At 36.9% G+C, this 63,702-nt stretch overlaps 2 protein-coding genes across 3 annotated transcripts in view; one reads left to right on the top strand and one right to left on the bottom strand.

Annotated features, from left to right (window-relative positions):
• The first annotated feature begins 4,405 nt into the window (after positions 1 to 4,405).
• Positions 4,406 to 29,874, top strand: LOC128213419 (amiloride-sensitive sodium channel subunit beta-2-like). 2 transcript variants are annotated; one of them, XM_052919093.1, is made up of 13 exons: positions 4,406 to 4,671; positions 4,914 to 5,126; positions 6,005 to 6,631; positions 6,800 to 6,978; positions 7,564 to 7,644; positions 18,147 to 18,238; positions 23,878 to 24,041; positions 24,296 to 24,506; positions 26,044 to 26,119; positions 26,406 to 26,463; positions 26,678 to 26,760; positions 28,349 to 28,424; positions 28,879 to 29,874. In XM_052919093.1, exons 2-13 carry the CDS (start codon positions 4,953 to 4,955, stop codon positions 29,164 to 29,166), a joined length of 2,109 nt encoding a protein of 702 aa, XP_052775053.1. In that variant the 5' UTR covers positions 4,406 to 4,671; positions 4,914 to 4,952; the 3' UTR covers positions 29,167 to 29,874. The 2 variants fall into 2 exon arrangements, with proteins under 2 accessions (XP_052775053.1, XP_052775054.1); XM_052919094.1 differs by having other exon boundaries at positions 4,406 to 4,813.
• A 19,796-nt stretch (positions 29,875 to 49,670) lies between these two features.
• Positions 49,671 to 63,702, bottom strand: part of LOC128213870 (FMRFamide-activated amiloride-sensitive sodium channel-like) — an 18,900-nt gene continuing 4,868 nt past the window's right edge. The window contains exons 4-13 of the mRNA XM_052919940.1: positions 56,119 to 56,199; positions 55,864 to 55,955; positions 55,387 to 55,550; positions 54,913 to 55,002; positions 54,240 to 54,363; positions 54,052 to 54,127; positions 52,742 to 52,799; positions 51,271 to 51,356; positions 50,845 to 50,920; positions 49,671 to 50,216 (exon numbers count right to left, since the gene is read on the bottom strand). Coding sequence (XP_052775900.1) covers positions 49,671 to 50,216; positions 50,845 to 50,920; positions 51,271 to 51,356; positions 52,742 to 52,799; positions 54,052 to 54,127; positions 54,240 to 54,363; positions 54,913 to 55,002; positions 55,387 to 55,550; positions 55,864 to 55,955; positions 56,119 to 56,199 — 1,393 coding nt within the window. The remainder of the gene's footprint in view (positions 50,217 to 50,844; positions 50,921 to 51,270; positions 51,357 to 52,741; positions 52,800 to 54,051; positions 54,128 to 54,239; positions 54,364 to 54,912; positions 55,003 to 55,386; positions 55,551 to 55,863; positions 55,956 to 56,118; positions 56,200 to 63,702) is intronic.

Genomic DNA, 63,702 nt, shown 5'->3' with positions numbered 1-63,702 from the left:
TTTTGAAGCTCTACTTCGATATTCACATAACATACCATATTTTACTAAGACTGATTCCAGCTAAGTGTATTCAGCTCGCACTGTGGTAGACAATGCTAATAACACTGATGACGTAGTACTAAAAAAGCATGACCAGTCCTGGCCAAATGGCGTTGCGTTATTTAAGGAATGAATTGCGGGGTTGATGTCATTATCGGGGTATGAACGCAATGTGTGTGGAGTCCGAGGGACTCCACGCGTACTTTGACCAGCACAATTGCGTTCATATCCCCGATAATGACATCAACCCTGCAATTCATTACTTATATTTACACCAATAGTCCATTATTTTATTCAAGAATTGTTAAAGAAATACCTTATTTCATTTAAGAAAACCAATCATTAATCCTTTCTTACCCATTCTGTAAATAGAACGACCCGACTGTAACCGGAAACATTTGTTTCAAATGACGTCACAATAAAGCGGGAAAAGATCAACCACTTGAAATCGCTTTTTTAAACGTAAAATTTAAACACTTATGGTAACAATACATTTAAAACATAATCAATTAACACTTTCTAAAATGATGATTTATATTTTACGGGACATGCTGACACATTACAAACAATAAAAAGATCAATAGTTTTCATGTATATTGTTATGCGATGAATAGCGATCCGAAAATGTTGCGTTCACCGATTGATGAACGCAATTGCCGAAAGGCAGTTCATTTAAGGAATGGAAGTTGAGGTGTAAATATTTATGTTTGAGATGTGATATAGGGGATATTATGATAGGACGCTTTTCTGGTGACCTGTATCACGTCGAGTTTGGTGTGTAAACACGTATCCGTCGAGAACATATTTACTCACCGAACGAGACGTGATGCAGGTCGCCAGAAAATCGTTTTACCGTAATATTCCATTAATTAAATACCTGCCTATTTATTATTCCTTTATAATTTTTCGGTTTTAATTTGATTTAAATTTACCGCCATCTGTCAAATATGCGTATAAATTCGAATGTGTTATGTAGTTTTGTGTAATGAAGTCACTAGTCTGGTTCCCTGCTTACTGATATTCCATACACGATAACGATAGTGTTAGGGGAAGGTACTTCAGGCTATGAAGTCACGGGAGGCTACTATCTACAGCCAAACGAAGTCAGAAGCTACAGAATTCACTTTATTGAGCAAAATCAGAACAATTTTTAAATGTCACAATACAAAAAACAACAACAACAAAACGGAACTTTATGCAGAATTGAGTGAAGTTCGTGAGTCAATCGCTATTTCTATCGATGACGCGAAGTCGCCTTCTTCTTTGTATTGGCGAGAGCTCATATTTATGATAATAAACATGGATAATGCAACAAATGATGGACTTCGAAATTGCAAACAACTAGTTCACTGAAGTAGCTGTCTAGATAGTTTGGAAGTGTTCTCTGCCTCATGTTTATCCTCGTGGTTCTTTGAAGAACATGAGGACCATGTTCCTGAATATTAACATGCTTTTGGAGCTTGAGTCAAGTTAGATGATTTAATGTGTTTAAAAGTTTACAGGTTTTACCAGGTTTTTTTTTTGGTCACGCTATTTTTAGCAACGCAAAGTAGTTCCGAGATTACACACGGTACTCGCATATATCATATCTACGGAATCAGAAAACGACAGTGATCATGGTTCGGATTTTTCAACAAGGCATGCTGTAATTTCACTGGTGAACATGGAAAGGGAATTTGATAGGCATATAATAAATAGATATATTGGTACACTGTGACAATAAGTGTTGATAAGCCAAGTTCTGATCGCTGATGACGTAGCTGTCATTTCTACGCCAGCTCGTTGAGAAATTGTTTTCCAAGAATTTCTGAACGTGACATATGACAAACATATTCAAATGATAATAAACTGCTTTATATGTTCAGTTGTATACGTCGATATGCTGAAATGTTTTGATTTTCTTTATAGAAATGCGCTGTGGTTGAAATTGTATAAATGCGATAAACAAGGAAAATTACTTAGAATAATTTGAGATATACACATGTATTAAAAAGTCAATTCTTGCGTTAAAACTGCTTAATCTGATTACTTTGACTATGCAGTAGGCCTCCATCAAGAAGAAGTTAAGGTCCCAATTTATATGTTCTCTTTTCGTTGAGTTTTATTTTCAAAAAATCTAGACACAGGCTTACTTATTGTACTTATATTAGTACTATTTGCTGACGAATTGGCTTTTGTGGGCGAATCACCTGAGAAATCTCAACAACAGTTGGATAGACTTTCAAAATATTGTAATAATTGGGGTTTATCTTAAAAGGGGAAGGTTATTGCAAATATTAATCTGGACCATTAACGGCCAGTAAAATTGACGATGTGAATGATTTTAATTATTTAGGAAGAGTATGTTTATTACACTGGTAATTATGCTAACATGTAATTAGGAGTGTGTATAGGTATGCATTAACTGACTGCAATAGTCGAAAGTATAACTGGGTATCAAATATTAAGAAGCTTTCGAGCCAGTATGGCTTTACATTACATATTCGATAATACTAATATTAAAATGTCAAGTACTTTTCATCTGAATTTAAAACTAGAATAGTTATTGTTTTACACAAGAGACCCCTTGATAGTCCAGTTTTATTTTTTGTATAAACAATTTATAATAAGACTTCTTTAAGAAGATTATTACCTAAAATCTTTAGCCTATTTTTTTGTAGACTTAGACTTTCTGCACACTCTTTAAGAATCTAAACGGGGATCTATACAGTGTGTGTATACCCTGTGATAAAATGCGTCTTAAAGCTACTTCAGAAGGCAATATTTTGCTTTGAATGAAGACTTTAAACAAAGCTAACTTTACTATTTCTCAACCATTTTAATTGAAACATAGCACAGTCTACGCCGCTTACAGAAGCCGGCCTTCGGTCTTTTACCAGAGTTTTATTGAGAGTTTAGTTTCTTAAAACACTTTGGCAAACCTTTTCGCAAAACCGATGCATGGTGGAGCACTATCAAAACATTATTTTGAAAACAGGTTTGTCGAAGTGTTTTAAGAAACTAAACACCTAATCAAACACCGCTAAAAACGAAGGCGGGGCTCTATAAGCGGCATAGACTGCCCTTAAAATGGTGTAGAAAAAGAAAAGTTACCTTCATTTTAAGCAGAGTGTTGTCTTCCGACGTATCATATATGACGTAATCTATCACGTGGTATACACACACTGACATAATTATTACCGTATCCAACATGGAGAAAGATAGTGTTTGTGTTTATAAGACATATAGAAGACGAGTTACATTTTATTTGTATTTGTACATCTTGTTGAAAATATAATAAATATATAAAACGGTATTATTATTTACGTCCGTCTGTGTTAAGTTCATTTTTAATTAAGCTCTTTTTTCATGTATTTATAGAACAATACACTTATTTTCGATTCATAGGATAAAATGAGATTATTCCTAAAATTATCATTTGAGTTTCAACTATAACACTAAGAGGGTATCTACCTAATTATGAGAAGAGAATATAACAAAAGTTACAATGCAGTTGCTCAATAGGCTCCAGGGTTTTAAAGCCCCATACTTCGCATCTTTACGCTAGAATAGTTTAATTTGGAGATCTAGAGACAAGGTAAGGTTATTGGTTTAATAGACCGCAAAACATATGATGACAAGGTTTTTGCTCTAATGTCTAATTTTAATTCATTTTCAAGGTTTTTACCATTTTCGCACATGCGCTTCTCAATCGCAAACAATTCTTTTCACGAACGTCTATGATCACATCCAAGTTTTGTACAATGTTTCAAGAAGTATTTAGTTATCAATTTGATATTAAATTATTTATCATATGTATTTTGTATTTTGTAAACTTTGTGTAAAGAATTTTATTTCCCAAAATATTTCCAAAGCGCTCGGTGTTCCATAGCTTTTGTTTTCTTAGCAACGTTTACAAGATTACGGTTCTTTCATATCTAGAAAATCTGTTTCATAAATGATCAGAAATATTTGACAAAATTAACAGTACATAGGTATACTGAAACTTGAAAGTTCAAAGCCTGTCCATGAACTGTAGGAACATTCATTTAAAATGCGGTTATCAGTCGGCCACATACTTATAAGTTCTTTGCAAAATGCAAATATTTAACATTCAAGGTATGACATAACAACTTACTATCAACTTAATTCGCAACACAACGGAAATGTCAATAGAGAAGTCTTAAATCGTGACGAAAGTCTTACTGTAACAATCGTTAATGGTTTCTTATTACGTTGAACAGTTATTGAGCATTAGCTTCTAAACATATTCACCTTTCAAAAAATCCTTTACAATATTTGAAAAAACATTCGTGATTCAATGATGTACATGCAGTGAAACGAGAAACCATTTTGAATGTATTAAAGGTATAATTGGAGGCCAAAACCGAACAACCTCTTTGATCGATGTTCAAATTGAAAAAATAAAGAATGGATATCATATCTGATTCGTTTGTGCGTCGACATTGACATAGACACAAAACAGTTCATACCAAAAGTTTATTAATTGGAGGATTACTTAAATATCGACGTATATACATAGTTAAGCTTTGAGAGAAATCGTGATTTAAAAAAAGAAAAAAAAAATGAATAGCATATCTTATTCGTGTATGCAATGACATTGAAATAGACACAAAAAGTTCATATCAAAAGGTTGTTAATTGGAGGATTACTAATATTGACGTATAAACATAGTTAAGCTTTATGAGAAATCGTGATTTTATGTGCGTCAACTGCTCATCCAGGATACCTCCATTCTATATATGTGTTATATACATTAACTAATAAAAAATAAGTAAATAACATATCAAATACATATGAATTTAAATATATATATTTAATATATTTATTTATTTATTTTTGATTTAAAAAAATATATTTATTTTTTTATAAAGCTTTAAAGAATTACAACGAAAGTGAAGAGTCAATTTGACATGAATGGTGTTGAGTATTCACGAACAAGCAACGGAGTCTTATCAGCTGTTAAGTCGAAAAGCTCTTCTGTCAATGGGTCGAGAGTACAAGGGTACGGGGTAGACAGGGGACAAAGGGGAGTGACCGGATATACACATAGAGGAAACGGGAGATGGAATTCGTACGAGCAGGAGGTGGGACAAATCGTTTTGTAATTTTACATATGTTTTTTTTTTTAATTTTCAAATAGTTAAATAGTGAAACATAATTGCACTTAATGGAGTTGTACCTTAACTTACTTAAATACTTTATTGGTATAGTTAGGAAAATAATCACCAACTCTTTTTATTTGGTTTCATTGGTAATTAGTTACCAAATTTTATTTGCACAATTGCTTTGATATTCAAGGACCTGCTACCGTCTTTCATGACCATTTTCAATACATTTAATGATATAATGGCTTGTTAAAGGATAAAGCATTGAAAAATCACGATAAGAAAACAATCTTATAATAGGTTACTAGATTATTGTATATCCCCTTAATGTGCTACAATAATATACGGCTTTACTACAATCTTGCTGGTTAGGATGTTTATTTCCCAAATTAGTAGTATTAATCCTTGCATGTTATTTTTGTTAATGTTCTTTTCAATACGACGTAACTCGGGCTTGAATTTTTTGCTTATTGCTCGTATCTTTCAGGTTTGACTTTTTCATATTTGATTACTATTTTTTGGTCTGAAAACCTGATTCAAACGTGTGTTAAAGGGTATTAGTACTAATGGAAAATGAAAATACAAATATTGACCACCATTAATCTAAACAAACAACATGCGACGATATGCAAATACCAGGGAAGAAACACTAATTACCAGGCTTTGTTTGCAGCGATCTGGTGAATTTCCCATTTAAATAACATGAATCACAACGATAAATGATTCTTATCAATTAAAGGAAAAATTCGTTTGTTATGATCATAACGATTTCATACTTATTTTCATTTTCTTTTCGTACATTTATCACTATTAAAAACATGATTACACTTAACGTTCCTCACAATTTTGACCTGAAGCGGCGTTATGACCGGAACGCAGGCAGCGGCAACGATGATTCTGGGAGCTTGGCGTCCCGGGACTCGGAAGGAAAGAGGAAGAGCTTCCGGCGGTTGCTGTCACGGTTCGCCGACAAGACGTCTATGGTCGGCGTGGGCTACATAAACAGCGCTAAATTCCTGTGGGCCCGGATCATTTGGTGTTTCCTGTTGCTCATTGCCGTCGGCGCCATGACGCTTCATTTGTGGTATCTTATTAACCAGTACCTAGAGTACCCCGTTGTGACCAAAATATCTCTCGGGTATTCAGACTTGCGCTTTCCGCAGGTGACATTTTGTAATACAAACACCTTGCATAGAGGAAAGCTTGATGCCTACACAGGTGCTGATGAATTGAAAGCATTGATACGCGAGCTTAAACCAGAAAATATAGCACCGGATATGTTTGACCCCAACTGGGATCCGTTCGTTACCACAAACCAACCTCCACCTGATCCACCGTCAGGAAATAGTGGGGATATGCAACAGCCGACCGAAGACCCACAGCAGCCGACGGAGGGTACGCAACAGCCGACAGGAGACACACAACAGCCGAACGGGGATGCGCAACAGCCGACTGGGGATACAAGTCAACCGCCATTAAGAAAGGTACATTAATTATCTTTCATCACATTTTATAGAATTTCATGACAACTGCCGCTGTAAGAATCATACTAGTATGTCATATTAATAATTCTAGACTTCTCTACTTAAGTGATAAAAGAGAAGCAACTCCAGTGGTATTGGCCCATTTGTATTTTGTTATGTTGCCCTTAGAGACGCAAGCGGTTTGTGGACAATTACGGTTCTATCGATCCCACAAAGTATGACCCTTTGGCCGCCAACGACCCCCGGAAGGATGCCCCGCCCCCGGGCAGTAACGAGTATGACGGGGAAATTGACCCTGAGAGGGAGCTGGATACCGTGTTCAAGGACCTGTACATGGACCTGCCCAAGTAAGTAAATATTTTGATTAGTATCACTATTTGCTTGTTTTGTTATAAGGAATTTGAGTCCGTTGCTGACCAAACCAAAGCATATAACAAAATGTTTAACTAATAACCACATTGTACTAGGAATACATTTAGACTGTTAGAAATTGGTTTTCTATCTATTGATACTCAAGAACAGGTCAACCAATAAGGCTAAAATTAGAAGTTAGACCACCCCAGAATCCCCGACATATATACTCGTTACTGGTAGAAGTTTAAATACCTTCAAATTTATATATAAATCACATCTTTTATGTAATGCTTGAATGATTATTATCTGCCAGTGAGTGCATAAAAAATGTATTTGAATTGTTATATGTACAATGTATTTTATTCAGATATGAACAGAAATGATGTGATAGTATAGTCCATTTTTTAAAATCTGTATTGTAATGAATGTTTTGTAAGAAGAAGGCCTTCCTATAAATATAATGATCCTGTTACTATGTTATTGTTTGTAACTACCTTCTAAAATTTCTAGTATTTTTTGTGGCGAGCCATTCGTTCATTTCCCCACAACTAGTGCATTTTGGCGTGTTTTCTTTACAGGCATGTGCGGTCACAACTAGGCCACGACATCAAAGACATGTTGCTGAGCTGTTCCTTCAATGGGCGGGTCTGTTCTTCCGAGTAAGTACTCCCGGGTGCACTCATTACTCGCGATGTTTCAAAATGACCCTCTCACCAATTTGCGTCTTGCATTTGAGGGTCAGTTTGAAAACAAATGACTGTTACTCACCATTTCTGACCAAAAAAATAACAAGTTGTCATCCTATACCGAACCCAGACTTTGTCTGTAGTCTTTGCTTTCGAAGAATTTCTATTCCCGAAACTAGTAGTCAGTAATGCCTCAGGACAAAATGCACCCATTGACCCGTTCTTATTCTATATAAATGATGCAATCCTGTTCGAAGTCAATTTTTAGGCGCAGTCAAGCGCGACGTGTTATCATAGCTTATGACGCTTGATATGGTTAGGGTTAGAGTAAGCGTTAGGGTTATGGATGTGGGGCCATTGTTTATAATTCATATGAATTGTTTTATGTACATAAAGGCGATTGATATGTATGTAACCCGTTGTTTGTTTTCAGTACTGTTTCTTCAATAATGTACAGTCTAATATGAACAAGTTTGTGATTCGCGTTAACGTCAACGCACTTACAATGTAGCCTTATTATATAATGAACAGTATCGTATTAACTAGTTAACTGGGGTTTTAGGTCCGCAACCTTTCAACAGCAGAACTATATTTGTAGCAGATTTTTGACAGCGTAGTGAATTAATCCTATACTATAATCATTGTATCTTTACACCTGTATTTACCCGTGTCTAGACGATGAAATATGCGGGATCCCAAATTTGTATTTAATAACCATGACGTAATATGTGCGCCAAATATTTTATTTCGAGAACAGACACTATTCGGCTCGTGTTAAATTGCTGCTTATGGGATAGAATAAAGGTAAGGTCCACTTTTTAATTCACTGTTCTTTCTACTATAGATTGATTAGATATTAATACACACATATACATTCAGGTCTTAGCGAATGCTAGTTGAGTAGAATGACTGAAATTTCATTTGAATCTCCCTCTCGCTGGTAGAAAAGTACGCCATTGGTCGTACATAATGTTTCGTATAGAAAACCGCTTCGTTGCTTTTGTGGTATGTGTATAGTATTATCATATTTGAAGCAACCTTATTTCAAATGATAGTTTGATAAAAATTTACGACCATGCTTGATTCAATTGTTTTCGAATACTACAGTGTTTTTTTAAAGCGAAATAGCATTGAACATGATACGATTTATCTGTGTTATACATATACATGGGACATGCCAGTAAATAAGAATAAAACGTACCACGGCAGTTCTTATTCCTCTAAAATGTATTTATACCAATAATTAACGCAAAAGAAAAAACATCACATTAATTACTAATGATATACGCTCCCAATTATTCTTACATATCCGTATTAAGAGGACAATATTGTATGTCTTAAAGTGACACTCTTATTCAAAAATCAATACATACACATGAAAAACAGACATCAATTTTTACTGATAAACCTTTTTCTACTTACTAAATAATGCATTAATGGAAAATATTGAGAACTGATAACAAAATTGTAACTGTGTATTTAATAGCAGAAAGCACAAACATATTAAATGATTGGTGAATGCTAAAAGATTTAGTGTGGTCTACTATGGTCTCATATTGCCTGTTTTATGCATATTTCTTTCAAATTTAACTCGGTATCATTCATAAAAACCATTTTTTTTCGACATTTATTCATCTTTATTGGAACATTAAAACAATATCATTAATAATGGTAAATCCTATTTAGGAGTAAGAGTGCATCTTTAAAATTGTCAAAATCACTCCAATCTGTTCACGATAATTTTAGTAAATTAAATTTTGTTGTTCAGCTTACATTATTACCACAGAATATCCCATAATTTATTTTTATTCTATTATTTATTTCCTCAATTTCACCGGCCTTTTGCTAACATGATACAGAATACAGGTAAACTTATTTAAACTATGTTATTGTTAGCCGATATGGTAAATATGCATAGTTGTGCGACTGAGTCATATATACATATTGAACGTGCTTGGTTGAATAAAACTAGGCCAACATTATACTTTAACATTAGGGCTTTAAAATGGCGCAATATTTGAATGGTTTTGTGATATTGAAACTTAAAAAGGCGAAATGTGATTATGCATATTAATCTTCTAAGCGTGCAATTATGTGTCCGTCCATACATTTAATTAAATGTAATATACCTTGCTTACCTAATGCTTCATTTGAATTTTATTCAAACGTTCGTTTGGTTGTTATTGGGTGGTTCAATTGTATTTCAGTCATTATATACTAAGGTCATTGTATAACTCTAGTGCAGTAAATAAGTATATTCATCCAGTTCAAAAATACATTAGTGCTCTATAATTTGAAACTATTTGTTCTGTTCTGCATAAGGAAAGGCTCATTTAAAACCCAAGTTTCTTTCATTGTCAGTGAATATTTTATTGGTCAGTACTATTTAGATAATAAAATTAATGTGCACTGGTAAATGTTTGTCGCCTGAGTAAAAGACAGTTTATTGACTAAGGGTTCAATAGTTAATAAATAGACTATAACTAATATGAGGTTTACATACTTTATTTACACACTTTTAATGCAGTATACACAATTGAATAACGTTTTGGCAATATTGATATTTTTCATACATTTTAAAGTTTGATATCATACAATTTATTTACAAAAGGTAGAACACGCACTTTTTACAATGTATGCCATTTTGCAGTTCTTTTATAATTGTACAGTACAATCAACGGAGTTATAATAATGACATATGTTTATATTTGAAATGCTAACGACACAACACAGTCGGGAATTACTCAATGTCACTAGCATTTATCCAGCTATTAAAATTTTAAGGGTAATACTTCCACTTCACAAAGTATTGTTTATTACGTCCTTTGCCTCGGCGTTTTAACACGTTTTCCACTTTCCATGTCTGATAAGCATCCACGTGTACTTTCTGCAACTCACTTTCATAAAATATTCCTTTAATACCATCGCCCTGCAGATCTTGTAGTCTGTAGATTGGTAGTATGCCTCTGTGGTACCTTGTATATACACGAAATATCTCTCCTGAATACGTCTGATCGTAAGCTCGAGTAAACACAGTTTTCAGATGACTGATGCGTACGTAGGTGCCGATTTTAAATTTAAAAGGCTTCAGATTCGGCATTAGTTTCTTTCTTTTAGGGTTTTGTGCAAAGTATGTAGCTAGTCTCACTTCTTCCTGGTTATTTTCCTTGACGTCGGCGGGTTGCATATCAATGGTTCTATGATAGGTATTGTTGTAACTATCGGCGATGTTTTGCAATACGGATATATTATTGTAATTGTCTTTGTGATTAAAGTAGCGATAGAGTTTCTGTTTGATAGTTAAAATTGCTCGCTACGATGTTGAGGCCTTGGTTTCGTTCTGTGTTGGAAAGTAATGCACGTCAAACTTGCGCATGAGGTCCTGGACACGTTTTGCTTTAAACTCTTGTCCTGAAAATGCATACAGCGAAGTATAAGTTTTAGAATAGACCTTTTTAATGGATAAAATTTACACGATGTTAAAATGTTCACAAATGTTAACTTTTATATATACATAGGTATTCTGTTAATAACGTACATTTATCCGTGATCAATTTTGCTGGATCTCGACCAGAGTTTTGAAATATGTCAGCCAGTACCTTTCCAAGAGGCGCTGATAATTTGCAAAGAAAAGCCTTTCTTTATACGGTTGTGTACGCTCTGAGGCCATTTCATACGAATCTTCTTCATTATATCCATCATCGATGTACTGGTCGTATGAATTGTTGAATTTATCTTTATTTTCTTTGTGGGCGATTTCCCAAAGATGGAGAAAACCATCATTTTCTTCTATATCATCTTCCATTGCATCGTCACTTTGTTCTTCAGTCCTGCGTCGTTTCACCGGCGGTTCGCCCATGGTTTCCCTTGTTTCCGGGCACCAACCACGTGTCACGTGCCTTTGAACATTGTGTGCAGAATCAAATAATAGTCCACAATCATCACAAGCTTGTCCCTTTTCAGCCATTGCTTCCTCTTGATCGTCGATGTGAACAGTTTGAACTCCGACCGTAGAATGATGTAATTTAGACATATCATTCTCTTTAATAATAGCATCAAGACGTTCTGGAACGCGATTGGTCAATTGCGACAGTTTATTATAATCCCGAATAAAATGGCTACATTTCAATTTCAAATCATATTTTAATCTGTCATCTTCCGCAGTGAATGGTTTTAAGTCCACGAGCAAATACCCGTAGGGGTATTTTGTTGCTTTTGCGAACGCATTCATGACTTTATCCGTGTGTCCCGGGTACATTTGACGAGCCAGTGTCATCAAGGATTGGCGGTCTACTGGATTATTAAAAAGTACCAGATAATGACAGTTGCGTCTCTGTGTAGGATCTTTGTTGCCAAATATGTTCTGATTGATAGACACAACCGACAACGATCTATGGTGGGAACCCTCCGTAAATTAATCAGTGATACGTTTATCTTTCCCAGCTTCAGAAAACAAGTCGTCCAAAATGAGTAAATTATTAATTCTGGGATCAAAGAAGTCGTCATCTGCCAAATCGTTTGGAATACCTTGCACAAATTCTACTTTAGGTAACACGGTATTTTTGATAATCGAATACAGCGGTTGCCATCTCTTGAAAAGCCATACTATTCTGTGCACACTAGGCTGGATCCTAGTGTTATGATGTTGCAGCAAATTCGTTACAAATGTAGTTTTTCCACATGCTGAAATAAAAAGAAAAATTGTGTCAGTTCAGCGTTTCAATACTTTGGTATTGATAGTATATATCATTATTAAAGATATATTTAAACAAATACCTGTAGGTCCCGAAATCATCATAGTAAACGGATGCTGAAACGTCATATTTTGGTGAAATCTTATTTTCCTCTGGCGGTGGTGGTGGTGGTGGTGGTGACGCTTCATTGAACACTATTTTTTGCTCAAGTTCCTCCGCATTATGCTTGTGTTTTTGATGTCTCAGCATAGCATCCCTTCTTGAAAAGCACTGGTCACAGTGTGGACAATTAGCTGAATGCATGTTGTTACTCCGATGTCTTGATCCCGAATGATAGCGTGTTTCCTTTATCCCTGCTTTAAATGATAATGAAAGGCCTTTTTGCTGTTTTTAGCCAATCAAAGTCTCGCAATAACAAGTGTGTGCGCATGCGCAAATTTATTATATAAAACATACCTATTCATAGTTTGTTTTCATTTTGCAGACGGACATTCAACGTCGTCGGAATTAATGTGATGTGACAGTGCAAAACGCTTAACATAACGAGAAAAGGTAATTCTTTAACATAATTTTAGTCTCGCCTGGCTTTTTGTAGTCTCGCCTGGCTTTTTGTAGTCTCGCCTGGTTTATTATTGCTTCGCCGGATCAAGTTTTGAATATATATATGGATAACATGACTCGTGTTTAATTCTTACATAATTATATATCGCGTACGTCTCGCCTGGCTTTTCATTACCTCACCTGATCAAGTTGCCTATACATAATTATAATTGATTATTGATATGGAAAACATAAATCGTGTGTATTTCTTACATAATTATATACCACGTATATTGAAATCTTTATCAAAGTAAAATAATATTTATTTCCAATTCAATTTTCTTTCAGTCCACCTCACCATGGCTCACCAATGTGAGGTTTGTGATGCTAGTTTCCCAAAACCTAGCCAGCTTATGCAGCATAGGCGCACGGAGAATCACTGGCCAAAATTTACATGCCCAAGCTGCAAGAAAACTTTCACCAGAAAGAATAACTTGAAACAACACATGAAAAAACATGAAGACGAAAATAATCATCATTGTCCGGAGTGCCTTCGTGTATTTACATGAAGAGATGCTCTTGATGAGCATTTCATGCAACACGCAGGCCAAAGTGGTGGAGGCAGAAAAAGGACTCGTGATGACGGAGCAGATACCAATGTCAGTCATAAGAAACAAAAATTAACAGCAAAAGACGATGCGAAAGCATACTATCGGATGGATAAGATCAGTGAAAAAAGAATAGAAAAGTTCAACTCGACTGTCATCGTTTACACGAGGACGATACTACTCACTGGGAATATTGTAGTGACTGCAATAGATATTTTATCAACACAGCATGTTTTGCAATGCACAAGCAGAATCATGATACTGGAACATCCACTTGTTGTCTGTATTATAAATGTAGAGAATGCGGACAAGCAATTAATATGCGGAAGCATAAGAAACCTCACATGTGTAATGAAACATACTGTAAAACCTGCAAAGAATTTGTGGAAGAAGATCACAAGTGTTTCATGCAGCCAGTGGACGAAAATGAATCTTTGACCACAACTACTAAAGCAAAAACCAAGGACACCATATATATATATATATATATATATATATATATATATATATATATATATATATATATATATATATATATATATATATATATATATTGACTTTAAATGCACACAAGATCAACAACTCCAATGCGAGAAAGGCTATCTTTCAGACGTGAACGGGAAGTGTGTTAATTGGAATAAAGCAAATTGTGGCTCCTTTGAACATCAGCCGAACTTATGCGTCGTGCAAAGGGTATGCACTCAGTGTCTTGATAGTAACTTATTTATCGATTCAGAGTGTGATCATTGTGGAAAAAATGAACTAGTTTTCAAAGGAGAGCAAACCACACAGCAGTTTTGTCAATGGTTATTCTCTGAGGAGAATGTTAGTGCTACCGTCATTTGTCATAACTTTAAGGGCTACGACAGCTATCCAATTTTACAATACTTACATGACAATGCCATCCTACCTGAGGTCATTACCAATGGAACGAAATTTATGTCCATCAAAGTTCCTGTGTGCAAGATCCGCTTCATAGACTCTATTAATTTCATCCCGATGGCTTTAGCGGACATGGCTAAAGCATTTGGAATATCAGAATTAGCAAAGGGGTATTTTCCACATCTGTTTAATCGAGAGGAAAATCAAACCAAAACCCTGACCGAGTTACCGGACCTTAAGTACTACACCCCAGATGGTATGAAAATAGACAAACGATTGGAGTTCCTTGCATGGTATGACATACACAAAAACGACGCGTTTGATTTTCAATATGAACTGTTAAAATACTGCCGATCAGATGTGGACATTCTGAGGAAATGCTGTCTGAAGATTCGTGAATTGTTTCAGGACATAACGAAAAAGGATGAAGTTCTTGTTATAGATCCGTTTGAAAAATGTTTGACCATTGCATCGGCATGTTATTTGGTGTTCAGGCGAAATTTTCTTGAGCACGAAAGTATTGGCATTATTCCAACACACGGGTACAGACCTTGCACACCAAAAAGATGTGTACATACAACATGGACGAAATGTCGGTGAAAAACAAATAGGTCCTTACAAAGTTGACGGATACTACGAAACTGAGGAAGGAGAGAAAGTTGTTTTAGAAATGAATGGTTGCTTTTGGCACGGTTGCAACCGTTGCTTTAAAAGTAACGCCATCAATTCCATGAATGATATGACATTGGGCGATCTGTTTACCAGAACAATGGATAAACAACAGTATATAGAGTCCCTGGGATATACGTACGTGTCGAAGTGGGAATGCGATTTTAAAAAGAAAATACAAGATGTTCCAGGGTTGCAAGAATTTATCAAATCTGTAAATATAGTGACCCCTTTGGAGCCGCGAGATGCGTTTTACGGAGGGAGAACAGAAGGATTTAAATTATACGAAGAAGCGTCAAAGGACCAAGAAATAAACTATTATGACGTTACATCGTTATATCCATATGTTAACAAAACTGGGAAAATACCTCCAGGGCATCCCGAAATTGTCACAGAAAATTTCAAAGACATTACTAAATACGAGGGTCTCATCAAGTGTAAAATTGTACCTCCACGAGGACTCTACCTGCCTGTTTTACCCATGAAGTCGAATGGAAAACTGCTCTTCAGCCTATGCAGATCATGCACAGACCAATACCAGCAGTCGCCATGTCAGCACACTGATGATGAAAGAGCTTTCCTGGGTACTTGGGTTACAGATGAGGTGAAAATGGCCCTGTCTCAGAGCTACAAAATATTGAATATCTATGAAGTTTGGCATTTTGATAAGATATCACAGTATGACCAAAACTCAAAATGCGGCGGTATATTCACTGAATATGTGAATACCTTCCTAAAAGTCAAACAGGGGGCCAGTGGGTGGCCTAAATGGTGCAAAACAGAAGATGACAAGCAGTCATATATTCAAAGATTTTATGACAAAGAAGGTATACTCTTAGACTGTGATAGGATATGCAAAAATCCAGGCATTCGATCCTTGACAAAGCTGATGCTTAACTCCTTCTGGGGCAAGTTTTGCCAACGTACAAACCTAGCACAGACGTCTTATGTAACAGATACAAAGGAGTTCTTTGACTTTATGACCAGCGATCCACAAGAAATAAAGAACATCCGTTTTGTAAATGAAGAAACTGTGCAGTTAGACTGGGCATACAATGAAGATTTTATTGAGGCTTCTTTTCGGACAAACGTTGTCATAGCTGTATATACAACAGCACAGGCGCGCCTGAAACTTTATAGTTACTTACAAGGCCTAAATGAACGCACCCTGTACTGTGACACAGATTCAATTATATTTTCATCCAGACCAGGGCAGTGGAAACCACCACTCGGAGATTATCTCGGAGATATGACAGACGAGGTTTCGGGAAACAAAATTTCGAACTTTGTGACTGGTGGGCCAAAAAACTATGCATACAAAACAAAACGGTGTGATAAAAATGGTTATACATCAGTCTGCAAAGTGAAAGGAATCACGCTTAACTTTAAAAACTCCTTAAGATGAATTACGCTATGGTGGTAGACATGATTAGGGGGTCATCCATTGGTAATTCTGTTCAAGTTGCAGATATGAAAACATGCAGGGACATTACTAACACCAAACTTGTCACGAGACAAGAAACCAAAGACTATAGGATAATGTTTGACAAAAGGGTAATCAATAAGGATTACCTCACCTATCCGTATGGATACTAATGTACCCTTTTCTGTATAAAAACGAGTGTTTAACATTATATTTTGTATATATATTTAACTGGTTTATAGAATGGAATTGATATGCTACACATTGTGTTATATGTACATGTATTTAAAAAGACTTGTAAAATAAAACGATTCAATTTTGTATTGATGTGTTTATTCATTATAACTATGACTAGTATTTATCAATGTTCCGAAATGAATTATTTGGGGCTCATATTACGTCATCAATTGGGATCCCGCATATAACACGTTGTAAACACGGGTATATACAGGTGTAAAGATACAATATAGTTCTGCTGTTGAAAGGTTGCGGACCTAAAACCCCAGTTAACTAGTTAATACGATACTGTTCATTATATAATAAGGCTACATTGTAAGTGCGTTGACGTTAACGCGAATCACAAACTTGTTCATATTAGACTGTACATTATTGAAGAAACAGTACTGAAAACAAACAACGGGTTACATACATATCAATCGCCTTTATGTACATAAAACAATTCATATGAATTATAAACAATGGCCCCACATCCATAACCCTAACGCTTACCCTAACCCTAACCATATCAAGCGTCATAAGCTATGATAACACGTCGCGCTTGACTGCGCCTAAAAGTTGACTTCGAACAGGATTGCATCATTTATATAGAATAAGAACGGGTCAATGGGTGCATTTTGTCCTGGATAGGCATAACTGACTACTTCCACTGAACGACCTTCTTCCAGAGTTTGATAATTTCCACTCAACGACCTTCTTCCAGAATTTGATAATTTCCACTCAACGACCTTCTTCCAGCATTTGATAATTTCCACTCAACGACCTTCTTCCAGAGTTTGATAATTTCCACTCAACAACCTTCTTCCAGAATGTAAAAATTTCAATTCAACGAACCTCTTCCAGAATTTGATAATTTCAATTCAACGACCTACTTCCAGGAAATAATAATTTCCACTCAACAACCTTCAAATTTATAATATTTTCCATTTAAAGACCTTCTTCCAGAATACAACAATTTCTATTCAACGACCTTCTTCCAGAATTTGATAATTTCCATTCAACGGCCTTCTTCCAGAATATAGTAAATTCCATTCAACGGCCTTCTTCCAGAATATTATAATTTCCATTCAACGACCTTCTTCCAAAGATAATAATTTCCATTCAACGACCTTTAAGATTATAAAAAAAATCCTTTCAAAGACTTTTCTAATCGTTTTTGTTTCTGTCTTCGTGTCTACAGTGGGTGCTCATATAGTCGTAATTCCATACATGTTTCCTAATATGAGTATACATGTGTACTTGTCTCTTACATTCCTTGTGCCGTACCTTAAAAATAAAGCGTACAGGGGAACGTTTTTTGGGGTCTCAAAAGGACTCGTGTTCTGTTAACGGACCAAAGAGTGATTCAGTTCAGCTTTTGTTGTCTACACAAACAAGGTACACCAAATCATTATGATAAAAGCGGTCCTATTTCTCTTTCAGGTTGTTTCGGCTCCATCAGACGACGGAGTACGGTAACTGTTGGTCGCTTGACAACGACAAGTTCAAGGCCATGTCACCAGGACCAGACGGTGGTAAGTTTTGTCTGCAAATAGTCTTTTGTATTGGCATGTTTTACCAAAAGCTAATGTGTTGTGCGTTTTTTTAACTGGATAGCTGTTGTTTCATCTTCTGATAATCTGATATTATCGCCCGGGTACTGCTTGAGCTGCGATTGCTTATTTGTTAATTTGAGATGATCAACGCCTAATGTAATGGTTTGACTCGCCGTTACGCAATCACGACTTAAACTGTGTTTAAATGCAATAAGTGACCTGCGAAAGAAGTGACTGCAATTCCCAGTCAAATTCAGACATTAGAAGACTTGAAGAAACAGAGTGATATACCAGAGATCCGGTTGCGATACCTAGCTCTCTGCGAAGTTACCTCTTGGTTTTTTAACTTGCTGACTGATACACTGGATACTACTTTCATAGGTTTAACCTGTACTGAGTTCACCATTATCTAAGTAAAACCACTTTAATGCCGAGCACTATGCAAGGAAGCAACAGGTACAGTATTTAAATATATTTTGGTATAACACGGCCGAGGTTTGAACCTTCCGCACACGAAGCGCATGCTCTACCATTGATCTGTCTTTGGTTTCGCTCTGATCTGTTAAGGTATTTGTTTGTCGATCATACTAACAAAGACAACGATTGTCCTTAACAACAATTGACAATTAATACATGTCTCAAATCTACGCTTTCGTTAAATTCCTTTATGGGGATAAAAATAAATTGAAAATAGTTAACCAGTCTAGTTTCTAAAATAACGTTTTTCATTGGTGGCCCATTTAATAAAACCTTAGAAACTCTACGATGCCAAACACTTGCACCTGTCTTTTAAAGTTGACCTTTCAACAGATATACCGTTTTTACAACTTTTTTATTTTTTGTCTTGGAAAGAGCAAATTTTTGCGTTAATATCTGCAATCCAATGATAAAAGTTTGCTGACAAAAGATCAGATCGCAGATTTTTATACTTCCGTTCGAAATTATACTTCCGTTCGAAAATTAATGTTTTTTTGGCTTAACGGTTTAAGAAAAATGCATAACATATTATTTTTTTTACTTAAATACAAAAATCTGCGATCTAATTTTTTGTCAGCGGTCTTATATAACTGGTTTCGATGCATTTTCGTAAAAATTGGCCCGTTTCAAGACAAAAAAAAAAATTGTTAAAACGTTCAATCTATGAGAGTGCAGCTTTAACTTAATATACCTCTCAAAATTAACTTTTATTAAATTAATTCTCATCTTTGACAAACTACTATTTCACCTTCATTTCTTATAAAAATCAATGAAAGGCGTAAAACTTTCAACACAGAATAACTTCATTTCCGGAGACTAGAATTCAATTAAATGCCAATTGCTTTTCATCCATCATCCGATTTTGTGTTAAAAATAACAATGACGGAAAGAAGAAAAGTTATCAAACTGTATGCTTTAATATACAAATGCGGTTATACCTGTTGGAAAAAACAATTGGTAGCTACAGAACTTACAATATAATTTACTTGTGTTGATATTACCATTGTTTGTAGCTGCACAAAACATATAGTATCAGACTTGTCTAATGTACTTGTGTTGATATTACCATTGTTTGTAGCTGCATAAAACATATAGTATCAGACTTGTCAAATGTACTTGTGTTGATATTACCATTGTTTGTAGCTGCATAAAACATATAGTATCAGACTTGTCAAATGTACTTGTGTTGATATTACCATTGTTTGTAGCTGCAAAACACATATAGTATCAGACTTGTCAAATGTACTTGTGTTGATATTACCATTGTTTGTAGCTGCAAAACACATACAGTATCAGACTTGTCTAATGTACTTGTGTTGATATTACCATTGTTTGTAGCTGCATAACACATATAGTATCAGACTTGTCAAATGTACTTGTGTTGAAATTACCATTGTTTGTACGGTAGCTACATGACATATAATGCAATGCACTTGTATTAAAACAACAATTTCTAGCTACATGACATATAATGCAATGCACTTGTATTAAAACAACAATTTCTAGCTACATGACATATAATGCAATGCACTAAAACAACAATTTCTAGCTACATGACATATAATGCAATGCACATGTATTAAAACAACAATTTCTAGCTACATGACATACAATGCAATGCACTTGTATTAAAACAACATTTCTAGCTACATGACATATAATGCAATGCACTTGTATTAAAACAACAATTGGTAGCTACATGACATATAATGCAATGCACATATATTAAAACAACAATTTCTAGCTACATGACATATAATGCAATGCACATGTATTAAAACAACAATTTTTAGCTACATGACATATAATGCAATGCACATGTATTAAAACAACAATTTCTAGCTACATGACATATAAAGCAATGCACATGTATTAAAACAACAATTTCTAGCTACATGACATATAATGCAATGCACATGTATTAAAACAACAATTGGTAGCTACATGACGTACAATGTAATGCACATGTATTAAAACAACAATTTCTAGCTTTATGACATAATGCAATGCACATGTATTAAAACAACAATTGGTAGCTACATGTCATATAATGCAATGCACATGTATTAATACAACAATTGGTAGCTACATGACGTACAATGCAATGCACATGTATTAAAACAACAATTGGTAGCTACATGACATATAATGCAATGCACGTGTATTAAAACAACAATTGGTATCTACATGACATATAATGCAATGCACATGTATTAAAACAACAATTGGTAGCTACATGACATATAATGCAATGCACATGTATTAAAACAACAATTGGTAGCTACATGACATATAATGCAATGCACTTGTATTAAAACAACAATCGATAGCTACATGACAAATAATGCAATGCACGTGTATTAAAACAACAATTGGTAGCTACATGACACATAATGCAATGCACATGTATTTAAACATTAATTGGTAGCTACATGACACCTACTGCAATGAACATGTATTAAAACAACAATTGGTAGCTACATGACATATAATGCAATGCACATGTATTAAAACAACAATTGGTATCTACATGACACATAATGCAATGCACATGTGTTCAAACAACAATTAGTAGCTACATGACATATAATGCAATGCACATGTATTAAAACAACAATTTATAGCTACATGACATATAATGCAATGCACATGTATTAAAACAACATTTTCTAGCTACATGACATGTAATGCGATGCACTTGTATTAAAACAACATTTTCTAGCTACATGACATGTAATGCAATGCACTTGTATTAAAACAACAATTTCTAGCTACATGACATATAATGCAATGCACTTGTATTAAAACAACAATTTCTAGCTACATGACATATAATGCAATGCACTTGTATTAAAACAACAATTTCTAGCTACATGACATATAATGCAATGCACTTGTATTAAAACAACAATTTCTAGCTACATGACATATAATGCAATGCACTTGTATTAAAACAACAATTTCTAGCTACATGACATATAATGCAATGCACTTGTATTAAAACAACAATTTCTAGCTACATGACATATAATGCAATGCACTTGTATTAAAACAACAATTGGTAGCCACATGACATATAATGCAATGCACTTGTATTAAAACAACAATTGGTAGCTACATGACATATAATGCAATGCACTTGTATTGTATTAAAACAACAATTTCTAGCTACATGACATATAATGCAATGCACATGTATTAAAACAACAATTTCTAGCTACATGACATATAATGCAATGCACTTGTATTAAAACAACAATTGGTAGCTACATGACACATAATGCAATGCACATGTATTAAAACAACAATTGGTAGCTACATGACATATAATGCAATCCACATGTAATGCACATGTGTTAAAATAACCATTGGTAGCTACATGACATATAATGCAATGCACATGTATTAAAACAACAATTGGTAGCTACATGACACATAATGCAATGCACATGTATTAAAACAACCATTGGTAGCTACATGACATATAATGCAATGCACATGTATTAAAACAACAATTGGTAGCTACATGACATATAATGCAATGCACATGTGTTAAAACAACAATTAGTAGCTACATGACATATAATGCAATGCACATGTATTAAAACAACAATTGGTAGCTACATGACACATAATGTAATGCACATGTATTTAAACATTAATTGGTAGCTACATGACACCTACTGCAATGAACATGTATTAAAACAACAATTGGTAGCTACATGACATATAATGCAATGCACATGTATTAAAACAACAATTGGTATCTACATGACACATAATGCAATGCACATGTGTTCAAACAACAATTAGTAGCTACATGACATATAATGCAATGCACATGTATTAAAACAACAATTTATAGCTACATGACATATAATGCAATGCACATGTATTAAAACAACATTTTCTAGCTACATGACATGTAATGCGATGCACTTGTATTAAAACAACATTTTCTAGCTACATGACATGTAATGCAATGCACTTGTATTAAAACAACAATTTCTAGCTACATGACATATAATGCAATGCACTTGTATTAAAACAACAATTTCTAGCTACATGACATATAATGCAATGCACTTGTATTAAAACAACAATTTCTAGCTACATGACATATAATGCAATGCACTTGTATTAAAACAACAATTTCTAGCTACATGACATATAATGCAATGCACTTGTATTAAAACAACAATTTCTAGCTACATGACATATAATGCAATGCACTTGTATTAAAACAACAATTTCTAGCTACATGACATATAATGCAATGCACTTGTATTAAAACAACAATTGGTAGCCACATGACATATAATGCAATGCACTTGTATTAAAACAACAATTGGTAGCTACATGACATATAATGCAATGCACTTGTATTGTATTAAAACAACAATTTCTAGCTACATGACATATAATGCAATGCACATGTATTAAAACAACAATTTCTAGCTACATGACATATAATGCAATGCACTTGTATTAAAACAACAATTGGTAGCTACATGACACATAATGCAATGCACATGTATTAAAACAACAATTGGTAGCTACATGACATATAATGCAATCCACATGTAATGCACATGTGTTAAAATAACCATTGGTAGCTACATGACATATAATGCAATGCACATGTATTAAAACAACAATTGGTAGCTACATGACACATAATGCAATGCACATGTATTAAAACAACCATTGGTAGCTACATGACATATAATGCAATGCACATGTATTAAAACAACAATTGGTAGCTACATGACACATAATGCAATGCACATGTGTTAAAACAACAATTAGTAGCTACATGACATATAATGCAATGCACATGTATTAAAACAACAATTGGTAGCTACATGACATATAATGCAATGCACATGTATTAAAACAACAATTGGTAGCGCCAGAACGTAAAATATAATGTTTTGGTGTATACTTAATTTGATTTATCAAATCTTTGTGAATTTCGTAAGGGCCTTTTGATTATTTTGATTACCTAATTATCTTCAACAGTAGGAGGGAGTTACAACGAATTCAATTAAATTGAATTGCGGTAGGTGAAATGTTACAAGTAGGTTTTCTGCATTTTTTACTTATTTTACTGATTGTTTAAAAAAAAATGTCTGCTGTAGGGTTGAGCCTGCTGTGGTACCTCGAGTCGTCGGAGTACCTGAGCGGGGTGACGACCGGATATGGTGCAAGATTGCTCCTTCACGAGCCTGACTCGTACCCATACCCCGCACAGGAGGGCATCTTCATCCCGGCGTCCATGGAAACCTCCATTGGCCTAAAAATGGTACGGAATATCTGCGAGAGTGAGCATTGTGAGGTTAAGTGGTTATTTAAATGTAACGACTTTACTGAGAAAGTAAAATTTTCAACACAGAAAAACAACTTGTTCCTCACATGAACAAAAAACAACAATACAAATTATAAAATAAAAGTTTGTTGTACCTGGTCAAAAAATGTTTTGTGACAGAATCATCACATTGAGAATGTCATATGGGCACTTTATTGGCAGCCGAATCAACGGTCGCTCATCTTTTACAGACCTTCATCGCGCGTGCCAACGGCAGCTATGGCTCGTGTGAGTGGGGAGACGACTTCCGTTCTCGGTATGACGTCATGTACACGCGACGCTCGTGCCAGAGTTTCTGCGTACTTGAGGATGTCGTTAACACGTGCGGGTGCTTCGACAAGGAGATGGAGGAATTCGCCCGGAAGCTGAACGACACTCTACGCCCCTGTAGACAAAATGAAGGTATTTGTTTGTTTATTCTAAATTCTGGTAAATGTAAACATGTAACGCTCAGGACGTGCGTTGGTGCCGTGTTTGACCACACAATTAACAAATCACACTTGCACAAAGGTCTTCTACGTTCTACAAAGGGTGTGGTAAATGTCTCTTGTATCTCATAAATTTATGACTAGTAAACTATCAAATCAACTACCAAGTTCAGCGTCTTGTCTGTCTCTCTGTATTTTGATATGTCTGCAAGTAACAGGGCTCGAGTCGAATCGAGTAACTGTATCATACTATTTTAATTCATCTGTATAAATTGCTTGCGCAGGTATAGAATAACCACAAAGTAGCCAATTTATTTATCCGAAAAGCATGTTTTTGCATTATTTTCTTCATGTTCTTAATAACAAAACAATATCCTTATTTCCCTTCTGACTGAGATTTAAAGCTTTCAAATTATCTCTGTCTGTGTATGTGTGTGTGTGTGCGCGCGCGCGTGCGTGCTGTGTGTTCGTGCGTGCGTGCAGGCGTGCGTGTGGTATTGGTAGGGCGGGCGTGCGTGCGTGCTTTCGTGAGATTTTTTCTAATCCGATATTTGTGACCTTTTGTGAAAATGATTGTATAGATGTAGACCCGATCCGATCTACAATCGAAAATACGTCATCTTTGGTTAACAAGGTCATAAGGTAAAATAATAGAAAAGTTGCACTTGTTTACGTCTTAACATGACGAATCTTCGTCAAAAGTCTGTGTTGATGCAATTTTGAGTAAATTTCCAATATTAATACGAATAGGTAAAAAGGTCAAATATCAGAAAATCTGTATCCATGCAGCATTTTTCATTTTCGTGAAACTTGGTCAGAATGTTTCTTAAGTGGTTTGAAGTTTAATTCAGTCGGAATGGAAGGGTACTCAGGTGAACGATATAGGACCATAATGGGAATCTTGGTTAACAATTGTGTCATCGTTATTATGATAATAATTATAAACAAGTTTCAAAAAGTCAATGTGTGAAAGAAGTTGCTCACTGACAAAAAAAGACAAACAGTATGAAATTTGTGATCGTCGACAAATTATATATACGTGTATATTGAATGTGAATAAATTGCTTCGATACGTGTGGAAGTTGCCCAAACGCGCAAAAACATTTCACAAAAAATGTAGAAGCAGAGCAAATAGAGGTGTAGACGCCACCAACATCAATGACGCAACCCCATTGGTCCAGCACTGGTCACACGATGGCCCCATATATTTACTTATCTCCTATTGTACCAAAATGGTGTCTATTACGATTTCGATGAATTAACGAAACATTTCAAACAAGTGTTGGCATTTTGATGAACAGTAAACAGGTTAACGACGTTACAAGTTGTATACTTTTAATACGGAGTAGGTAGGTGACTGGATAGGGGATATTCGGAGCGCAGGAAACCATATATGGTTTCCATTGCCCCGTTTATCCCATATCGGGTAACCTATTTGCTCCATAACTTATACTATTGCTACTTCATAAATGCCTTTGTGCTTACATTGTCTGTCTGTTTCCTGTATACAGAACTGCGGTGCATGGTTGACCTGGAGAACCGCTATGCGAGGATGGAGCTGAGTTGTGACTGTGGGGAGCCCTGCAGGTGAGACCCCAGCTCTTGTGAATCGCAAAATAAACTATCGGTATAGCTCTCAGTCATGTAATGCTTGATAAACGAGTCGCTCTTTTGGTGTGTAGACCACAAATGTTGACAGTAACAAGTTCAATTTGCTTCTTTATTTCCTGTCACTTCCTATGAACTGTTTCGCGTTGACAACCATATAGTACATGTATCTTACGACGTATTACATTATATCACATTGAGGTCGCACTTTTATAAGGTACTTACGAGCTAATGAGTTCAGTACTAAGCATTGTTTTCTTTCCAGAGAGACCAAGTACGGGAAAACCATAAGCCAAAGGCAGTGGCCGACAGACGACTACGCTGTAAGATATTTATAATAAAAAACAAGGTGTACGCCATTACCTTCCACAGTAAAGTTATGCGTAAAAACGTTTAAATTGTGTAGAAGTTTGTGTATATATTACATTGTCACGATTACCAGTATGTTTCGTGCGGTAAACATTAATAATTGTTTTGGGACGTCATGTTAAAGAATGGTCTCTTCTCCTTTGCACGTGTTTTACTTCTTTTTTTCAGAACATCCTGCTGCTAGGCGTTTGTGAAAAGAACCTGGAGAAATGTAAAAACCTAAAGGACATGGGCAACTCAAGGGATTTAAAGTACGTGATTAACACGTCAAGAATGGTCATTGCATGAACTCCATTAAGATATGACTGAAGGATTCGTTTACTTAATTGAAGGTCGGCGTTTATTCGAGAACACAATACATGTATGCATAATTAAAGCTTACATAGCAAGGTCGCCCTGGTCCAATTCAAATGGTTAATGTCTTTAAAAAATAGATTTTTAGTATCATGACTAATGTGACTTAAATTGATATTGAATAAAGTGATGAGTTCAATTAATCCGAAATCTATACAAAAATATATTCGAGGGCAGTTATATTTGTTAAATTTGTTATTGTTTTATTCTGTTTTCCCTACTGCTGTGTACAATACTGCATACATTTGAGTTAACACTTTTGGCCCGGCTTGATTCACTCGTTTACAGGTGAAGAGAATCCGGCCCCAATATCACAAAAATACCCATTTTCAATCCGTTGAACTCATTTTTCCATTTAACCGCAAAACATGAATCAAAAATTTATATGTTTTATAATTTTTTCTTAAAGATTATGTAGATAAAAATAATATGTCCATATTATATAGACTGAACAATAATTAAAGAGGGGAAATTGTAATTCAGACCTATTCATTATTATTTTTTTTTACTTTATTCTTCATTGTTTTCAAATTGAAGCTGGTTCTGAAGAAGCAGATATTGTAAAATTTGTATTCATTGTTAATTTTTGGACAAGTCATACAAGTGTATGTTAGGTTTCGATTTTTGCGATGTACTGAATATAGCCCGGGCGTACCTCGGCAGTAAGCCCGCTCTATTTGGTGTTTTGGTGCATTCATCTGAGAATTGATCTACGTAAAATTAATGAAAAGAACTATTATCCTCGATTGACATTGGCCCACACAGAGAATGCAAACACCAAACTAATTTAAACCTTCAGTAGACTCGTGTTGCGGTGAACTCGACACCAAGACGATAATGCCATCATTTACCGGTCAAGTTATTTTGATGCAGTGGGTATAGGTTACACACCACCATTGTTATTCCCTATATAATTCAATGTAAAATTATAATTTTTAGACAACATTTGAAGGCATTTCGAGCGAATGCAGGCTATGATAACCATATATATTCTTAAAGTACAAGCTTTAAATTACCTTTTAAGCCAATAAAAAAAAGGGGGGGGGGGTCAAGTTATTCCTAAGAAAAATCGCTCCACTTGAAAAACAAACTCTAAAAATTGCACCGTCCGCCATGACAGTTCTTCCAAAATGACCTTTCAACTATAGGGCAGCGGTTTATGCTTTAATCTCTACTCTAAATGATAAATCAAACAAGAATAGATACTTAAGGTATAAAAGTTTCAGGAATAATGATATTTTTGATTTACAGTGTCTTGAGCATGTGAAAACATGTCTATCAATCATAAGAACATTTATTTTTTTATTAAGAATTTTCCACACAACGGAAGTACATATGACGTAATGGTGACGTCATTCCTATATAGATTGTGTCTTTACCTAGGTATCGCTTGGCCCTTGCCTTGGCTTATATTTTTAACGTTTGGCTAATGTGCTTGTCCATGAAGTTTTCATTGAATAATTGACTCAATATTATTTTTTCAAGCTACAACTTTTTGAGGCTGAATATCTACTACGAAGATCTGAACTACGAAACGATTGAGGAATTTCCGGAAATAGAGGTAGGAATTCGTCGTCGTCATATCATCATCATCATCATCATCATCATCATCATCATCATCATCATCATCATCATCATCATCATGCCTCCTCGTACTTTTTCTATTCCGCTTCCTCCGTAGATCAGTACCATCAGAATGAGCGATCAGACGTACATGCGGGCAGGCGTCAAACATCGGTTTCCGCACAATAACTGAAATTAGCATTTATTTATAGTGATGAAACTTGGTATGTAAGTACCTACAGGGGAGATTAAGCTTGGGATTGCTTTTTTTTTTTTTTTTTTTTGGGGGGGGGGGGGGGTCAAGGACACTAAAAATATTAGTTTATTCTTTTCTTACTCATACAGGAAATCAATTGGCTATAATTTCTAATTGCAGATATAAAAAAACAACCTGGTGTTGTCGCATTGTAGCGCTTCAAAAAAATTGTTATACCATTACTGTTATTTTCTAGGTTCAGCAGTTCCTGTCGGACGTGGGCGGGGCTATCGGCCTGTGGATCGGGCTGTCCATTTTGAGCCTGTGTGAGGTGGGGCAGCTTCTCATTGAACTGTGTGACTATGGCATACACACCGCTAAGAAACAGAGTAGGTATGAGCGGAAAAAACTACGGCGGCAGGAAAGAACGAAAATGTCGGAGGTTGAAGGTCATGGCAATAATGGATATGGCCCGTTTCCGAACGGCGATACATCGTATAATGACTTCAGTGGTATTAATATGACATTTAACCCGAGGATATAAACCTTAAACGGGCCTCTTCAGGATTTGGAAGCCATATATAAAGCAGAAAGCTGCATTTAATTCGCATTGCGATTTGTTGTGATTCTCAATTGCAATTGTTTTGTCAGTTAAACATGAAGCTGTGTTATACTTCATAAAATATAATGTTTATTGTTTTGGGAGGTAGAGCAGACGTAATTTTTTACCAGTTCTCTTATTAAATGACAGGTGGGATCAGAGCAAATTCTCGGTTTTAAGCAAAAGACACATTAAATTTTCCAGCGCACATCGTCACACTTGTTCCAATATTGAATGAAAGTAAGCCATAAAGCCATGGATGTGTATTGCCTATTGGTAAGTCAATGGGCGTGTCCAAACAGGTCAATAAGTAATTCAGGAGTTCTATACGCTCATAAACTTTAATGACACTATTTATTCAGACTGTTCAAAAATCCATGTGTTCTCTTGCAGAAGAAAGATTCTGTTTTCTGAATACGGTTTATACTGCTTGGTAACTTATTCTTGGCAATTTGTGTATGCCATTCTTTACATGTATGTAAGTACTTTTCTAGATTGGATTAGTTGCTCGCCTTATTGTTTTACAATATTTTGCAACAGAGAATATTTGATGGTCATTTTAGTATTTCTGTTATTCAGGGAATGCTGTTGTGTTTGATAGGTCCATCTATAAACATAGGTTTGCACTCAAATAAAGCTGGTCTTTTACTAGTTCATTTGTTTTTGTTTTGAACGGCCTCCACGTGATTTAGACTTGATCTAATGCCATGAGTTGATGCAATTATCATAGATACATTCAATAGTCATTGTTTTTAAACGGCATTTCTATATATTTTTTAAAAAGAAAAATGTCAAAGTTATGTTGATGCCTGCTTATTTCAAAAATGCTACGTGTGGTTTTCAACCGAAAAGTAAATATGTACGCGCATATTTTTTATATGGTTTAGTAAGAGCTGTTAGATCTATATTGACAAATATGGAATTGAATAATAAGAATAAGTAACAGTTGGTCGACTATCTGCATTATAATCATTATGAGCTGTAAATACAATTGAAGACAAACCTAAGAAAAAAGAGACAAAAAGTAGTTCTAAGGCAGACACACAGGCAAATATACACTTACAGTTAGTATATATAATGTAAGCAAACATACAAACATGATAACTTATGCCAATTCTAAAAGAAAATATATTGTACGTTTTTACATTGTTCTTTGGTCGATTAATTCGTTTCTTGTAGTTTGTAATAGAGAAGCCCTCACAACGTTCACAAGGACACCGCAATAACCGATTTTTTTCTCATCTGGCCATACCTCATCTGACAATACAATGTGTTGAACATTTTTTATTAAATTTGCCAACATTACACGCTGGTGTTTTCGCACGATCATATCCGAAACCGTCACCAACGACGATAGATAGCCTATGGCCACACTTGAAATGCCTTAGGTAAAATGATCAGTCCAAATGAAACAGACATGAAACAGAATTTAAAAGTGTCATGTGGAAAACTACACCGTTCATACACTGCAGTATGCGCAGCAACTGTCACAGTGGCAATAATGACACGACTCTATTATAAGGTAACACATCAGCGTCCGTCTCTTGGATTATAATCTTTAAAAGGTGTCAGGCCCCAATTTCTCGAAACGTCTTAAGTCCCTTATAACAGGATTAAGCTAAACTCACTATTTTTGTCTTTCAATAATTTGCATGATATTTACCTCTTTAGGAGTTTTTATGCTTTAGAAAGGAAAAATCATTATGATAGTCACAAATAACCATTTTTCATTTATCAAAATACAATTAAGAATGTACATTGCCTTATTGAAATAAGCTACTTAAGCCTGTTAAGCTTAAGAAGTTTCGAGAAATTGGGGCCTGGTAACTATCGTCCCTAGGCGAGGTTTGTGGAACATAATGTTTCCATCCGCGTGTCGTCCGAGGTAATCTTTCCATCGGCTGTGGTCACTTTCCGGGAGAGAATGGTTCTGGTCACTGTTTCTGCCGTGATCCTAGTTTAGCGGACCGCTCTGATGCCATGGATTGAGCATCATGCGTTGCTAAGTGCGCACATTGACCCTGATCGCCATTAAAAGAAGTCCGGAATTGTCCGTTGCCATGGGCCGATGGTTATAATATTCATAACCAACTGGTCCTCTTTATTCCTGTGCCCTTTATAATTGCCATACGAAAAAATTAACAAAAAGTATAAGTTGCGTTGTCAACAACCTTTTCCCTTTTAATAGGATGTTTTATACATTGACAATGTAGACAAAAATATATTATCTTTAGCATTAACTTTTCAACAATAAGTTTATCCAAACAATAGTATTGATGAAAACATATTTAGTCCGATAGTTTATTCGACTTTATATGTCAATAAAACTAAATATGCGAGAACATGTACGCTTTTAAAACTTTATCGAAATTCTTGCTCGCAATCGTAGTCGGAAAACTTTCTGTCTAGCCGATTAACATTAAAACATGCATTTACACAAACTTTCATATTCATAACTGCACGACACATAAGGTACAACTTACTACTTATGCCCATTTAGACGCGCGAAAACAACAACAATTACGCACCGGAAGGCGATAGTACGCTGTTGAAAACACGGCAGTACGATGGTGAAAATACGACAGTACGATGATGAAAACACGACAGTACGATGATGAAAACACGACAGTACGATGGTGAAAACACGACAGTACGATGATGATTGTACTGTCGAGCTTTTGTCATCGTACTGTCGCGTTTTCGTTATCGTGGTTTCGTGATTTCGCGTTTTCATCATCGTACTATCGAGTATCGCGTTTCAGATTAACACATTACCACGTATAAATAACGTAATATATGCTACGTCGGAAGGCAAAATTGCTTTAAATGAAGACGTAAAACAAAGATAACTTTTACTACACCATTTTCAATGAAACCAAGGGCAGTTATAACCAGAGTTTGTTAATGATTAGTTTCATCAAACACTTCGACAAACTGTTTCCAAAGTAATGTTTTGAAAGTGCTCCGTCAGACGGCCGTATTGTGAAAAGGTTTATCGAAGTGTTAAAGAAACTAAACTTTCAATCAAATTCTGGTGAAAGACCAAATGCGAGGCTCCGTAAGCGGCATAGACTGTGCTATGTTTCATTTAAAACGAAGAAAAAGTGAAGTTATCTTTGTTAAAAGTCTTTATTCGAAGCAAAACAATTATATCAAAGCCGGAAAAAAATTGACAGCTACGTCATAAGCAATAATTTTACGGGATGTGGCACCCCATGGGTAACGGGGGTTTTAGAAAATGAATTGAAAACCAATGAAACTCCGAAAATAAGCATAAAATAAACAGAACATTAGTTGACTCACAGAAAAACTATATTTTATATGACACTCGTGAAATAAAATACGACCTTACACTGAAATCTACAAACATCCTGTATATAATGACTTACTTAACACATTAATTAAACACATGTACAAACCCGAAATCGATATGCCAATTTATTGGTCAAAAACGGATTTGCACGAATGTACTCGCTGATACCGTCAAAACAGCGGACAACAGGGAAAATCCGTAAGAGTGTGACAATAGAAGTATGGAAAATAGCGATTGTGGATGGATCTTGGGTATAATAAGTTTTATACATATACGATATTGATACTTGTTGACTTAACTTGTTGTATATCATCATCGGGACTGTGCGGATATAATTATTATTCTCTTTATTTCCACCCGAAAGTGATTTAAACATATTAAACAAACAAACGGTCATATATACAGTATGTACAGCAATATATATTACATGTTATAAGGCACAAAGTTGTTACACAATGATGACGAAGTGAATGTAATAATATTGTAAGATAAAGCATATACTTTAAAACTGTGCGTATATTTTCTGAGTTTGGGGCTGTTATGATTCACGCGATGTACAATACACAAAAGTGTACTTTTATGTTGTGGATGTAAAAAGTGTATTACTATTGTCAGTTTTCACAACTATAGGCTATACATATATTTGTGCACAGTTTGATAACAACAGTAGTGGTCGGATAATGTTTCATTTTGAGTTTGTGTTTGGTTAATATAATGTCCATAAGTTAAATATTTTTTATACAAATATTTAGTTCAATTGCCTTTCGTGTGAAAGAAACCATTTAAAAATGGACATTTTCCCAAACTAAGATCTATATACGCGACTTTCGGACTGAAACATAATTAAAAGTTCTTTGTAGAGTAGAAATGCAAATATTAAACATACCAGGTATGGCATATCAACTTATTATCCATGAAATTACTAATATAATGAACATGTCAATAGAGAAGTCTCAATTCGTGACGAAAGTCTTGCTTTAACAATTAAATATTTTTACTGGTTTCTAAATACATAGAACAATTATTGTGCTGCATCCGTTTCTTAAAATATATACCTTAAAATGTTCTAAAATATTTCAGATACATTTGTGTGGCACTGATGTGAAGCGAAACGAGAACTCTATTTAGATGTATGAAAGGTATATTTGCCGGTGTATTCCTTGCGAAAATCGTACCAGCTCTTGGATTTTTTCTTTTAAATGAATGGCATAAGCGAATCGTTCTTGTCACGACATTGACAAGTACACAAAACAGTTGGAGTGTATCGGCTTGCACAGATAATTCCATCCACGGTTCATTCAATACATTCATTTTGATGCAACGATTCTTTCTAGACAATTTTCAAAATAGTAACTGAAGTAAATACTGACAATGACAGGATCAACAATCACTGCTGTGTGAAACGTCACCGCATTGACATTGTTTATTATTAAGGCTATTACGTATAAAACAAAAGTGAAACGAACGTTTGACATGAATAGTGTTGGGTATTTACAAACAAGCCAAAAAGGCTTATCAGCTGCTTCACCGGCGCGCGAGTACCGGAAGTCGGCAAACTCTTCCAACAGTGGGTCGAGAGGACAGGCGAGCGGTAAACAGAGTGGACAAGGGGAAGATACCGGATATACACATACAGAAGGGTTTGGGCTATACAGAGGAAACGGGAGGTGGGATATGTACGAAAAGGAGGTGGGTCAACGCGCTTTGTTATTGAACACGTGTATATGTGAGGTTTGGGGAATTTATGATATAAATGAGGTTGACAAACTTCATCTCAGGTTTTGTAAACATATTCTGGGCGTTTGTACTCAAGCGTCCAATGCAGCAGTTTTGGGTTAGCTTGGGTGTTTTCCTTTATCTATACTATGTAAAATCAGAGCACTTAGATTTATATGCAAAGTTAAAAATTCGCCAACCTCGCTTATTAATCTCATGTTTAATAAACAAGTGAATGATGCTACTGTTCCACATAGCCATGCCAAGGATAAATGAAGGATATTATTTATTAGACTCCTTGATTTAGCAATTTTTGGTATAGCAATAATATTGATAAATCTTGCATTGTTTCTTTAAGGCAACGTCTCTATGATCAGTTTGTACAACACTGGTCTGATAATTCGCATCCCAAGTTAAACTATTTGAAATAATTTAAGAAAGATTTTAATTTCGAGAAATTCTTGAAAATATAAATAATAAATACAGAATTGCATTATCTAGACTACGATTGTGTTCACACTCTCTGGAAATCGAGGTTGAAGATATAATAATATAACTCGTATACATCGTTAATGCACACTGTGTATTACTAGAATGGTAGAATCTGAATACCACTTTTAACTAAGCTGTCATTTTTACTCCTACATACATTTGCAGTTGCTCCTTCTACGTTAATACCTTTTAGTATATTTTTGTTTTAGGTCATATCAAATTGTTGTTTCTTAAAATACAGCCTACATTTTTTAGCCAATGAGATTGCAGATACAATGTAGGCAATAATTAAGAAGTAGACTTAATCATTAATAATTTCAACGTTCGCGGCTGTTTCAAGTTATTGCCAACCATCCGATACACACTCCCTTCGTCAGATTTTGCGTTGGCAATTGTATTCTGATATTGCCAATAAAACATAAAAACTTAAAAACTATATAAATTCACATATGGTGATAATAATCGCACCGAATGGAGTTGTTTCTATACTTGAAAAATAGGACCACTTATTGTTATGATTAGAAACATTATCAGCACATTTCTTTACATGTGTAAATTTGTAGTTAGCTACCAAATCGTATTTGCACACTGTTTAAGAGTATTGCCTTGGGTTTACTAGTACCTGTTACCGTCTTTCAAAATTCACAATTTAACTTTATTTAACAATGTCAAAATTTAATGGCTTGTGAAAGGACAAAGCAATGAAACAGCACGAACAGAAAAGTGTTAGGTCATTATAGTGATGTACTAAGTCCTTTTAATGAACAACAATGAACGGCTTTAGTTAGTATCTTTGCTTAACAATATTGTTCTTGTTAATTCTTTCATGGTATTTTTGTTGATATTTATTTTCAATATAACGTTAACCGATGTTTTGACTTCAAAATTAATCCTGGAGGCTTTAATGTATCCATTAATGCTCGTTTTGTTTGGGTTTTATTATTTCATATTAGATAACTAATTTGTTTTGTCTGAATACCTGACTTTATAGTTTTATAGTGTATTAGTACTTAAGTAAAAGAAAATACCAATATTGACCACGGAACTCTAAATACCTAAGGCCTTAAAAAACTGTTTGGTAAGGGTAACATCTTTTTTTTTAAATGGTAGGGTAGTTTTTTTATAAGGTTTATATAAGAATGTCATTTTTATCATAGCGGAATGTGGTTTAAATTATCTTCTGTATAATCATTTAAGGTTTTAAACTACATATTGAAAAGCAATTAAAAAAAATAAATTTATTTTTTTTATTTTTTTTCAAACTGATTATAAAAAAGGTAGGGTCGGCGCCTATTCCGTAGGGTAGGCTCGGGTTACACGATCCAAATGTATTTTTTAGGCATAACTAAATAGGTTTTATAGGGCATAAGTACTAAATTACAATGTAAATGAAAAAAACTCACCACGAATATTGACTATCATTGATTTAAACAAAAAAAGAAATAATGCTTTTAATGAAATCACATGCAATTAACAGCCCATAAAACTCTAATTAAAAGGATTTGTTTGCATTTATCTGTTGAATTCCCATTAGAATAATGTAAATCACATCGGTAAGTGATTCATTGCAAAGGTAATTTTGTCTTTTATAATCAAAACGATTCCAGACTTATGTTCAGTTTCCATTTGAACATTTATTACAATTATACACATGCTTATCTTAACGACGACTTCTTTCACAGAAGATGGACCTAAAGTGGCGTCATAACCGGATCGCGGATAGCGGTGACGATGATTCTGGCAGCTTGGCGTCCCGGGACTCGGAAGGAAAGAGGAAGAGCTTCCGGCGGTTGCTTTCACGGTTCGCCGACAAGACGTCTATGGTCGGCGTGGGCTACATCAACAGCGCCAAATTCCTGTGGGCCCGGATCATTTGGTGTTTCCTGTTGCTCATTGCCGTCGGCGCCATGACGCTTCATTTGTGGTATCTTATTAACCAGTACCTAGAGTACCCCGTTGTGACCAAAATATCTCTAGGGTATTCAGACTTGCGCTTTCCGCAGGTGACATTTTGTAATACAAACACCATGCATAGAGGAAAGCTTGATGCCTACACAGGTGCTGATGAATTGAAAGCATTGATACGCGAACTAAGACCAGAAAATATAGCACCGGATATGTTTGACCCCAACTGGGATCCATTTACTACACACAACCAACCCCCTCCTGATCCACCGTCAGGGACTACTTGGAATACGCAACAGCAAAATGGAGAAACACAACAGTCGCCCCAGGATACGCAACAGCCAGTCGGAGATAAACAACAACCGCCCGAGGACACACAACAACCGACCGAGAACACGCAACAGCCGACCGGAAACACACAACAGCCGCCCGAGAATACGCAACAACCGAGCGGAGACAAACAACAACCGCCCGATGATACGCTGCAGCCGACCGTAGACACACAACAGCCGCCCGAAGATACGCAACAGCCGACCGGTGACACACAACAGCGGCCCGATGATACGCAACAGCCGACCGATGATGGGCAACAGCCGACCGGAGACACACAACAGCCGCCCGAGGATACGCAACAGCCAACCGTAGACACACAACAATCGCCCGATGATACGCAACAGCCGACCGGAGACACACAACAGCCGGATGAAGGTACGCAACTTTCGACCGGAGACACACAACAGCCGACCGGACACACACAACAGCCGACCGGAGAAACACAACAGCCACCCAAGGACACACAAGAGCCAAGCGCAGACACAGAACAGACGACCGATGATACGCAGCAGCCGACCGGAGACACACAACAGCCTTCCAATAATACGCAACAACAGACAGAGGATTCGCAAGAACCGACCGGAGACACGCAACAGCCGAGTGGGGATGTGCAACAACCAACCGACGGTACACAGCAGCCGACCGGAGACACTCAACAGCCGACCGGGGATGCGAAACAACCAAGACAGCCGCAATTAAGAAAGGTTAATTAAATATATTCAATAAAATGTCATAAATTGCATGACCGCTGCCGCTGTAAAAAATATACTATATGTAGTATTTCATATTTATTAATGTAAGACTGCTATTCTGTAGTAATAACAGAGCAGCACTCCATCGGGACCGGCTCATTTCTATTTTACTTTGCTGCCCTTAGAGACGCAAGAGGTTTGTGGACAACTACGGTTCTATCGATCCGTCAAGGTATGACCCTTTGGCCGCCAACGACCCCCGGAAGAAGGCCCCGCCCAAGGGCAGTAACGAGTATGACGGGGAAATTGACCCTAAGAGGGAGCTGGATACCGTCTTCAAGGACTTATACATGGACCTGCCAAAGTAAGTAAATATTGTGTCATAACGGACGGGAGTAGTACTATGTGTGGTTGCACCGAAGCTTTCAGATGAGGAGACAGTATCAGTATCTATAATGCAGTCAATACAAACATGGTACTTTTAATTGGACTGCACACTAACTTCAGGCTATTAGAAATTTGTTTGCGATTCATTTGTTTTTAAAACCATTGGTCAGCCAATAAGCCCAGTATTAGTACCACTTTGTCTTCTCCGGTAGAACCACTTCTATGGCCATTTTATTCATACTGAACCTACGTTAAATACCTCGAATAGTGTCTGTCGGTGAGCGCATAAAGTAAATTAATTTGTTGTTTTTTTATGAAATAAATAGAAACTCAATACATATCAATTATGGTTATAAGCTGGGATGAGTGCAAGTGTTTTCAATCCTTATGGAAATGTATGATTTTGTTAGAAGAAGGCCATAAGATGCGTTTTTACCTTCTCATAGTAAAGATGATCTTCTTCTTAATTAATATGTTTTTATTTTAACCTTGGTACCGCAAATCGAAATCAGGTACCGTCAGGTTAATTTATTGGCATGGCATGTTAAAAGAAGTGATAAGAACTCACCTACATATCAATAGTCCCTATTCACAGGTACGACCCAGAGAAGTTTGGGAAATTGAAAATATGGAATTATTTTAAGACAATTTTGCTCAAACGATAACTATGAGTGATACGAACTTACCTACATATCAATAGGCAGTAATAGTTTTCGAGCTTTGAACAACCAAAAACATAGCCTCTCTAGTCTGATTGATTTTTAAGGATTTTGCGTCAATAAATTTCCCATAGTTAGAAAATTTAACTTCAAAGTATGGGAAACTATCAACATATTCAATATTATTACCATCAAAATGATAACTTGGCAAATTTCCAGGTCCCCTTTTGTTCTTCCAAAATATAATTTTCTTTGTTTTAGCAGTATTTACTTGTAAACCCTTGTTCTGGCAGTATTCAGGCAAATTTTTCAAAGCTGATTATACTTCCTCAGCATTTTCAGCAAAAATAACTGTATCGTCTGCATACAATAGCAAAAATAACTTGAAAAAAGAACTTCGTCACTAAGGTATCTGCCAGTATCATCAGAGGCTTTTTGTTAACCATAATGCTGAGTTGCCATAAAATCATTTAAATCATTCAAGAGTTATGAAAACAGCACAGGAGACAAGTTTTCACCTTGATGGACACCGAACTGACTAGCAACTATTCAGACAATTTGTTATATGTTTTGACACAATACTTAAAATTGTCAACAGTTCTATATTTTTTTCGAAATCATGCCTGTTTCTCACATAATGATTTAGTTTTCAAGATAGGCATTCAGACGTGCATTCAATAATGAAGTTAACAATTTATCTGTGAAACTCAAAATATGTATACCTCTATAAATTTCAGGGTCCTTAACATCACTTATAATTTTGTGAAAAGGCATTATAATGCATTTACTCCTAATCAAGAAAAAACCTGAGTTAAAAATAACATTCAAAGGCTTACAAAATAATGGCAGCATAGATGCATGAATATTATTTTTTTAAATATTCATTGAGAATGTCATCAAATATTGAAGACGGTTTATTGTTTTTTCAACAATGCAATAACTTGTTATAACTCTTCCACAGACACAGCAGCATTGAGTTCACTATTTGTAATTGAAACATTTTGTCTAGTTCAATAAAATCATCATTTTCATTAACAAAACTGTCATTCAATGTGCTAAGATGTTCATGAAATTGTGCACTAGAATTTCTGTTAACATTTTTTGGTTTCTCATAAAATATGTATTAGCTTTATAAGCTTTAGGGTCTGATTTCTTTTACCGTTTAAGTTTCATAACAATCGCACTCTTGAACAAATTAAATTTCGTAATTATTTCCTTTTTGTATTTTCTACAACAAGATTTCATTTTCTCTTGATAATCTCTGGATCTGTCCATGGTTTATTGGTACTTTTACCCTTTTTGTTTAGTGTAAATGTAAATTTTCTTCTCCTTGATGAGATCACAATTATTTGAAGCCCTCAACATTAAATTGCTGACTTTATTGGTAACATTATTTTTATTACATCATCGTTATAATTCTTACTATCATACAAATGATCAAATTCAATAGAAAGCTCATTAGTTATGGTTTGAGCAAAATTGTCTGACAAATCTCATCCCATGTAGGTTTGTGCAAAATGATACACTCATCAACAACATACTTTTTTTCAAAATCATGGTTACAATGAGCGTAATGCATGCTCTAATAACATAGTGAGAATGGGATAAAAGATGGATCAAAAACCAAACGCAGAATATGGAAATGTGTTGACTAAAACTTACTTCATTTTAAACAAATGTTCAAAACGTCCTCCGCCAATATCGGGTTTCATTTATTGAACTTTACACTAGCACTAGCATTACACTTGTGAGATGAAAGCAATGTTCATATATCTTAGTACATATAGCTTTATCAGTTACTGTTATGAAACTAGCAAATTGTATTAAAATTCATAAATTTACATTATCTATTCTTAGGTTATGTAAGGCATTAATCGTTTACAGTTTTGGATTCGATTTTACTGTCTGAGAACAGAATTGAAAGAAGTAAAGCTGCGCTTGTCGAGCCTTTCAACTCTTTCAGCGCTCACATTTATACTTGCTAAAGTAGCAGCATAAAACAATAGAACACTTCACGTCAACAAAGATCTTGGTCAAAACGGGAGGAGATGCTTCAGATATTGAATTTACATATATGTTTTTGTCTTTAATCAGTGCATTTTGGTTTGTTTCAGGAATGTGCGGTCACAACTAGGCCACGGTATCAAGGATATGCTGCTGAGCTGTTCCTTCAATGGAAGGGTTTGCGCAGACGAGTACGTACTCTTTACTCGCCATCTTTTAAATGATCATCCATCTTGCTTACAGAGATGCATGTGATGGTCAGATTGATCAAATGACTCGCACTCTCAATTTCTGATTATTAATGAATCTTAATCAAGCCCATACTTTAGTCTCTGCTTTCGAAAGATTTCTATTCAAGAATATAAATATTTCCATGCAAAACCTTCATCTAAAATAGTCTAAGTTCCATTCAGCGGTCTTCCTTATTGTATTGGTATTTTCCTTTAAGTACGTATCTGCAATATGTGTGCGCAATTTCATATATATGTAATTGCATGAATCCTAATTGAATATATGTAGGCATGCGTCTTACTTTTATTGTGGCTGACCTTGAAATTAACTATAAGATCGTGGGTTCAAGCCCCAGCAGGTAAAGGTTTCTTGGCATGTCGTTAGGGTCTCTAGTACTGGTAAATGAATCGAGAGTGATTCTTATCAGCTATTGGTGTCTTCACAATCGATCTAGAACCAATCATAACACTAACAAGTGTTCTCATTTTCCCTTGCAGGTTGTTTCGGCTCCATCAGACGACGGAGTACGGTAACTGTTGGTCGCTTGACAACGACAAGTTCAAGGCCATGTCACCAGGACCAGACGGTGGTAAGATTTGTCTGCGCGTGTTTTCCATGCCTGGGCATGTTTTACGTAAAGCGTATATGTTGTTATCAACTTCTTTTGGTAGCTGTCGCTTCTTCCTCATTTCTGAAATATTCGGCCAGGAACTGCTTTAGCTGCCTTTGTTATAGTTTAAGGTAAATGCTTGCACTAACAATATTCGTTCTTTAACGACAATATATGCACCTGTGTTTTCCATCTTAGGCGCAATGCAACGGTTTTGTAAGGTCAGTCGCAGATAGCATAAAATAACTATTTTCTTATGCTGAAACTACCCTAAGTTACAGATTATATAAATGTACTTAAGTGTTGAAACGCTTTTGTCCTGTGTCGAAACATCACTTGGTGGTTGCAAATCAATGGTCTTGTGTATGTGTTGAAACTACACTGTTGCTGGATGCAGAAGATATGATATAATGTCCTTGTGTTAATCTACACTTTTGGTGGATGCAGACAATATGATATAATGTCCTTGTGTTAATCTACACTTTTGGTGGATGCAGAAAATATGATATAATGTCCCTATGTTAATCTACACTTTTGGTGGATGCAGACAATATGATATATTGTCCTTGTGTTAATCTACACTTTTAGTGGATGCAGACAATATGATATCATGTCCTTGTGTTAATCTACAATTTTGCTAGCTGCGGAATATTTTGCATTTTGTAATTGTGTTGAAACAACAGCTGGTAGTTATGTGTAATATACTGTACTTGTGTTGAAATAACGCTTTTGGTAGTCGAAGGACATATGGTACGATATATGATGCAATGTACACACTCGGTAGCTGAAGGAATATAATGTAACGTATTTGTGTTATCAACACTCATGGTAGTCGCAGTACACAAAGCATAATGTTCCTGTGTTGACACTACTGTTTTGTTAAAGACAGAACCAATATCAGATGACTAGTTACATTAATTGTTTTTATTTACCTATATATCTTTTTTAGGGAGGAATATCATCAATTGATGTAGATCATAAGTGGCAAGCAGTTTTGCTTGCATATTTATTTACTGAACTTACAAAAAAATACCACGTGTCTGTTGTAGGTCTAAGTATGCAGTTGTACCTCGAGTCATCGGAGTACCTGAGCGGGGTGACGACCGGATATGGCGCCCGGCTGCTCCTTCACGAGCCTGATTCGTACCCATACCCCGCACACGAGGGCATCTTCATACCGGCGTCCATGGAAACCTCCATTGGCCTTAAAATGGTAAGGGATATCTGGAGAGATGAACAATGTGAGGTGTATCTACTTGAACTGTTATTAGACCTCACATACACAAAATGATTTTAAATGATAATTATTGAAAAACGGAAAACATTAGCGATATTTCGCCGCCTTTATACAGGAGGCTTTATGTCCACGTGGTTATATAAAATCATAGACTATATTAAGTGCAAAATGGCACATTGCGAATATCACAGGAACAGTATTAAGGTAACCTTGGTCTATGCAGACCTACATTGAGCGTGCCAACGGCAGCTACGGCTCGTGCGAGTGGGGAAATGACTTCCGTTCTCGGTATGACGTCATGTACACGCGACGCTCGTGCCAGAGTTTCTGCGTGCTTGAGGATGTCGTTTACCAGTGCGGGTGCTTTGACAAAGAGATGGAGGAATTCGCCCGGAAGCTGAACGACACTCTACGCCCCTGCAGACAGAGTGAAGGTAATTTAGTATTCAGTATTTGTGGTGTGTATGTGTGTGTGTGAGGGTGGGTGGTCTTTGATAAAAATATCGAAAAAAGAGTAAATATAAACATGTTACTCCAAATATTCGAAACACGCTCGTATTTCTTTTGAGTTAATAAAATAAATGTACATGGGAGTCTAACGAAGAGGGCTTCACATTTGCTAATTATAATCATATGCCTTTGTCCTTACATTGTCTGTCTGTTTCCTGTATACAGAAGTGCGGTGCATGGTTGACCTTGAGAACCGCTATGCGAGGATGGAGCTAAAGTGTGATTGTGAGGAGCCCTGCAGGTGAGACTCCAGCTCTTTTTAATCGTTATAACTCTACCGGTAAAGCTCTCAGTCATGTGATGTTGGATATAGGAGTCATTCTCTAGGTGCTTATACCTCGAGGGACCTCAGTCATGTGATGTTGGATATAGGAGTCATTCTCTTGGTGCTTATACCTCGAGGGACCTAAGTCATGTGATATTGGATATAGGAGTCATTCTCTTGGTGCTTAAACCTCGAGTGACCTCAGTTATGTGATGTTGGATATAGGAGTCATTCTCTTGGTAATCATAACTCGAGGGACCTCAGTCATGTGATATTGGATAAAGGAGTCATTCTCTTGGTAATCATAACTCGAGTGACCTCAGTCATGTGATATTGGATATAGGAGTCATTCTCTTGGTGCTTATACCTCGAGGGACCTCAGTCATGTGATGTTGGATATAGGAGTCATTCTCTAGGTGCTTATACCTCGAGGGACCTCAGTCATGTGATGTTGGATATAGGAGTCATTCTCTTGGTGCTTATACCTCGAGGGACCTAAGTCATGTGATATTGGATATAGGAGTCATTCTTTAGGTGCTTATACCTCGAGGGACCTCAGTCATGTGATGTTGGATATAGGAGTCATTCTCTTGGTAATCATAACTCGAGGGACCTCAGTCATGTGATGTTGGATATAGGAGTCATTCTCTAGGTGCTTATACCTCGAGGGACCTAAGTCATGTGATGTTGGATATATGAGTCATTCTCTTGGTAATCATAACTCGAGGGACCTCAGTCATGTGATATTGGATAAAGGAGTCATTCTCTTGGTAATCATAACTCGAGGGACCTCAGTCATGTGATATTGGATAAAGGAGTCATTCTCTAGGTGCTTATACCTCGAGGGACCTAAGTCATGTGATGTTGGATATAGGAGTCATTCTCTTGGTAATCATAACTCGAGGGACCTCAGTCATGTGATGTTGGATATAGGAGTCATTCTCTTGGTAATCATAACTCGAGTGACCTCAGTCATGTGATGTTGGATATAGGAGTCATTCTCTTGGTAATCATAACTCGAGGGACCTAAGTCATGTGATGTTGGATATAGGAGTCATTCTCTTGGTGCTTATACCTCGAGGGACCTAAGTCATGTGATATTGGATATAGGAGTCATTCTCTAGGTGCTTATACCTCGAGGGACCTAAGTCATGTGATGTTGGATATAGGAGTCATTCTCTTGGTAATCATAACTCGAGGGACCTCAGTTATGTGATGTTGGATATAGGAGTCATTCTCTTGGTAATCATAACTCGAGTGACCTCTGTTATGTGATGTTGGATATAGGAGTCATTCTCTTGGTGCTTATACCTCGAGGGACCTAAGTCATGTGATATTTGATATAGGAGTCATTCTTTAGGTGCTTATACCTCGAGGGACCTCAGTCATGTGATGTTGGATATAGGAGTCATTCTCTTGGTAATCATAACTCGAGGGACCTCAGTCATGTGATATTGGAAATAGGAGTCATTCTCTAGGTGCTTATACCTCGAGGGACCTCAGTTATGTGATGTTGGATATAGGAGTCATTCTCTTGGTAATCATAACTCGAGAGACCTCAGTTATGTGATGTTGGATATAGGAGTCATTCTCTTGGTAATCATAACTCGAGGGACCTCAGTCATGTGATGTTGGATATAGGAGTCATTGTCTTGGTAATCATAACTCGAGGGACCTCAGTTATGTGATGTTGGTTATAGGAGTCATTCTCTTGGTAATAATAACTCGAGGGACCTCAGTCATGTGATGTTGGATATAGGAGTCATTCTCTTGGTAATCATAACTCGAGTGACCTCAGTTATGTGATGTTGGTTATAGGAGTCATTCTCTTGATAATCATAACTCGAGGGACCTCAGTCATGTGATGTTGGATATAGGAGTCATTCTCTTGGTAATCATAACTCGAGGGACCTCAGTCATGTGATGTTGGATATAGGAGTCATTCTCTTGGTAATCATAACTCGAGTGACCTCAGTCATGTGATGTTGGTTATAGGAGTCATTCTCTTGGTAATCATAACTCGAGGGACCTCAGTCATGTGATGTTGGATATAGGAGTCATTCTCTTGGTAATCATAACTCGAGGGACCTCAGTCATGTGATGTTGGATATAGGAGTCATTCTCTTGGTAATCATAACTCGAGGGACCTCAGTCATGTGATGTTGGATATAGGAGTCATTCTCTTGGTTATCATAACTCGAGTGACCTCAGTTATGTGATGTTGGTTATAGGAGTCATTCTCTTGGTAATCATAACTCGAGGGACCTCAGTCATGTGATGTTGGATATAGGAGTCATTCTCTTGGTAATCATAACTCGAGGGACCTCAGTCATATGATGTTGGATATAGGAGTCATTCTCTTGGTAATCATAACTCGAGGGACCTAAGTCATGTGATGTTGGATATAGGAGTCATTCTCTTGGTAATCATAACTCGAGGGACCTCAATTATGTGATGTTGGATATAGGAGTCATTCTCTTGGTACTCATACCTTGAAAGATCTCAGTCATGGGATATTGGATATAGGAGTCATTCTCTTGATGTGTATACCTTAAAGAATGACAGTAAAAGGTTTTGCTTTTACACCTCGATATCTACGTGTATCTTACGACGCTACTGAACTACAAGTGTATTCCGGCGTTTGTGTCTCGTAAAACAACCGGCATATCTCTTGTTGTGTTTATCGTACAGGGTGACAACAAACAGATTACTAAAGCATCTGCATCTTTATTTCAATTCAATAAGAACATGTTCGCTTTTACATCTGGATATGTATCTTACGACGCCTCTGAACTACCCATTATCGTTCGCCCGTTGAATGTATCAGAAGACGGTTGGTTTGTAAAGTATTGAGGCGAGACCCATGGCTTGACAGTTAAATGTCTTACACTTTATGGCGGTATAAACTATATGGTTGCATCTACGTTCTCGTGTCTTGGGCGTGGTGCTGTCATGCCGTACGGGATACACATTTTTGTAGACAAATTATTGAGTTCAATGCTGAGCTTCTTTTTCTTAACAGAGAGACCAAGTACGGGAAAACTATCAGCCAAAGGCAGTGGCCGACAGACGACTTCGCTGTAAGACATTCGTAAATAACTAAAATAAACATAAGGTTAAAGCATTTGCCTTCAATAGTATTTATTATTGTACACGTTTAGATATGTGTATTAGTTTATTTTCTGTATAAAGTGATCAATCATACGACTACAAGTATATATAATAAGTGTGGTGTTTTTGTGACGTCGTGCGTAAGAATTGTGTCTTCTCCTTTGCATGTGTTTTACTCTTTTTTCAGAACATCCTGCTGCAAGGCGTTTGTGAAAATAACCTGGAGAAATGTAAAAACCTAAAGGACATGGGCAACTCAAGGGATTTAAAGTACGCGTAAACGAGATTAACAAGTCTAGAATGTTTATGGCATGATTCAGATTACTAGTAATATATTCTTGTAGGATTTCGTCAAAGGCGCTTTTCGAAATATTCCTTTGCAGACATTAGTTGTAATACTTGATAATGTATAATTGAATCTTGCAGAGAAAGGTCTTTATAAAATCATTTTTAGTATCATGTTTTATGTGATGTTTTGCTTTATTTAATATCAATCATATAGTGAATACTTTAATCAAGCTAATATGCAAGTTTTGAAGTTTAAACTAACATTATTTTTTAAGCTACAACTTCCTGAAGCTGAATATATACTACGAAGATCTGAACTTCGAAACAATCGAGGAATTTCCGGAAATAGAGGTAGGAATTCTTCGTGTTCCTGATGATGATGATGATGATGATGATGATGAATGATGATGATGATGATGATGATGATGATGATGATGATGATGATGATGATGATAATTATGATGATGATGATGAATGCATCATAATGCCTCATCATTTTTTTCGCATTTTTTCGTGTTTGTGCCCTGTTTCTCCTCTGTTTCATAATCAATAGTACGTTTTCGGATATAAGTTATCACGCTAATAAGTCCTGTTTTGAGTTATTAATGCTATTGCTGTTGTTTTCTAGGTTCAGCAGTTCCTGTCGGACGTGGGCGGGGCTATCGGCCTGTGGATCGGGCTGTCCATTTTGAGCTTGTGTGAGGTGGGGCAGCTCCTCATTGAACTATGTAATTATGGCATACACACCGCTAAGAAACAGAGTAGGTATGAGCGGAAAAAACTACGGCGGCAGGAAAGGACGGACATGTCGGAGGCTGAAGGTCAAGACCAGAATGGATATGGCCCGATTCCGAAGGGTGAAACAGTGTATAATGACTTTAGTGGTATTAACATGACCTTAACCTCACCGAGAGGAAATGCGGAAATGTACCTTACACCGGCCTCTGCAGGATTTGGAGGCCGTATCTAGAGTAAAACACTGAATCTTATTTGCATTGTGATAGATTGTTATACTCAATGACATCGGTTTTGTCATATGTACTTGAAGCCGTGTTATACTTCATAAGATTTAACGTATAATGTATTTGAAATCTGCAGGGTCAGGTACAACAAACAATATACCACTAACCTTATTTGATGACACAAAGGATCAAAGCAAACACTCACTAAACACAGGTCTTAGCAAACAATGCATGTAGTTTTTAAAGCCATACGAATATCAAAATCATTTATGAATGAATGCAAAGGTTACTGCCTCAGAGAGGTCAGCTAAATAATGTTTTCCAGCGCTCAACGCCACACACTATTCAGTGAAAGTGAAACAGAAAACTTTCAAGCTATGCACGTATTGGTTAGTCAAATTGGCGATACATGTTAGAATTTGATTACACTCTTTTATGGCATAATTTAGTCCAGTTCTCTTATTTGGGCTATGCTAACGGTATGATAAGCACACAACTTTGTACAAGGTGAATATAAAGGTTTTAAATTTACGTAATATTGGACGAATTTAAACAAATATCACTTTCGCTCTGGACGCTCATTACACGAAACTCCTATCGGCTGTCCTAATATTCAGATAGGTGATTTACTTCAATACAAGGAAAGAACAATCAATGATCCATGTTTTATCTAGCAATAGAAACACACTGTTTTCTGAATATGATCATAATGCTTGGTTACACAGTTTGAGCGATGTGTGTATACTATTATTAACATGTATAATTGTTCAGTGATTTGATTAGTAGCTCGTATTTGTTTTGCAGTATTTGCAACAGAGTAGATAGCTTTTCGTTAACTCATGGATGAATGCTGTTGTGTTTGATATCTACCTCTAAAATGATTTGAACTGAAATAAAGCTGGTCTTTTATAATGGTTGTTTTGTTTGTGTAATGAACGTACATTCACGTGATTTAGACTGGGCCTAGCGCCATGAGTTGATGCAATGTTCATGCATTCTATTATTACTGTTTTTAATCAGCATTTCCATTTACAAAAAAAGAAAATGGCAAAATTATTGTTGATGCCTGTTTATTGAAAAATACTGCTGTAACACGTGGTTTTCAAGCAAAAGGATATGACGTTGCAATAGCTGTGATGTTTGTTGTCAAATATGGAACTACAGATATTAAACAGTGGGTCGGCTATCTGATTTCCAAAGATAAAAAAGTATTGCTTCGGCAGTCAAACATGCACATATACACATACTGTAAGGATATATTATATGCAGAAATAAAAATATTATAAATTTATGCCAACAGGTTGTGTTTTTACTTTGTTCCCTGATCGATCTAGTTGTTTGTAAGCATTAAGGTCTCAAATGGTATACAAGAACACTGCAATGACTGACTGTTCTGTGTTCAGCAAGGCACACATTTACAATAAAATATGTTGAATGGGTGAATAGGTTTTTTTTTATAATTTTGAAACATAATGTTATTGCACGATGATATACGATACTATCGCCAACGGTGTCAAAAGTAGGCTCAAGAAAATCGAGCTTAACCGTTAGTAAAGAAAATTGCAACATAAAATGCCTTTGGTGCGAGAAGATTCAGTTAAAACATTTGTACAAAGGTGAGCACTTGAATCTGACATGTAGCAAACTACACCGTTTGTACAAAACAGCACTGCAATATACGCAGCAACTGTCACAGTGGCATTCATCGCACAACTTTCTTATCAGGAACACATCAGCGTCCGCCTCTTGGATCCAGGCCATTATAACGTGTCCGGTATATATCATCTCTAGGCGAGGGCGTGTGAAACCTGGGCAGGAAGTCGCCATCCCCGTGTCGTCCATGGTCATTTTTACGGGGGCTGTGACCACTTTCCGGGTCTGAATGGTTCCGGCCACTGTATCTGTCATACTCGTTGTTAAACGGACCGTTACGCCCCTGATTGAGGAACCGAGCATCATACGCTGATAAGTGCGCGTGGTGACCCCGATCGTCATCAAAAGTAGGCCGGAATCGGCCGTTGTCATTTCGTCGATGGTCATCATGTTCGTAGCCAACTGGTTTGTCACCGTGCCCTTTGTCATCACTATGAAAACCAATGTTGTTGCTCAAGTTACCCCGACGATCGTTTTCCCGCCTGCCACGGCGTTCTTTGCATGTTTTGGCGACAAAATAGTTACAGAGTTCGACAAGTAGTTGAACAACTTCGAGAAAACTGAGAATAGAGAGTCCAATCCAAAGGCCGAACGCACCGCCAACGTCAGACAAAAACTGTTGAATCTGAAAAAGTAAATAAAATTTAAGTTGAAAACAAGCATTTCTTAAGCTAATAGACAGGAAAAGGATTTAACTCCCCCCGCCCATCCCACCTCAAGAAAAAAACATTAAACGTGGAAAGCATTGAATTAATTACAATAGTGCAGCTGCGGTGTTCTTTCACCCAATACAATAAAACGGCGAAAAATGGGATACCAAGCATGCATCGCCGTTGAGTTTGCAAAATGCCACCCGTCTGCGCTTCACATGTAAATCAACATGGCAGCATACGCAGCATTTTCATTTAGTTTTTGCATGCGCATCAAATGCAGCTGTGCTGACGTAAACACATCTTTACAATTTGATTTGATTTGATATTTTATATGCACTGTTTTTTATCAGTGATGAATGGACTAGTCACCCACCAGTGTCCGTTTAGTCGCAATCAGTCAGATTCGCTGATAAGTCACTAATCTTTCTCAACCAGTTCCATCACATATCACCGTCCCTATGGTGAACAGTTACCGATACAAAACAATTCGCTGTATGATCGGCGATCTATTTGCAAATATTAATTAACCGTTTAGAAATGTAAGCTTTACAATTTTAAACAGTGTTGATTTGACTCGGCTTAACTGTAAAACCTGCTTACCTCGATCTGCGGTTCCTCTGTCACGTTGTTGAAATTAAGGTCCTCGTAGTAGATATTCACCTTCAGAAAGTTATTGCTGAAATGACGATTTGCGGCAAACATTTATATATGTTCATCATTATTATTTCGGTTGAATATTTATTTCATCAAATAATGCACGTGGCATGGTCATTGTAAGCGCCAATACTAGAATTCCTCGTAAATATTTAAATGATTTTTACCAAACAAGCTTTACAAATTTATGTCGTTCAAAAGCCCGTGTGACAAGGCATTGGCGTTCACCAGAGTGATGATGCTATGCGTACCACATTCGTTAGATTTAACATTATCAAACCTCTGATGAATGAGAATGAGGTAATGGCTGTGGTAGGTTAGTCTGCGATACCAAAAAACACACAGAACAGAGTAATATTGTGGCCTACTTACTTGATGATCCAGAGATCGTTGACGTGTTCTCGGAGTTTGGCACACACGGCCTTGTCACGGTTACACACGCCCTGTAGCAACACTCTCTGAAGATTGGAAATAGTTGAGTCAAACAGTTACGGATAATAATGGCAATTTATTCCCAGACATTTGTTGAGGTAGATCAACATTATTACTCCGAGCTGTTTTTACTGTAATAATGGATTAACCGTGGTCAATGTGACAATCAATTATAGTGTAACATGTATATGTTTTTAAATTCATTCAATACTCCATTGTTTTATAGTCTAGTAGTATTTGCAATTTTGCATGGTGACTTAGCTTCGTTAAAATAAAATTATGTTCCCCCCATGATATTTTTAGCATGTATTTTTCAATATTTGGTAAGAATGTTCTAGAAATGTTAATTTATATCATGTTAATTTTTTTTAGAATAAACAATAAATTATTATTATAAAAGAATTTGAGAGAAAGTTCTTGAGGATTGTTGTAGTTTGTTCTGGGACATTCTTATTTGGTATATAAGAGCAAACTTCGTTGATCTTTTTTTTTTTTGGTAAAATTTAAGTTTCTTTCTGTATAACAGCTTCACCAGTGCTTAAAATTAAAAAAAAAAATTGCTAAATCATTTCTAAAAAGCGTAAATAATAATGTGAGGATAACAATTCAACCTTTTATAGGAATATTTCAGAAAGTGTTGTTGGATTAAAATAGTGCTCATATAGTATATCTGATATTTCATGTGAACTAATTTCCTTGGACATATTAAAATACCCGGATCAGTGGAGATATTTTGTGAACTTTCTGGCATTATTCTGTATTCAATGTTTTTAAATTTTGAGAAAACTTTTACAAAAAAATCGTTTGTAAACTGTTATTGAAAAAAATTGTTGTTTGAGATTGAGCCTGGCCGCGGCCCAACTTCTCGAGCAATCTTAATGTTCTTCTTACACAATCAACATCAGCACACCATTTTTGTATTGGAATAAATTGTTATTCTTAATTTAAATAGTTCTGAGGCTTTCAAAGACAATTGTCTATAATTATGATGCTCACGGTAAACTAGTTTTTGTTATTCAAAATCATGTTTAAGTAAGTAATTTGGCTGAAATACGTTAATAAGCTTCAATTGCCTCCAGACAACGGCACCCTGAACTGTCAATCATACCTACCTCACGTATGCGCAGTGGTCGGAGCGATCTAATATAGATAGACGACAGTACCAACTCATGAAGACCGACAATAATGTTTGTATTCACCGTAAAATCTGCTTTACATGGTATGGAGCTACAAGTAGCTTTGTACAGTAATTGGAGTTAATCCACAAATATGTGCGAACACCAAAGGGTTAAAGTGTGCAACAACTCCCAAACCAGTCCTAAGTGAACATAACGGTTCATTTAGATAATACAATAACAATTATAAGTATTAAAATTTGCTAACATTTAAATCCATATACTATGTTACTTACTGCATACTCATTTGTAGGCCATTGTCTTTGACTCAAAGTTTTCGTGTACTCAGTTTCTCTAAAAAATACAAATGATAAAAAGGAATAAGTATAAACAGTGAAACAAAATTCAATAGCCTTCTTAACAACTGAAGTATTCATTATCCAGATTCATTTTGATGACTGTGCAAATGTTTTAATACGTATATTTATCATTGTAATACTACGTAGTCACGTTCATCACGTGGGACGAAGAAGAGGAACGGAATGGATCATCCGTATTCGACAATACAAACAAATGTAGTATATAAAGCCAGTGACCATCAGGCTAACTAACTACCTACTGTCTATACATGGTCTACTGTGGATCCATGGTCTACTGGTAACAAACTTGGCTGTCAATCCAGGTGTTGCAAGTTCGATTCCCCGCCGCAACACTAAAACATACTAATCGTCTTCCGGGAGTGACTTTAAATTGGTGTCCCATGTGGCAGAGCTATACATTGGTGCGCGTTATAGAACCAGAGTAGCTATAACCAGGGTACATTATGTCTGTTCACTATGTTCCAAAAACCTAAAATGACGAACAATCGTATCGGAGCACTCGCCGAATGGGCCTTGAGTGCGAGTATAAAACCCACCCCAGATTACTACAGTATAAGTCCTTTAAGGTTTCCGTTAAGAACACAATCACAAGCAAAAACAACTTACTTTCGTTTATAAGACGCGGCCCAAAGGGATAAAAGTTTCCTAAACTTGTTTTTATAGAGGAAGCGTTTTGGTGTCTGCTAATAGTTTAACAATCGATATATATCATGTTTTAACGATAATCTTCAAATTTATTCGCTGCCTTTTCATTCAGACTGGTCGCTGGTTAGAAGCAGTGGTTATTTCCCTTTGTCAAGGGAAAGCTTTGCGTTTATTAAATTAACCAACAATCTTTGGTGTATGAACTATTTTCCAAATATCTCCTAAAATTGTCCCGCAGACATTTACTGCGAAATGGCTAATTGGCTGCAATTCGGATGGTTTGAGATACATGTTTTATTCACTTCCTGCTTATCTCAATCACTTATTAGAACGTTTCAACTTTTGTTTACCCTTACCCGAATTATGATTAAAAATATATATTCATACTTAAACCTATTTAACCGCGTATTTGATGTCTCGATTCAAAATTAGTATTTTTAGGTATTTGCCTACTACTTCCGGCAATATGTATAACCCAAAATACGTATGCATATACACATTCCTTCCGTTAAAGACGAAAGGAAAATGGGATGACATGAAGCTTCCGATAAAATGCATTTAAAAACCCATGACGTACGTACTTGCAGGGGTTAAAGCAGGAACACGATGTCGCCCCGGTGTCATATTTTCGGGTAGTGTTGGTGACGCAACGTAACTCTGTGGACAAAAAGAGACAATTTCAAATTGTAAAGAAATTAGTTTCTCACCACCAGCAACTTTCAAAGAAGTATGCGATTTCTTAATAGTGACAAATTAATAATTAGCCAACCTGTTCTGTTTCGGCAAACTTTAAGGCTCTCATTTATTCGCGTCATAGCAAATTCCTCGTCTCTCGCATCAAAACAACCACAGTTGCGGATGATTTGAGAACTCAGACAGAAAGCCTGACAGGCCTGAAAAAGCAGATACAAATAGTAGAAATTTGTTTGATTCCATTAAAATACTCCAACTATCTAAACCAGTTTCAAATGTAACACGTTTACAGGGCGGGGGGGGGGGGGGAGCGAACATGCAATGGAAAAAAGACAACAGTTACCCGAAATATGAACGTCATAATGTAAATTGAGAAACTGACATAACATTTTAGCATGAACAATTAAGCCATCTTTCTATTCTTTCGTGTCTTAGTAGTCCCCATATTTCGGAAACGAACAAAAAACGGCCCAAGCATCGAACGGTTTGAAAAACAACAACACATATGCAAACAATGTGTTTAAAAATGTTTAAAATCATATGAGGAAATTATCAATAAGTATTAATTGTAACGACCCGTTTGTCTTTAATAGTCAGTCTATCGGCATTTTTACACTGACAATGTCCAAAAGACAAATCAAACATATTTTTTTAAGAATTATCAACAATAAAATTATCAGAACAAGGGTATTAACCAAGAATTACGTATACATATACACGTTCCGACTTCATACATCCCTAAAACCTACCCTGCGAGAATATGTCCGTTTGTACATCTTCAAAAACTCAGCTCCTTCATTGCATTCGCCATAGTTTCCGCCCAACCGTTCAATAGCCAACTAAAGTAAATATTAACTTTAGATACTATGTATGTAAATTTCAGGATAAGTCGGGTACTTTCCACTAGCCATACCCCTTTTAATCGCGCGCCTAAATAAGACCAATTACAATAACAAAACTTTACAACATGCGAAGGAAGCATACGAAATGTAACTGTGCGGCTACATGGCATAGTCAAGATCTACATTTTTATACATAAGATCTACATATGAATATCAAAGATGCTGCTGTAGCACCCTGTTAACGTCACAAACACGTGACCTCCCCTAGCTATATCACATAGGAAACAAAGTATTATTAAATCGAAATAATATTGGTCACGTGTATATGCCAGGCCCCACTGTACTCAAATATGCACTATCAGTATCATATACATAAAATACCAATTTTAGCGCGATGTCCGTCTCGAACGATGAAGCGACATAGAGCCCCTCCTGCGCTGGAAATGGCATGGCGTCGGGCTTCTGCACCTGCACGCGGACCCCATATCCGGTCGTAATTCCCTTGAGGTACTCATTGGACTCCAGGAAAAGCACCAAGGATAGGCCTTTGAGGGTTAATGAGAGAATATGCTGGCTTGTAAATAGATAATGGGCAGAGGGGCTGGGGTCAATGCATGTGGCTACGAGGAATATAGTCAGGAAGTACACTTTAAACCCTTACAGGGATGGTTTTAAGATTATAACAAAAATAATCAAAATTTAACTGTACACAGTGAATACAAACCCATACACGGATGTAAACCTATAAGCAGTGCCAACATAAATATGAAAGAAAATGGTCTTGTTGTGGAAATGATAAATGTTCACGCAGTGTTAATAATTTTTAGGTTATATTAGAGTTTTATTATGATGCCTTACCCCCTGCAGGGCCTGCGCGGGAAACCTCGAACCGCTCCTCGTTTAGAATCCAACAATTTCCGTACTCCGACGTCTGGTGCAGCTTGAACATTCTGAAAACATGCACATTCAAAAGTGAAATTTAGATTTTGTTATAAGATCATACACAGGAGGCACGTGCAGATGTTTAAATAATAAGCATACAAAGTTCCGTTTATATGTATTAGGCCAAGTACTATGAACATCACGGTTACAATAAAACTGTTGTTAACTTACTCCGAAGTACACGTTCGCCCGTTGAATGTGCAGCTTAGCAACATGTCCGATATCTGATGTCCAAGGCGTTCTCGGTTTATCCTGAGATGGAAATATGGTAATATCTTAAATGTTTTCAACGCACTGGCTTTAACATACATTTAATCTATCCGAAGGAAATTCTGAATGCACATTTACGTATGCAACCTCATCGGGCCATCTCCGCCGGAATTAAGTCGCAAGGTTACTGTTATTTGTATAAGCTAAAACAATCGTCAGTGATAACTACACATATACATTAGCAATGGTAGCATACCTAATCATATCCATGGGCAGTGAACGAGTACCTAATCATATTCATGAGCAATGGTAGCTTATCTAGGCATATACATGAGCGGTTGCAACATACTAGTACCTAATCATATCCATGAGCAATGTTAGCATACCTAGTCATATACATGAGCAATGGTAGCATACCTAGTCATATCCATGAGCAATGGTAGCATACCTAGTCATATACATGAGCAATGGCAGCGTACCTTATCATATCCATGAACAATGGTAGCATACCTTATCATATCCATGAGCAATGGTAGCATACCTAGTCATATCTATGAGCAATGGTAGCATACCTAGTCATATCCATGAGCAATGGTAGCATACATAGTCATATCCATGAGCAATGGTAGCATACCTAGTCATATCTATGAGCAATGGTAGCATTTCTAGTCATATCTATAAGCAATGGTAGCATACCTAGTCATATCTATGAGCAATGGTAGCATATCTAGTCATATCTATGAGCAATGGTAGCATACCTAGTCATATCTATGAGCAATGGTAGCATACCTATACATATACATGAGCAATGGCAGCGTACCTTATCATATCCATGAACAATGGTAGCATACCTTATCATATCCATGAGCAATGGTAGCATACCTAGTCATATCTATGAGCAATGGTAGCATACCTAGCCATATGGATGAGCAATGGAAGAATACATAGCCATATAGATGAGCAACGGTAGCATACCTAGCCATATGGATAAGCAATGGAAGAATACATAGCCATAAAGATGAGCAACGGTAGCATACCTAGCCATATGGATAAGCAATGGAAGAATACATAGCCATATAGATGAGCAACGGTAGCATACCTAGCCATATGGATAAGCAATGGAAGAATACATAGCCATATAGATGAGCAACGGTAGCATACCTAGCCATATGGATAAGCAATGGAAGAATACATAGCCATATAGATGAGCAACGGTAGCATACCTAGCCATATGGATGAGCAACGGTAGCATACCTAGCCATATGGATAAGCAACGGTAGCATACCTAGCCATATGGATAAGCAATGGAAGAATACATAGCCATATAGATGAGCAACGGTAGCATACCTAGCCATATAGATGAGCAATGGTAGCATACCTAGTCATATCCATGAACAATGCTGGCATACCTAGTCATATCTATGAGCAATGGTAGCATACCTAGTCATATCTATGAGCAATGGTAGCATACCTAGTCATATCTATGAGCAATGGTAGCATACCTAGTCATATCCATGAACAATGCTGGCATACCTAGTCATATCTATGAGCAATGGTAGCATACCTAGTCATATCTATGAGCAATGGTAGCATACCTAGTCATATCTATGAGCAATGGTAGCATACCTAGTCATATCTATGAACAATGCTGGCATACCTAGTCATATCTATAAGCCATGCTAGCATTCCTAATCGTATCCATGAGCAATGGTTGCATACCTAGTCATATACATGAGCAATGGCAGCGTACCTTATCATATCCATGAACAATGGTAGAATACTTAAGCATTATCCATGAGCAATGGTAGCGGACCTTATCAAATCTATAAGCAAAGGTAACATACCAAGTTATATCCAAGACCAATGATAGCATACCTGATCTAATCGATTAGCAATGGAGGCATACATAGTCATATGGATGAGCAGTGGTAAAATATTAAGTCATATCCATGAGCAATGGTAGCGGACTTAATAATGTCTATGAGCAATGGTAATCTACCAAATCATATCCAAGCGCAATGGTAGCATACCTAGTCATATCCAAGCGCAATGGTAGCGTACCTCATATCCATAAGCAATGCTAGCATGCCTAGTCATATACATGAGTAATGGTAGCGTACCTCATCATATCCATGAACAATGGTAGCGTAATTGTATATCCGAGAGCAATGGTAGCGTAATTGTCATATCCGTGAGCAATGGTGCTAGTATAATCATACCCATGGGCAATAGAAGTTTGCTTTATCTTATCCATGGGCATACCTAGCCGTAAGGATGAGCAAATGTAGCATACCTAGCCATATGAATGAGCAACGGTGGCATGCCTAGCCATATGGATAAGCAATGGAAGAATGGATTGGATACGGTGAAATACCTAGCCATATGAATGAGCAACGATGACATACCTAGCCATATGGATAAGCAACGGTGGCATACCTAGCCATATGGATAAGCAATGGAAGAATACCAAGCCGTATGGATGAGCAACGGTCGCATACCTAGCCATATAGATGAGCAACAGTAGCATACCTAGCCATATAGATGAGCAACAGTAGCATACCTAGCCAGTATGGATGAGCAACGGAGGAATACCTAGCCGTATGGATAAGCAATGGAGGAATACCTAGCCGTATGGATAAGCAATGGAGGAATACCTAGCCGTATGGATGAGCAACGGTAGCATACCTAGCCATATGAATGAGCAACGGTAGCATACCTAGCCATATGGATAAGCAATGGAAGAATACATAGCCATATAGATGAGCAACGGTAGCATACCTAGCCATATGGATGAGCAATGGAAGAATACATAGCCATATAGATGAGCAACGGTAGCATACCTAGCCATATGGATAAGCAATGGAAGAATACATAGCCATAAAGATGAGCAACGGTAGCATACCTAGCCATATGGATAAGCAATGGAAGAATACATAGCCATATAGATGAGCAACGGTAGCATACCTAGCCATATGGATAAGCAATGGAAGAATACATAGCCATATAGATGAGCAACGGTAGCATACCTAGCCATATGGATAAGCAATGGAAGAATACATAGCCATATAGATGAGCAACGGTAGCATACCTAGCCATATGGATGAGCAACGGTAGCATACCTAGCCATATGGATAAGCAACGGTAGCATACCTAGCCATATGGATAAGCAATGGAAGAATACATAGCCATATAGATGAGCAACGGTAGCATACCTAGCCATATAGATGAGCAACGGTAGCATACCTAGCCATATGGATAAGCAACGGTAGCATACCTAGCCATATGGATAAGCAACGGTAGCATACCTAGCCATATGGATGAGCAACAGTAGCATACCTAGCTATATGAATGAGCAACGGTAGCATACCTAGCCATATAGATGAGCAACGGTAGCATACCTAGCCATATGGATAAGCAATGGAAGAATACATAGCCATATAGATGAGCAACGGTAGCATACCTAGCCATATAGATGAGCAACAGTAGCATACCTAGCCATATAGATGAGCAACGGTAGCATGCCTAGCCATGTGAATGAGTAATGGAAGAATACATAGCCATATAGATGAGCAACGGTAGCATACCTAGCCATATGAATGAGTAATGGAAGAATACATAGCCATATAGATGAGCAACGGTAGCATGCCTAGCCATGTGAATGAGTAATGGAAGAATACATAGCCATATAGATGAGCAACGGTAGCATACCTAGCCATGTGAATGAGTAATGGAAGAATACATAGCCATATAGATGAGCAACGGTAGCATGCCTAGCCATATGGATGAGTAATGGAAGAATACATAGCCATATAGATGAGCAACGGTAGCATACATAGCCATATAGATGAGCAACGGTAGCATGCCTAGCCATATGAATGAGCAACGGTAGCATACCTAGCCATATTATAGATGAGCAACGGTGGCAAACCTAGCCATATAGATGAGCATACCTAGCCATATAGATGAGCAATGGAAGAATACCTAGCCATGTGGATGAGCAACGGTAGCATACCTAGCCATATGGATGAGCATCGGTACCATACCTAGCCATATGGATGAGCAATGAAAGCATACCTAGCCATATGGATGAGCATCGGTAGCATACCTAGCCATGTGGATGAGCAATGGAAGAATACCTAGCAATATGGATGAGCATCGGTAGCATACCTAGCCATATGAATGAGCAATGTAAGTATACCTAGCCATATGGATGAGCATCGGTAGCATACCTAGCTATATGGATGAGCAATGGAAGAATACCTATCTATATGGATGATCATCGGTAGCATACCTAGCCATATGAATGAGCAATGTAAGTATACCTAGCCATGTGGATGAGCAACGGTAGCATACTTAGCCATATGGATTAGCAACGGTAGAATACCTACCCATATGGATGAGCAATGTAAGAATACCTAGCCATATGGATGAGCATCGGTAGCATACCTAGCCATATAGATGAGCAACGGTAGCATACCTAGCCATATGGATTAGCAACGGTAGAATACCTACCCATATGGATGAGCAATGTAAGAATACCAAGCTATATGGATGAGCAACGGTAGCACAACTAGCCATATGGTTGAGCATCGGTAGCATACCTAGCCATATAGATGAGCAATGGAAGAACACCTAGCCATATGGATGAGCAACGGTAGCATGCCTAGCCATATGGATGAGCAACGGTAGCATACCTAGCCATATAGATGAGCAACGGTAGCATACATAGCTATATTATAGATGAGCAACGGTGGCAAACCTAGCCATATAGATGAGCAACGGTAGCATACCTAGCCATATAGATAAACAACGGTAGCATACCTAGCTGTATGGATGAGCAATGGAAGAATATCTAGCCATGTGGATGAGCAATGGAAGAATACCTAGCCATATGGATGAGCAATGGTAGCATACCTAGCTATATAGATGAGCCATGGAAGAATACCTAACCATACAGATGAGCAACGGTAGCATACCTAGCTATATGGATGAGCAATGGGAGAATACCTAGCCATTTGGATGAGCAATGGAAGAATACCTAGCCATGTGGATGAGCAACGGAAGAATACCTAGCTTTATGAATGAGCAATGGAAGAATACCTAGCCATATAGATGAGCAATGGAAGAATACCTAGCCATGTGGATGAGCAACGGTAGCATACCTAGCCATATTGATGAGCATCGATAGCATACCTAGCTATATGGATGAGCAATGCAAGAATACATAGCCATATGGATGAGCATCGGTAGCATACCTAGCCATATGGATGAGCAATGGAAAAATACCTAGCTATTAGCTATATGGATGAGCAATGGAAGAATACCTAGCCATGTGGATGAGCAACGGTAGCATACCTAGCCATATGGATGAGCAACGGTAGCATACCTAGCCATATATATGAGCAATGGTAGCATGCTTAGCCATATGAAAGAGCAACGGTGGCATACCTAGCTATAAATATGAGCAATGGTAGCATACCTAGCCATATGGATGAGCAATGAAAGCATACCTAGCCATATGAATGAGCAACGGTAGCATACCTAGCTATATATATGAGCAATGGTAGCATACCTAGCCATATGGATGAGCAATGAAAGCATACCTAGCCATATGAATGAGCAACGGTAGTATACCTAGCTATAAATATGAGCAATGGTAGCATACCTAGCCATATGGATGAGCAATGAAAGCATACCTAGCCATATGAATGAGCAACGGTAGTATACCTAGCTATAAATATGAGCAATGGTAGCATACCTAGCCATATGGATGAGCAATGAAAGCATCCCTAGCCATATGAATGAGCAACGGTAGCATACCTAGCTATAAATATGAGCAATGGTATCATACCTAGCCATATGGATGAGCAATGAAAGCATACCTAGCCATATGAATGAGCAACGGTAGTATACCTAGCTATAAATATGAGCAATGGTAGCATACCTAGCCATATGGATGAGCAATGAAAGCATACCTAGCCATATGAATGAGCAACGGTAGTATACCTAGCTATAAATATGAGCAATGGTAGCATACCTAGCCATATGGATGAGCAATGGTAGCAAACCTAGCTATATGGATGAGCAACGGTAGCATACCTAGCCATATGAATGAGCAATGGTAGCAAACCTAGCTATATGTATGAGCAATGGTAGCATACATAGCCATATGAATGAGCAACGGTAGCATACCTAGCCATATGAATGAGCAACGGTAGCATACCTAGCCATATAAATGAGCAACGGTAGCATACCTAGCCATATGAATGAGCAACGGTAGTATACCTAGCTATAAATATGAGCAATGGTAGCATACCTAGCCATATGGATGAGCAATGGTAGCAAACCTAGCTATATGGATGAGCAATGGTAGCATACCTAGCCATATGGATGAGCAATGGTAGCAAACCTAGCCATATGGATGAGCAACGGTAGCATACCTAGCCATATGGATGAGCAATGGTAGCAAACCTAGCTATATGTATGAGCAACGGTAGCATACCTAGCTATATGAATGAGCAACGGTAGCATACCTAGCCATATGGATGAGCAACGGTAGCATACCTAGCCATATGAATGAGCAACGGTAGTATACCTAGCTATAAATATGAGCAATGGTAGCATACCTAGCTATATGAATGAGCAACGGTAGCATACCTAGCCATATGAATGAGCAACGGTAGCATACCTAGCCATATGGATGAGCAACGGTAGCATACCTAGCCATATGAATGAGCAATGGTAGCATACCTAGCTATATGAATGAGCAACGGTAGCATACCTAGCTATAAATATGAGCAACGGTAGCATACCTATCTATATGAATGAGCAACGGTAGCATACCTAGCCATATGGATGAGCAACGGTAGCATACCTAGCCATCTGAATGAGCAACGGTAGCATGCCTAGCCATATGGATGAGCAATGCAAGCATACCTAGCCATATGAATGAGCAACGGTAGTATACCTAGCTATAAATATGAGCAATGGTAGCATACCTAGCTATATGAATGAGCAACGGTAGCATACCTAGCCATATGGATGAGCAACGGTAGCATACCTAGCCATATGAATTAGCAACGGTAGCATACCTAGCCATATGGATGAGCAATGGTAGCATACCTAGCTATATGAATGAGCAACGGTAGTATACCTAGCCATATGAATGAGCAACGGTAGTATACCTAGCCATATGGATGAGCAATGGTAGCATACCTAGCTATATGAATGAGCAACGGTAGTATACCTAGCCATATGGATGAGCAACGGTAGCAAACCTAGCTATATGTATGAGCAACGGTAGCATACATAGCTATATGAATGAGCAACGGTAGCATACCTAGCCATATGGATGAGCAACGGTAGCATACCTAGCTATATGAATGAGCAACGGTAGTATACCTAGCTATAAATATGAGCAATGGTAGCAAACCTAGCCATGTGGATGAGCAACGGTAGCATACCTAGCCATATGGATGAGCAACGGTAGCATACCTAGCCATATGAATGAGCAACGGTAGCATACCTAGCCATATGGATGAGCAA

Source organism: Mya arenaria, chromosome 13 (assembly GCF_026914265.1).
Source record: "Mya arenaria isolate MELC-2E11 chromosome 13, ASM2691426v1".
Taxonomy (NCBI): Eukaryota; Metazoa; Mollusca; class Bivalvia; order Myida; family Myidae; genus Mya; species Mya arenaria.
This window is presented reverse-complemented; position numbering and strand designations above follow the sequence as displayed.

Excerpts from the sequence above, each read along its gene's own strand:
- LOC128213419 (XM_052919093.1), top strand. The coding sequence starts at position 4,953 with ATGAATGGTGTTGAGTATTCACGAACAAGCAACGGAGTCTTATCAGCT. Across the intron at positions 26,120-26,405 it reads GACTGTGGGGAGCCCTGCAG|AGAGACCAAGTACGGGAAAA; the intron begins GTGAGACCCCAG and ends TTTTCTTTCCAG. Across the intron at positions 28,425-28,878 it reads AGGAATTTCCGGAAATAGAG|GTTCAGCAGTTCCTGTCGGA; the intron begins GTAGGAATTCGT and ends GTTATTTTCTAG.